Below are 72,089 nucleotides of genomic sequence, written 5' to 3'. Positions count from 1 at the left end.
AAATGGATATTTATTGCCCCACCCTTGAGTCTTTGTTTCGGCAAACGTAGTTATTTTCTGGCGTACACTCCTCTACATTACGATATATCAGCAATCTATCTTACAATGTACATACATTACTAAATAAGTAGTTCCCTCGTGATTATTCCACATACATTTCGGGTATATAGCATCTTAAGTCGTGAGGAAATAATTTATCAATGGAAAACTAATCCAATTCCACTTATATTCTTAGTTCCTTCTAATTTGGACTCCTTTGAATACTTTCCTCACATCTACACAATACCCCGCAAGCCGCCGCAACGGTGTGTGGCGGGGATCTTTCCTCATTATCATGAATAAAAATGATGAATTAAAATTTAAATGAGAGCAAATAGATGTACATGGAGCTCACTATTGCACCAGGAATCTGATTTTATTTTGCAAGAAGACAACTTACAAGAGAAACTCAGATATTCCAAATGTATTTATTTTCCATATTGAATTGTGCAATTAAATAATACAGGAAATTTTATATCATAAGTATACGATATTTTGTCTGCAAATTATACTTATTAGAAGATATTTATTAATGAATTGCAAGATATTAAATAATTCGCTGATCAATTATGACTAATTTTGATATTGGTGATCAGAATATAAAAGCAGCCTCCTTTCCCTCCCAGAATTAACAATCATGGTAGAGAGGAAAATTTTAAAAGGTATATCTGGCTCTTTCCGGGTCAATCACTTGCGGCTAAACATTTGAAGTGTCCTAAAATTAATTTTTATCAATTCCATACTGCCCTAGTAAAAAACCTATGTATCACCCATTCCACACTACCAAGCGAAATTATTCAGGGTGTAACAGAGATGCCGAAATCACTACCATTTTATAATTAAAACTAAATTCTTCATAATAGAGTTAAATAAATTCCTTTTGGTCTCTTCTTCACACATCAACCTTATCAGAACAGGTTCTTTCTTGCTTCGGCCAAATGGTGGTTATTCAAAAAATATATATAGCTGAAAATTGGCTAATATATATGTATCCATTCGCATGTCTCGCAGAGATCGTGGATTATAACTCAAATTCACGAAAAAGTACGCATTGGGTTAAGACCCTCGAGCAAGTGATTTAGGTTTATAGATGCAATAATATTTGTAATGTGCTCTTTCTATTTCTATATAATAATCTTCTCAAATCTGCTGCGGTTCAAGTCGCAGCTATTCCAGTTTCGAAATTTCAGCGAGCCTCAACATATTTAGCGTGAAATTGAAATGCGTATGAGAGGTGTATCGAAAAAATTAGTCTCATGAGATAGCAGAATCTTATTAAAACTCAATTTTGCTTGATGATGATATTTTTTCCGGATTATTATATTTTCAAACACCAAAAAAGCGTTACAATTGAATTTTTTGAATAAAAGATAATTTACTTTTGAATAAAAGTGTTACAGAAATGCAATGAACTATTTTACGGTGCAAATACGTGGTTACATAATTGATTGAATTGAGCTCTCACGGCTAGTAGTATTAAATAAATGAAAAACTCCAATAGCCGTAAACAGTTTAACTATAACAGCCGAAACTGTTTACGGCCATTGGAGTTTTTCATTTATTTAATGGTTACATAAACTTCCCAAAACCTATGGCATAGGTGGGTGAGTATTGAAATAAGGCTGACAGTAATTTTTCTAGAAAATGTTTTGTCGTTAGAGGTTATACAAAACATTTCGAACTAGCACTTTGGGTGCAATAAAACTTCCGTCGGGAGGTTGGCTCAATGCTTAGAGTAGCATGTAATGATGTAGCATTCTATTTAATTCGTTCTTCTTTGGTCATAATCAAACATATAAGACAGCTAAATTTATATTGAATATTATTCTTTGCGGCAGATCATTCAATTTTGGATTCTAAATTTTGTTTATGCAATAAAACTATGAAAGTTGACAAAGCAAAACCTATTGAGTTCACAGCCCTGAAACCGACAATAACCGATAAGCAATTACCTAAATAAATGGAATGCATTTCTTCATGTTACATTTTTTTTCGTTCACACCTTCAAAAATACGAAAGTGGATTTTTAAGAGATATTCAATGCAATAATTAGGAACGGCAAAAGAGTAAGAGGAAATAATCCTCATCAATGATTCTAAGGACAGTGTTTTTACTTTCAATTTAATTTAATGGTTATCAAAGTTTTTAGTCTCAATATTCATTTGTAAAATGCCAATACTAAATGGTGATTCACTCATGCTGTACACAGAGAAGTTAATTCGTCTACCGGACTCCAAAATTCTGAAATGGATCCTCTAAAAATAAGCACGTAAATTTTCAATAAGATAACGATCTTCCGAATTTAATCAAAAAGTCACCTTGAATGAAACATTTAATTAGCTTTAAAGAATTATTGCAAATTTCATAAAGCTTGTAATATAAATTTACAAAGAATCCTGAAAAGGAAAGTTGACAATATAACTCATGCAAAACTGAAAGTTTGGAAAATCAACGACTTTGAATTGTTAACAACCTTTTCTTTTCGCTATAAGGCACGATCATACTGAAGAAAAGTGGATTGTATCCGTGGCTTAATTAATCACACATTTAAGTTAACATATAATAAAAAATATATCCACGTAATGCTATTAAAAAATCTATAAAATAGTATACATAATTTAAAGTTAGATAAATTCGCAATGAACAAAATTTATCAGATACGCGTGGCAGACAAGAACTATCCATTTGTAACTATTCACCAATATGTAAACATATTCATTTGAGGAAAGTTTAATTCATGAGAAAACTTTTATATTCTGAAATCCTGCAGTGATTGCACGAAAACGGAACGAGAAGAAGCTTGTAAAGTTTTCTCCTCTTAATTAACTTTCAATCAAATCATACTTTACAACAGCAATGAATTGAAATATATATTATCAAACTCTTTCCCATACAGCTTTAAAAAAACATCACTCGTTAAATTGCGATTACAAAACTAAGAATCCACCATCCAGTGAGACAAATCCCCCTGCAAAAGCCGAGAGTACCCCTCGCTGGCCCTAATTCCCCGATTAAAGCTCAACCTAGGTTTCCTTCTTCAAAAGCTTAACATAACCCTGGATCCCACCGTCATTGCACAAAACAAATTGAAGCCATTGCTGAAAACAGCGAGGTAAAATGAAGCAAATCGCCGGGAACACTCACCGTCCGTCAACATTTTCAGCACAGTCAGGACCGTAATAGCTTGCACCATACTGGACAGGATTCGCTTGCTTATCATTTTGACCAAGTGTCACAGTGAGTTCTAATCCCTCTGCATGTTACCCTTTCATGGAGCAACAGGACCGGAGATTCGCCCCCTTCGGCCACCACTCTCGCGAAGACTCCAGGAGGCTCCAGACGCGAGGTAACTTAACACTCCCAAAGCAAACAAAGAGAACAAATCAATCCCCGTGGCCAACGCTGCCGGAGCAGTCACGAAGAATGTTGGATCCCTGTATTCCTGCCCCCACTCTACAGAGTTTCCCCTTTCCCCGCGGCAATCCCACCCTTCCTCCCACCATATTCACCCGATCCTGCCGGAAGTGCCGGCCTCCGGCTAGTGTGGCGGAAGGAGAGGCCGATGATGGAGGAGGAAGGGTTGGCGGGGGACCTGGGGGGAAAAAGGGATGGGGAGAGCCCTCCAGAGTGTCCACCAGCCGAAATCACACGCTCTGCCTGCCACCCCGAGCGACCATCCATGCGGCGTGGAGAGGGTGGGGTGCACCACTGGATCGCATTATTTTTGCCCACTACCCGATGAGACGGGAGAGGCCGTGGGGTGGGGAATGCGTTACCGGAAGTGCGAAGGAGCCGGACAAGGGAGGGAGAGGGAATGGGCGGGCGTGGGAGAAAGTGCCGCTGGGATGAGCGCCCCGTGCAGCGTTCCAGTTGGCGCGGGCCCCGTCGGATTCCATTCCGGCGCCATTTTGACGCGTTTTGAGGAGCGGGGGAGGACAAACGGCCCGATACCGGCCTCCCTAGGGGCGTAGGGCGACAGACTGTGGAGGGGGGGGCGAGGTCAGAAATCCCGCGGGGTGGCGCGGATCACTCCAGGGTCGCCAGGAGGCGTGTGCGTACAGGTGTGGCGACACCTGGCCCCGACGCGGTTCCAGTACGCGCCTTTCAACTTCAATTGCATCCATCGTACCTCGAAGCCATGAGTTCTTTTTTTGTTCGACCCCTTCTTTCGCTCATTCCTACCAACAGCAACACGTGTCATGCTCATATGTATCACAAAGCCCCAAACACGCACGTATCACATTATTTAACAGTCCTTGAGGCATGCGAGGTGCATTAAAGTCAGTCACTCCTTCTGAGGACATGACTGTGCATCCTCTTAAGCAATAGTTTAAGTAATCATAAATTCAAATTGCTATTTTAGGTGGCAATTTTTTTCAGAAAATATATCATCCAACTATTCATTATTCAACTTTATGTGAAAACTACACATTATGCTGCAGTAAAACATAAACTATAGAATGTAAACTAATATATATGACGTTATTATTTTTTAGGTATAAATTGTTTTCCAAGTTTTTGTTAGAATGATTCGAAGGAAGAAGTAATCTGGAACGGCATTTTGGAATTTTGAACACATTCTGAGTGATAAAATTTGATACATTCAGTTTTGTAAAGTATGAGTAAATTAGCCCACAGCAAAGCCTCCATTAACTTTTATTTTGAGGCACTTAACTCTGTCGCATTGAAAGGATAATTCCATTAGGCGAAAGGAAAACTAATGGTGATATAAACACTAAATACTTAAGAAAAGAGGACACATCGAGATGTTCATCAAACAAGGTTACTAATTACTCTACGGAATAAATTGAGAGGTGTATCTTCGACCAGTAAGGAACGAGAACTGAACCGCTGTCTACACAAATATTCTAAACAGCATACTCACGAATTAACTCCCAAAAACATATAAATAACCAAGAAGTTGGACTAACGTTTATGATAACTGGGATTGGAGAACAAAGATTCAAATTAGAACGAAAGAATGCCGCCGATTATGCAATATTACCAGACAATATTACGATGAAATTTTTCTTAACATATTTTAATTCTCATTCTTATTTCAGTATTAATATGGCTTCTATATCTGAGAGGCTAATAAAAATGTAAATTGCTAGTCGCTTACTTTTTAATATCGACACTAAAATCAGTGGTCATTTTGAAAACACTATAGCATTAAATGCTTGGCAGAAGGAGTAATAGGAATTAGAGTATACCTTTATTTCTATTTATTTAAATGTTTTTTGAAGTTTGCACTTACTCGAAAAATTTGAAAGTTTTCACTCCAGAGAATATACATGTACTATATTTAATCCAGTTTTCTCACGCCTTTGCGCAAAAATCGTACCCAAGCTGCTGATGCCAGATCAAAAGTTGAAGAGTTGAGTGTGTTACTGACTGGAAAAATTCACTTGAAAACGATGCTGGTTTTCTCAATAGGAAAATCACTGGTGACGAATCGCGGTTTTACGAGTATGACATTGAACTAAAATCGTAAAGCAAGGAGTGTAAAGCAAAAGATGAACCTCAAACCAAAAAATCAAGAAAAAGCCGATCGAAAATCAAAGTCATGCTCCTGGTTTTATTTAATGTCGAAGGTGTTATTCATCATTAATTTCTTCCTGAAGGACAAATTGTAAATGCCGAGTTCCATCTTACGGTTCTCAAGCGTTTGAGGGATCGCGTGCGACCAAATTTGACTCAAGGCGATGGATGGATCCTTCACCATGACAATGCACCTGCATATTCAGCTTTGATTGTTCGTCACTTTCTGGTAAAAAATGTAATCACCAACCTTGATCATCCTCCTTATTCGCCAGATCTCGCCCCCAGCGACTTTTTCCTATTCCCATAATGCAAAAATGTGATGAGGGGACATCACTGGGAAGATGTGGACATAATAAAGCAAGAAACGATGAGAAAACTAAAAAGCCTAACTGCCGAGGACTTCCAAGGGTGCTTTAAACAGTGGGAAAGAAGATGGAATAATTGCATAGCAATGAATGAAGAGTACTTTGAAGGGGACAAAATCGATGTACACTAAATTTTGCAAAATAACGTTTTTATGGCCTCAGTTCGCGTATTTATTGGGCAGACCTCGTATTTTTAATGATACCTACGCCTAAAGTTGATATACTTTTGTGAGGACCAGAGAATGGTATCCCACGTTAAAGTACACATTATTCAACAGTATTTTTTTAACTCGTAGTTTGATATAGCCATAGTAGAACTTAATCAAAGATTTGCGGTTGAATAGTAGATTAGGTGCTACTTTACGCATGAATAAAATCTGTTAATAAGTAAATAAATATTTTGGCAAACCATTTATCAAAAATTAGATCTTAATGTTATGGTTTAATATCTATGTTATTATGCATCAGACTACCTAAACTTAAACCTAAAAACAAACAAAACCTAAACTTTGCTGTTCAGATAAAAATCAAGATGGGGAATTATTTTCAAATTTTTTAGACTGAAAAGTATAAATAAAATGGTCTGTGAAATAATATGCTTCTAAATTTTTGAAAATAGCAATTACTCGAAATGTAGTTGAGTGGTTACTCCCTAAGGTTTTGCAGCACTTCAATAAAGAGCTTTCGTTCAGGTTCTAAATAAGAAACTGGGTGGTGTACCGTTGGCGTTGAACGACCGCGACTCAGCAAAGTTATGAAAACATGAATCCCTTTTAACTGGAGTGTTAACGCCTCAAATATCGTCAGCGTCACCGACTGCGCAAACAGTACCCAGGAAGAATGATGACAACATCTAACGGTCCCGTTTCTAATCTCGGGGAACAATGTGTTATTCATATGAGCGCCGACTCTCTCTTTCCTACCCACGAAGGGAGGTTACGAAATCCGAAGAGCGATCAATATTTCATCATCAAAAATGTATCACAGAGCTTTCTTTTACGATGAATGCCTCAGATTATCTCTAAGCGATTTCTTTTTGAGTGAAAAACCGAGCTGAATTTGCAAACACATATTGCTATTGCTGCCTTGGCTAAGGGCCTCATCCGATTTATTTTATTACTTGAAGCAAAGTTTAAAAAGAAACAAGAAACGATGAAAGCGCTGAATACGAATTGTATTCACTATGGGCCGATTACAATTCTATAAAAGTTCATAAGTGTGGACATTAAAGGCAAACATGCACTGCTGACTGGGCTTGCTGTCATAAATATTACACTCGGAGAACAAAAGAATAATAACGCTCCATTTCCCCAAGAAACTGGATGATAACAAATCTCATCAAGTAGAATATATAACATATACTCCGAATACTAAACTCTGAATAACATTCATTACCACCTTAAATATTCGACAATGGATGAATGACACAAAATAACAGTCACAAAACATGAAAATCAATTCCAAATCAATATTACTCCGAGGGGCATAACAATTGTTTTATGCTATCGGTAATGAAACAACACATTTTTCTCCTTTTGCTTTAATTAAACTGGATGAGGAAATTTAATTGACTGAATAATCTGAATATCTGATCAAATATGCCAGTTAAACTTTCGTCATCAACCGGACCTTTTAAATATAACGAAGTACTTTAATAGATTGACATGCACATTAAAATATTCGTTGAAAGCACCATCATTTAAGCAAATTTGCTCTTCAAAATGCCTGATTTGAAGATGCTTAGTCCACTTGGCTTCATCTTTCTTTCGCCTGAAAACTCTGGAAAGGTCGCTCTAATTTAAGAGAAAGTTAGGGATGGGGATGAGGCGATGCTGAGTAAATAGTTCAACCTTGCACTGCCAGAGAGGGCAGGATATGGTCGCAACGACACTCCCGCCACCACAGTGCCCCGATTTCTCAATTGAAATTAGGCGAATAGATGACGCTCTAGTGACTTAATAATCCATATTTCTCGTGATAGTCCCTGGTTGAATATCCCTAATCACAATATTTTTAGTCACTAAATATTCAGACGCATAATTATGGGTCACATTTTTACTATTCACATAGATAAAGCTAGCTTATAGAGCGTAACGTAATAGCTTTTATATAAGGCCTTATTAGAGTCTTACACTCAAAATAGGCGAAAAAACCTTCCAATCCTTCACTCTACTCTATCGTGTTATGCCGTAGGCTTTTAAGAATAAAATAGATACATGGATAACAAATTTTCATGAGATGTATCCCAGTATTAAAAAAATATTTTAACATTAGAGACAGAATGAGATACTAAGGTGACTAGGGAAGAAATATATTACCAAAGCTATTACAGTCAATGCATGAGAAGAGTCATCGTAAAAATGCATATTTATCAAAAAACTTGGCGATCTGATTTGGTCGCCTCCAGATCGAGGTGAAGCGGAGGGGACAGAAGAGATGGTAGGAGGTGAGCGAAGGAAAGATACGTAACTGTGGAACCTCTGGCTGCATTGGGAGGGTACGTACACATCCAGAACGACTTTCATCCTCCACCGCCCTCGGTTTCTAAAACTGATTTTTTCGGCAAAAGTGCATTTTCACACTTCTCTGTACAAAAAACAGCAACAATCATCCAAATTTGAAGACACGAGAAATTTTACTCTGATTTAAAAAAATATGAGATTGGGCTCAGAAAATGTATCCCAATTTATGAATTACAATTTACAATTACATTTATAATTACACTTTACAATTACCTTTATAATTACACTTTACAATGACATTTATAATTAAAATTATAATTCATAACCACACGCCGCTAAAGGGAACTAAATTTGACATGTTGAATGTTTTCATCGTCCACAGTGTTTAAAATATTAGGCGAGGCGAGAGAGGTCCAATTTACTTGGCCGAGTATAGTGCGTCGCAATACCTCACATCTCAGTAGTGACCGATATGAATTCAATCACAATGTGAAAGCAATTTCAGTTACATGAAGGATCACAACCACAAAAATATAAGAGTATGCTAATTTTAAATAATACATACTCAACTCAATTAACTCACAAACTAACAGCGTAATCATGTTAACAAAAAAACATGAAAATCGGTGCCTCGGAAAATTTGACTGGGAAATGTGATTTTTCTTACTCCTCTTTCAAGAGGTTTATTCTCCAGCCATTCTTTACAGTAAGCTGTTAAATCAGCGGTTCGAGGTAGAAGTATTCCCGAGAAATTCAATATCAACATGCTGGGAGTAATCATATGCGTAGAAATAAGTGAGATAATAAAGTTGATTTATAGAACAGTTTAAAGCTATCCATGCATAAATGCACAACAAATTTGTGAGTTATCATAGAAAAGGATTCAGTATATCTATTTAATAAAAGGAATTGCGGGTTTCAACAGAAATGAAAACATGAGTTGCAGAATAAAAAACATAAATACTCAACGCCTACATAAAATATATCAGCAAATTCTTTCGGTGATTGATGGAATTTCCTGTCATGGAAGAGAAGTGCACTGTTATTTAAGAGGTGTAGACGAGATATTAAAAGGAATAAGTTGAAATGGCGTTTATGTATATTAGAGCGAAAAATTGAAAAAAAATCATCTAAAAACCAAACAAATATATGTACTATAATGAGGCATTTATTTACTATATTTCAGTGAGTTTCAGCCAAATTATTCACGAAATATGAAGCCCTTGAATTATTTTTTCGCATCTCTTGTATTAAAAAGCAATTCCTTTGAACTTCTACAAATCATTTTAAGATTTCATCGGATGCAATGTTAAAACCTAATTTCTTTATCTTAAACTATATGTGAAAACGAATATACGTAATAACTGTTTGGTAATAGTGCGCTGGAGCTCTGATAATACAAACTTTACCATCATTGCGGCCATTTGCAACGACATCGATTCAATTCCAAAGGCGAATCTTTAGTCAAAATGTCAATTTAGAGAACACTAAGCATATAAGTCGATGTATGGAAAAAGGCTTTGAGGAATTAGCCTCAGGACTCTAAACGCCAGTTTCTTCCAAAACTTCTCAGCAAAACGAAAATTCGTTTTCCTTTTGCACGCTACTCCCTTTGAAGGAACTTATAATATCTTATTAGATGCCGTGCATTCAGAGCAATGCAAAAATATCTCAACTGGAGTACCAGTCAACTGAATAAACCCATATGGGAAATTTTACACATTAGAGGAAAGAGAGAACTATATTTATTCTCATATCTGCTGCACTTGTTGTGAGGGTTTTCAGGACCAGAAAACGCAAGCGCAAAGCGCAACGTAGGCGCTCTAAAATATTTTTAATTGACGTCTCCCTTAACATCATGTGCATACATTTATTCATATTTGTTCATATATTTTAAAATATATCATATGGCTCATATACCACCCAAAAGTAAAATTAGAGGGCAAAAATGGCCATCACTAGGGAAAGAAATATTTGGCAATTGAAGTCACACAAATTTGGTTTCCATTAAATCACTAAGAGAATCTAAAAGGTGAGATATTAATCACTAAAATTAAAAAATTCATTCGTTTAAAATTAGTCAAGTTAAAGCACTGAGTAAAATCCACCCTATACGTAAGATTTTTTGTAATAATGAAAATGATATTCCCTACATCACTGCATTTATATATTTTTTATTGTTTTTCTATTCTTCCTCCCGATGCAACGAATCACAACTTGGGTGACAATCCCCTAAAGTGCCAACTCAGCCTGTAGATGTTGCTCTCAAAGACGCCAAAAGGTTGTTTTTGCGGGCTTTAGCGAGAATAAAAGGTGGACAGTACCATTTCCCCGTATGGTAATTAGAAGTTGGCGTGCGTCGCCGTTTCCGTGACAACACAGCTTTCCAATGGTTTTTGGAGAAGGATATACCATAAAAGATCTTTCAGTTTATCTACAAAAGTGACAAATTACTATCTTTTATTAATATTAAACGTTCGAACAGGAGAAAAGAAGTCCCCTACCGCTAAAGTTTACCATTTTTGATGAAGAAAATGAATGTTTCCATCACCTTTGGTATTTTTTGTTTGTACATAGGTCAAACTAGGTGTACGATAAATTATAACCACCAATATACGTCCGTAATACAGTGATTGTCTTATGCTTAATATTTGTCTTAAGACTAAGCAAAAGAAAATTCCCCGTATCCCTTTCCCAGATATTCTAAAATATAGATCAGTAAATTATTTCCTTCAGATTTTAAATACTTGAGTGTTAGGCTTTAGAGGATGAATGCTTTTATTCTACCCAAATATAATTTCTATATTATATCCACATCATTTCCAAAGGGCACTATTCCTCTCCCCTGCTAAGGGTGGCCAGTTGAATGCGTTGAAAAATGTCGGTACACTCGGTCATTACGATTAAATTGAGCAGTCATCAATTTCAGTAAACTCACGCGTCAGTTGGTTGCATTGCTTTCTCTGAAAACGTTTTTTTCACTGTGTTGTTTGTGTAAATACCTATTGTATTGACAACAATTGACCCTTCTTTACACCCGTCCTCATTTCAGCACGCTGGTACTGACCTATTTCCTCGGAATAGGTAATTTACCTTTACAATAGGCTTGAATAAAATTGTTCGCACGGACGACTCCAATGGCCAAATAGCTATAGCCTGCGGTTTAGACCTTGGGATCTTCGATAAAAGGGAGTGGAGAGTTTAAAATAGTCACCATGTTCTCTTTCAATTATTCAATTTATATTAGCTGATGGTACTTTATATTTTCCACACAAAACATAATAGTTTGCAAAATGAATTTGACTTCTTTATTCCAGAAGTAGTAATCCACTTATCATTCATTTATCGACCAAGTTTCACTTTCGAATACTATCTGTAAAATTGTTACTTTATAGTGGAAAGTTTGCCATATCTGTAACGCTCAAATACAGTATAACTTATAAGCTTTTCCTCATTTTTTCGCAATAAAGCCTATGGCACAATAATGGCGATCACAAGAGAACGTAAATCATTGCTACGGATATTTATAAATAAACACGCTTCAAAATAGATATGTTTCTTTCAATTACTAGCATTGGTATATTTATGCCAACTAATCCATCTTCACTGACTGGCAAGCTAAATCCAAACTAAACTACATGTAACGCGCAATATGCCAGAGCTTTGCTTTGAGCTTTAGGAAACTTTGCAAAATTCATGAAAGAGCAAGATGTCTCCTAGGAATGAAGACCTTCCATTGATATAAAATATCACTTTTAATGGGGCTTGAAATTGTATTTTTCTGCACTTACGCACAGATATTCGCAATCAGGGACCACATTTAATAATCACGCAGCTAATTATTATTGATAGCCTAACAATTAATGTAAGCTTTGGATCGATACAGACTGATTATCAGAACACTTTCCAGCTGCGTTCAAAAAGACTCAACCTCACACCCCACACTGCATTAAAAATTTAATTTCAATTCTAAATACTTTCTATCTCCCGTCAGCTTAGTTGCTTCATCAGCTAAGCTGACGGGGCTTCTTCAAGCTTAGTTGGTTCATCAACCAACTTAACTGATTTTATGAATTTGAAACCGACTCGATACATATCTCATGTTCTTTGCATACTTCTTTTATCATTTCCTCCACGCATTCGTGGAAAATCAGGTTTGAGAATAAGCATTTCTGCCTTACTCCTCTTTCTAACAATGCCCATACCAACTCTCCATCCGCCAAACGCACCGGAGCAGTCTGAAGCATATAGAGGTGGCAGATAAGTCGCCCATCGTGACGAACGTGACGACATGGGTAAAGTACTTGTGAAAGACATAATTGTAAATTTAATTGATAATCACCTCCTCTATTACAGACTGTCAAGGAGCTCGTTAGGACAGTATCATCTTCGTTATGTTTAATTCAGCTTTAGCTAATCTCTTCTCGAGTTACTCTACTTAATGCAAAGACAAAAAATCCTGCCCCTTGGGATTTTTTTCGGGGGGAGCCTGTATAACTCTTTATCCAGGCCTTGAACTTTCTGAACTCCCTTGGTTAGACGGTTCATGGGCAAATATTTGTCCTGTAGTAATTGCTAGATCCGTTTGCATACATTTAGGCATCCAAAAGATTCATGAGGAGGTAATTGTTATAAGAAATGAATTTGAAAGCTCAAACAGCCGTAATGCTCGATTTAAACAAATAAATCGCCACTCGCAATGTCAACTTGCAGTTCATTTTCATCGGGCAATTTTACGGCGATTTTAAACATCAGGGTCTAAAAATATACAATACCGGCCTCTGCGATCGGAACAATCCTTTTGACTTCGAGTTGCCAAACATTTTCTGCGTCGGATACTTTGTTTTCATTCGCATTAAAGCATGCCCAACATTTTTCTTATATGTTATACATACATATTTTATACTCTATATGTGACAGAGAAAGAGCAGATCCTCCGATTAGGTCAGAGCATGTCCATTGCTTTGATATCACCACTGTAGTGAACATTCCTTACATTAAAGTTTGTTTTATTTACTTATCACGCGTGAATTACCTTTGGGAATAATTGATCAATTTTTCTCTGAATACGTGGAGAATTAACAATGTTAATTGCGATTTTTCTTTATCCTCTAACAAAAGGCAATTGTATTTCCCAAGAAGAAGTTCTATTGACTGATAAAGATCGAATGTGATATTTAACTCATATATTATTTTTATTTGCATTTACCTCTGTTATAATCTCTAAAAAACATTCAAACTAAAAACACAAATGAATATAACTCCAACTTAAAATTATTATTTTTATTATAAAAACGCCCTATGACTCTAATAGATATAAAAATAATCGACATCTCTATCTTACTCGATGGGTGGGCACGCAAGAGTACACTCTTATTTCATAAGCTTTGGCACCGAATCACCCAAAGGCTCACCACCCCTAGCCTAAGTAATAATTCACCACCTCTGCATCCCCTTAATGATAATCGTAAGTAGCATTTTAGCTGCATTCAAAATCAAACCTATTGTCATATACTCTTCACATATGGTTGAATCCCTTTTTTGGATTGGTAATTAACACTTATCAAACGAAATCTTCAGGCCAATTTCCTCCCTCATTCATGCTACAAATATACTCATAAAATTCTTCCATTTGTTTTATTCTAAACGCTTAAGCAATTCCGAAGGGATTTATTCTATCTCCACGGCCTTATTGAATTTAAACTCCCTTGTTGCTCTTCTTATCTTGCAACCACTATGTCAAGACTTAACGTATCCCCGCCTACGTTATATTCTCTTTCTGTCTAAACTTGTTGACCTAATATCCTTAGCATATTGATCATATATGTAGTAATTCCATCCCTCTCGAATTTTTCTTGATTCGATCAGTTACCTTTTGGTATCCAGACTTAAAGAATGACGAAGAAGTTTTTTGGCTAAGTTTTTACCTTTACCAGTAATACGCATTATATCATTCATCTGCACTGTTTTCTACGTATCTCGTTACCATGTTGAATAACTGATCGAAGCAATTTTCCTCTTCGATCAGTTATTCATTATGTTAGACTTCCACCACATCACGCCTCAAGCTATTCAATTTGTCCTTGCCATGTTTTTCAAAACTACTACCACCCCTAGCTACGTTATCTTCCTTTCGCTGTATTTTACTCCATAGTAAACTCTCTAATTCTACAGCCTATGCAAACAACAACAGGCAACATGCCTATTCTCAAACCTGATTTTCCACGAATACGTGGAGGAAATTATAAAAGAAGTATGTAAAGAACATGAGATATGTATGAAAGTCGGTTTCAAATTCATAAAATCAGTTAAGTTGGTTGATGAACCAACTAAGCTTTAGTTTGTCAGTCAGAGGAGAGGCTATAATTCATTTCCGAGCTCATTATGCATCTATACAATACCGCGCAAACCGATGCAAGGGCGTGTGGCGGGGGGTATTAGGTCACCAACCGTAAAAGAGAACTAAATCACATGCAAAATCAACACATCCATGCAAACCTATACTATGCAAACATACCATGCAAATATTAATACCGAAAACTAACAAACAATTTCACCTTAGGATGTAGAAAAAATGTATCCAATAACGTGCAAGCTAGAATTTGATTAGTAAGAAGGCGAAATTCCAAAACCATATGGATATGCAACATACAACGGTCTTCTCCCCCAAAGACACAGGTAGGGAATGTGACCCAACGCGTTAGCGGGGGGGGTCCCCTGACAGAGCGACACGAGGGATGGAAGGGGAAACTTAAAATCAGACAAAGCAGAGCAGGCAACAATGTAAAGAGCGTTACATTATTTGATGGCATTGTAATGTGGCCATGCGGGAAGGGTAAAATAAGGGTGATGGAATGAAGTTCAATGGAAAAAAAACAAATGTTATGATGTTTTTAGAAGGAGAAAGCTTAAAAGAAAAAGAGAAAAAAATTGAGAAAGACGAACATTTTTTCATGAATCTTGGAAGTTTTATGGACCAGGATGACTGAAGTAGTATGAAGGAAGAATTAGAAGAAGAAGAATTGATTTAGGCGAGGAAGCTTTCACAACGAGGAGGCAGTTGATGACATGCACATTGAGTAAGGATATAAATATGTGATAGAGTGAAGGAAGTTAGGTAAGTGAGACAGGGGGAGGAAAAGGATAAGCATGGACAGAATGAAGGGAGATAGAAAGTATTTAGAATTGAAATTAAATTTTTAATGCAGTGTGGGGTGTGAGGTTGAGTCTTTTTGAACGCAGCTGGAAAGTGTTCTGATGATCAGTCTGTTTCGATCCAAAACTTACATTAATTGTTAGGCTACCAATAATAATTAGCTGCGTGATTTTTAAATGTGGTCCCTGATTGCGAATATCTGTGCGTAAGTGCAGAAAAATACAATTTCAAGCCCCATTAAAAGTGATATTTTATATCAATGGAAGGTCTTCATTCCTAGGAGACATCTTACTGTTTCGTGACTTTTACAAAGTTTCTTAAAGTTCAAAACAAAGCTCAAGCAGGGTGTAGAGAAAACCTTTGTTGAGAAGAGAGAGCTGGGTACTAATATAAAGAAAAAAAAGAACAAATCAAAAAGGAAAATCGTAAGCCAAACGAAACTACAGGAACAGTAAATAGAAAAAGGACAAGGAAACCATTGATTACGGACGCGAGTATTAGACCAATAGACGAGGGAAAGAAATAAAAGATTTTTAAAAAGTTAGTTACAAGGAAGTAGAAAGCACAGTGGAAGAGGTAGCGTGAAGATATGGAAAGCTTACAAAGGAAGGGTGAAATCGATGGGCTGCGCAGAAAAGTACAGCTGTATAGCTGCACAGTCAAATCCGTGCAAAAAATTAAATATAAGTGCGGTAACGCATTAATTGAACCAAAAAATACAAAAGAAAGTTGGATGGAATATATTTATTGGGGAATCACACAGTGAAGACATTGGGCCAATAAGACTAGGCATTGAAAGAGGAGAGTATGGCGTAGATGAGAATAGCTTAGGCCCAGGCTTACTCGATATGGAGATACAAAGGTTTTTAAGGGAATTGAAATCAAAAAGGCCGTGGTGGTAGATAAGAGGGCTGTCCTGAAAGTAGCCTCCGTTTTCGTGTAGCGTGATAACTAGTGGAGGGAGCCAAATGGTCGCGGTATTGTCCCACAGAGAAGGTAGGCACACTCAGTGGTTGTTAGGTCGCGCCGCTTGTGGTTTGTTTACAGCAGCGAGTCAAAATGAACAGTACAATTGGAATTTCCGCCAAATGTGGAGTCCGTCCAGTGATAAGGTTTTTACTGATAAAAATTTCAAAGATGCTGACATTCATCTGGAAATTTGTGCTTTGTACGGACCAAATGTGATGTGACAAGATTTGTACGTTAGTGTTGTTGTTCGTTTAAGAGTGAATGCACAAATTTCCTTGATGATGATGACGGAAGTGGCCGTCCCCTTCTGTGCTGAACAATGAACTGCATCTGAAAATTAATGAAAAAGTTCGTGTAAACCGGCGTTTTACGATATCGGAATCCTTAGAAAGTTTTTCAAAGATTTCTAAGACTCTTTCGAATGGGAACACGACTAAAAAGTTAGGTTACCTCATGTTTTGCGTTCTTCTCGAGGAACTCCAAGAGATGCCATCATCGTTTTGCTGCGATCTCAGGCGACAGAATTTTATGCTGGAGGATTTCGTAAACTAGTTCAGATATATGACAAATGTTTAAACCTGTTAGGCGAATATCTATAAAAATAGTAAAGATATGTAGTTTTGAGATGAAAATAATAACTTTTGTGCGTCTATTCCAGAGTATTTTTTATAGCATAACGGAGGTTACTTTGTGGACAGCGCCTGTACTGAAACTCCGCCTGTACTGAAACTCAGCGCCTGCGGAACTAAGCTCACGTTTGGAAGAACATGGGAAAAACAGTTTAATGGGCTAACTCTCAGTATTTACGGAGGAAAAATTTGGCCATAAGATTTTCTCATATTAATATTACTTTTTATTCCAATAAAGGGAAAGGCAGCCATATGTGAGGACTACAGAACAATAAAATGTAGCTTAAGTGGTTCTCAGGACCATCAATAAGAATATTTTCTGTGCGTATGATCTCATATGATCTAAGTACATTCGATGCCAGGTCTAACAAGCAATGGCATGTTTCCTTCACCTCAATATCGCTATATATTGAAACTATGCGCTTCACAAACGCTAGCTGCTTCACCACGGTAGTGGTTATATTATTCCTTCAATGGTCTACAACACTCAAATGGAGCCAACAGATTGTAACCAACAAGGTTGACAAGAAATATGGAAGGGATATGTAGAGGAACGATATGGTAAAGGCAATAGGCCAGCAAGTTTAGATGTAGAAAGAGAATATGACGCTGTCGGGGAAAAATTAGTTTATGGATTACGTGATTGCAGGTTAAAAAGAAAGTCAAGGGAATTGAAATGAAATAAGGCCGTGGGGTTGGATAAAATCCCTATGGTAACACTTAAGGGTTAAAGATGACAAAACGGAAGAGCTGTTTATGGGCTTGTTTTTAGCATGAATGAGGGTGCAATTTGGCCTTAAGATTTCGTTCGAGTTAGTCCCCATCCCAAAATACGGGAAGGCAGCCATATGTGAGGGCTATGGAACAATAATTTTGATATTACAGGCAGTTGAGTTGGTATTGAGGATTATCAGCAACGGGATGGAGAGGAGGACAAACGATTATTCATGGGGTGATCAGTTTCATTTCATAAAGTGGAGATGCACGCGTGGTGCCATCAACACGATAAGGTTATTAATAGAGAGGAATTAAGAATCCAATCAAAATATATTTTTGTGTTTTAAGAAGGCGTTTGATGGAGTGGTGGGTGATCAGTTTCATTTCATAAAGTGGAGATGCACGCGTGGTGCCATCAACACGATAAGGTTATTAATAGAGAGGAATTAAGAATCCAATCAAAATATATTTTTGTGTTTTAAGAAGGCGTTTGATGGAGTGAGTTTGGCAGAAATATTGAATGTACCCCAAAAAATAAGAGTAGACTGGATGGATAAGAAATATATCTGCAGCCTACACACCTCAGATACCTGAGTACCGACATGCCCTGAAGACGATGGACGACTCGGCCATCGAAACGTCGGCAAACCTACGAACGTGGACCCGGTGGGAGACCCGAATAATCTTGGAAATCATACAATTAGGTTTACGGATGATCAAGCTAAAGTTTGCCATTCAGACAAAGAATTACCAACAATGACGAGCCCATTGGAAAGTCAGTGCGATCGGTATGTAATAAGAATAGATTTAAACAAATTAAAAGTTGTACGCTTTCCGAGAAAAGAAAATCTAAGGTAAAAATAAAAATAGGACCTCATAAACTTGAGTAGGTGGAACATTTTGGTTATCTAATACGTGTTTTGGACTGAAATTCGCCAAGTGGTCGAGACTAATGAAGAATTACATTAGGCAAAGAAGCTTTCAAAAAGAGCAGGGACTTTCTGACAGGGGCATTGAGTACGAATGTTAAGAAAAGATTCCTGAACACTTTGAAAAAAGCGTGGTTTTGTGCGGCGCGGAAAGATACGTAGTCATTGAAGCAAAATGACACGCGAAGATTAGAAGCTTTTGAATTGTGTGCGTGGAAATGGTGGGAAAGGTGAAATGGACAAAAGTTTAAAAAACGAGGAATTACCAGACATATTTTGGGAGGAGTTGGGATTGTTGAGAGAAGTCCAAAGGAGGCAGTAAAGTGGATGCAGAGCATTTTGATCGGCAAAGGGATTCTGAAGACCGTGATAGAGGGGAGAACGTGCGGCAAACGAGAAAGGGTAGATGTGGGGCACGCATGTTGGACAGAAAAATACGAAAAAAGGTAGGAACTAAGTGGAGGTGAGCTTAATAGGGCTAAATACAATGTAGGATGTGAAGTTGTTTTTTGTGAGAGAGGCAATAACGCTATACCCTTGTGCAGTATGTATCCAAACCTACCTTAATCGGTAGATTACGAATAATAAAAAATAAAGGTAAAAAATCGCGCTTTCCCATCACTGTGTGTTTCCAAAAACATCATTCATAAGACGGAAAAAATGATTCTAACACCGCCTGGGCATCACTGGGCACATAGAATAACACCAAAAAGATCAAGGCCACTCGATAGTAATTATAATATTAGAATTATTGATTTGAAAACTGGAACAAAATGCTAGCTTATCCTATTAAAATTGGTACAACTTTATGCTTGCACAACTCGTACCAACTTGTACACTTCAATGTTGATGTGATGAACGACTTTTTACATCCTCCTCTCCTTGTAGATCCTCGGGAGGGGCTAATTCCTCTTCTTCTAACAGTTATTGTTCGACAGAGAATCATGTTTACATTTTCCCGTTAATCAACAGGAAAATAAGACTTTTAAACTACACATATAATGTTCTCCTCATGCATTTTGATTATGTCGATTCAATATAACCTAATCACTCAAAACTACCTGGTTAACCAAAATAATACTAAAAATGTTGTAATTACCGTGCGGGTATGAATTCTTAGCACCTCCAGTATCGATTACATTCATAAGCATTTATGATACATCAGTGACGCGAAGTTGAGTAATTCCAATGAAATATATATATATATATATATATATATATATATATATATATATATATATATATATACCACAATGCACATATTCTTTTAATTTGCTGAATGTAGTTAAGGCTTGCTTGGGTTTGAAGGTGATTTTATTTCTAGCTTCCAATTTATTGGATTTAAGAGCGATCATACCGTCATTATTGTCATTTCCCTCGGTGATTTAATCAAAACCAACAATTCACGTACGTTACCAGTTAGATTGAAACCTTCGACCTTCGCGTTTGCTGGTGGCTGGCCAGTGGGCACAATGAGATGACTAATTTTGTGGTTAGGCAGAGCCCGTGAAGTCCGAGGTCAATCAAACGCTCCTATCATTCCCCCTCTCCCAATTAACCCCTCGTGTCTTTTAAATGGAAAAAAATGCGAACGAACATGTCATTGATAAAAACGCTTGATTTACGAAGCAAATAAAATAAATCAGTACCTTTTTGAGGATTTTTAAATATAAACCTCAACCGATTTCAACGCTTTCACGAAAATATGAAGAGGATAAGCCATGAAAAAGTGCGGAAAACTATTCCTTTTATTTAAAACTAAATGTCTAAATTCTACAACGGTCAAACACCAGCGACTTATTTCAAATAAGGAAGCCACATGGTCAGTATTTTTAAAGTCAAGATTTTAATGCCAAAAGCCGTCGTTCCCAAGGTTTTTTTGTGGTATTGGATGAGATATTGGTAGTTGCTTTTTTGTTGACCAAGATGTATCGGAATTTAGTGGATGTTATCGACTGTTAAATCACGAAACAGTCATTCCATTAAATGGTTCAAACGTAGAAAATTTCCAAGAATGCGTTTTATTCTCTCAATGTTAGGAAGAGTAAGGTAATTGCTGCAATCATGTATTTTATTCGTACCAAATTCTTAATCATTGTCAATACCCCGCAAGGGCGTAATGGGGAGGATATTAGGTCACCAGCCATGCATGCACAATCATAACACATCAATATAGGATTAAATTGAGTAGCTTCAGGCGTGATGTAGAGGAAGTCGAACATAATGAATAACTGATCGTAATACTTTTCCAATTGATATCCGTTAGTGCTAGGATCAGTTAGTCATTAACCCAAGATTAGTTCGATCATGCACTCCAACGAAGTTACCGACCAAGAAAGAAGCTACTTACAAGCAAAAACATTCAGTAACAGGCTAATATCCAAATCATTCGAGAGCAAAGTTATAAAAATGAGGTATTTTAAGAGCATGATTATGACGAAATATTTACACTACCAATATAAATTATCCACTACTTCGCACCTGCGATAATATCTATTTTGATCTATATTCGTTCGATGAATAACATTTTAAATGTATCCACGCTAATATCTATAGCACATGTAAGTCGGGGTCTGTAATGTGTTTAACAACCTCGGATAGTTGCCTCAACTGTCCCAAATTTACAATGTGAATTTAACCTGTATTTCAACCTACGGTCACCAAGAGGCTCCCATCCTATCTCTCCCAATAGTGTTGTGACACTGCTACGCTGTTCCTAAAACTTTTTCAAAAGCCTACCTGCTCTACGTTGCACTCAATCTAGTTCTAAAACTATACCTACTTGTGAGGATCCCATACACTCGCAGCGTACGTACTCTAGGTGGGCCTAATGTAAAATAACAGAGCTCTTTACCCTCTCATTATATTTCCCAAGTATCCTTTTTATGAATCTTAACTTTACATTTGCCATTCCGAAAATTTCGCGGACCTGTTTTCCTCACTGCCACTCGTCAAAATCCCGCTAAAAGTCGGTTTCCGGAATACTGTTGAGAGCCTTTGTCGTCGCCGCTTGAACCGCCTCGATGGATTCGATTCGATATCCATTGAGCTCCCTTTTTATTCGCGGAAACAAGAAAAAGCCAGATGGAGCCAGGTCGGGGCTGTAGGGGGGGGGGTTAGTCAACGTTGCCACGTCGAATTTCGTCAGCAGCTAAATTACTACCCGCGACAGTATTTGTTCCTCGCTCAAGACTTTCGGCACCAGCTTCGCGCACACTTTCCTCATCGCAAGATCCTCTGTTACAATGGTTTGGAAGGTTCCGACTGAAAAGCCGGTCTCCTCACTGATAAGGGTGATGGTTAAACGCCTGTCAAAGTCCAAAACTTTTTACACTTTGGCCACCTGAGCATCGGTTCGAGCGGTCTTCGGGCGTCCGACGCGGTGCTCGTCTTCGACGAGCTTCCGGCCATCCTTAAACATTTTGTGCCACTCAAAAACTCTTGTGCGGCTTAAGGCGTCAATCCCATAAAACTGTTTAATGAATTCAAGGGTCTCCGACGTGGATTTCCCGAGTTTAACGCTGCTCGACGGTGCGCTCCATGCTTGACGACACCACAAACAATCACACGTCACAAAAATCCACCTCCTGCCCTCTACGCATGCCCGGAGGCGACTGAACTAAAGTGCGCCTGAGTGATGGGGGACCCCTCTACCGAGCCGACCGATCGGACCCCCATCCACCTTGAGGCTACAGCGAACCAGTCCCGATACTTATTGAATATTACAGATTCTTCGCTTCTAATATTGGTTTCTGTGGGCCATAAATGTTTCCGGGTGAAATACTCTTTCTCTAAAAATTCATCGAAACACAATTATTCAAATTTAATTCCAGCTCCCATGTATCGCATTACTTTTCGATCGCATATGGGACATAATGATTCCCTTTCTTCCTGACTGGATAGGTCCCTCTACCCTACCCGACCGTCAACAAAGAAACGATGTTTACTGGAAACCTGAGGCCATTAATGTATTAAAGGAGCAACAGACAGATACCTCTCCCTTGTGGGACACTCGATGAGACGCGTACTGAGTTGGATGATACGACATCTATTGAGACCCTTTGCTCCCGGAATGTTAAAAATTGATTGATCCAGTATTTCGCTCTCATCTATCCCGTAGCCTTCCAACTTTTGGAGCAACTTCCTACAAGGGATTTTGTCGCATGCGTTTTCAAAATCTAAAAATATAGCATCGACATAAACATTATTCCAGCCCTAGACCGATATATCATGAAGGAAAAGTGCCAGTTGAGTCCCACAAGATCTGCTTCTATGGAAAACGCATTACCTTTTTATCAGTAAGCTCTGGGAATCGAAATACCCCATGATTGAACTTACAATTATATTCCTTAAGATTTTGCACGAGATGGGTCGGTAATTACTAATGGCCTTTTTAAATATGGATGTGACATTGGCTACTTTACAGTCCTTGGGAAATAAGCGATCACTTAGGGATTTGTTAAATATTATTTCCAAATAAGGATCTATTTCTGATGCCATCGTCTTGTATACACTGGCAGAGACTTTATCAGGGCCTGGCGGTTTGTTTCGACTGATGTCTTTAAGTTAGCGTTCGATGCCACGAGAAGAGATTGCAATTCTAGACTTAAGCTCTCGGACTCCATTGGTTAGTGACTCAAATAGTTCTAGCGTGCGATTATTAAAAACAATATAAAAATAGTGATTTGCGGTTCTAGCTTTTTCTAAACTGATAGCAATGAGACAAAACTGGTGGACTTGTGAGAGCACAAGACGTCTGCTCTAACGCGGAGAAAACGTAGAGCCAAAATACATGATACAATATAAAACAAGCGAGTGGCCGAGTTTTGGTTACCATATAGCGTCGAATGCGGCTTCCCTGACGAAACGATGACCATGTCCAGAAGTTCCCATCGGGATAAACAGAATAAAATCTTAATTTTGATAGCCAGGACTCACCATGGCTCATTAAAAACAAATAAATACATTAATGTCCGTATGGGTTTCCATTGTCTCGCTCTGGTGCGTTAAATCCACCTCAGTATTCTTGAAAGATTCTTAATTCATTAGCTATAGATCCCGCAATAAGTCATTTCGGTGATATTTTAAGCACAGCAGCGTAGCAGCCCACGGTCTTCGAATGTTTGTAGTGGCATTAGATTCAGGTGAGGCGACCGAGAGCTGAGGTCATTTGCACCATTAGGAATGGATGGTAAAGGAGGGGTATAGAGAAACCCGGCGTCGGCATTTGCCCACTCTTAACGAAAGGCGCCAAGGGGTTCACAGCTTAACGTCCCATCCGACGGAGGGCGTACTCACTTGAAGTGCTCTCCACAAAGCACCTCAAGTAGGGATCGGGATATCACTGAAATAGATCTGCCGAATACACTTGTGTGTTCGAGTTTTCAACACTTATCGAACCCGAACAACAGGACATTCGCTTACAGATATGCTCGCAGTTGAATTTGATTTTAAAGGAAGATGATTTTCAACTGAGATGATAATTGCAAATGAGAAACATAATGTTCATCCTGGGGCAATCAGTAAAGCTTCGTACGGAAATACCCGTCATCAGCCAACACTAAAAAAGGAATGGCTCCAGTAGGGAAAGTTGTGGGAATTTCATTTTTCGATATTTGGGGTGCATCAGTTGTCGTACCAAGACACACAGCTGCAAATGGAGCATACTCCATGTAGGAGTAATTAAAATTCTCCAAAGAGATACCACTCACTTTTAAAAGCAAAATGATCGTTATTGCGCCAGGATAATGCGCGGATTCGCATTCGTCGTAGATGAACACCTCGCGAAAATCAATGTGAAACGTGTCCCTCGTTCTCCCTCTAATACAAACCTAGAATCAGAAGCAGTACTGAAGGCTGCTGATTTTGAAGGATATACCAAAAACGGCTTCCAGCATGGCTCCGACTGGAAGAATGGCGGGAGAAGTACATAATCATCAATCGACTACATTGAGGCGGATCGTCGTGGTGTACATGGTGCGTAAAGGAATATTGTCAAAAAAATTCTGTATTTATTGAATTCCCTTATAGTTGCTATGAGGACGTCTCACAAAAAAGAAACGAATGCGACCTAGTGAATTAAGCCGCCTTTGCCACGGCTCGTACAGTATGCAGTCAAACGGCGTGCATATATGATTCGAATGCCCATTCATTACAATAAATGAAATATGAAAAGTTCTCTCTTGAATTCCTTGACCCTCGTGGTATTATTATGCTCAGCGTTGCTTTGTACACTCATGGTGTCGGTATCCTTCTATCGAAAAAAAGTTATCGAGACATGAAAAAACAAGATGAATTAAATTCGAAACATGTCGCGCACAACAAAATTAAGAGGCTACATTGACATGAGCAGATTTCGCAGTCAGTGAGCCACAATGCTTCCGTGAGAAAATGGTTTTGGTGACAAAATCAGTCTTTTGACCTGATTAAACGGTTATCAGCAATGATTCTTTTATAAATAAGAATCAAGGATAACTTTGGGCATTTTTAACCTCTTTTCACATTATTTTGAGTAACTTTAATCGGTTATTTTAGTATCGTTCTATTACTCATTAACAAAGGTATTGAGATGTAAGGCATTTCATTCAGTCATAGTTTTCCATTGGCTCTGCATATACCGAGTAGGCAAGATAATTTTTTCCACAGCTGGTTTGATGGATTTCCCTAGCTTATTTGGTTGAAGTGTATTGTGTTATGCTTTGGATGAATATGTTATTATTTAGCTGTCTTATCATTTAACATAGGCTTTGGATGAACACACTGTACACTCCTATACTTATTAGCACCACCTAATAAATCAAACCCCGTCATTGAGCCATAAGAGCCTATGAACTAATGACTGAGCCATAGCCGTATAACCCCATGCTACCCTTCATCAATTCCACATATACTCTACCTCCCATCATTCAATACAACTTGCCAATCCTATTACTTCCTTTTCCTCTCATCTTACATTCTCCCCTCAATCACAGTCTTCAACATTCCATCGCCAATTATAATGCTCTACCAGCTCGTACATCCTCTCTTTTTTCCTGCCCCTTTTGGATGCCTACCAGCAATCCTTTCTCCTTCCCTACCACTCCTAGTCTTTTTTTATGATTATCAGAATTCTTCCTTCCATTTACTCTTGCAATTCTTCTATCTCAATGAATCACCGAGTTGTACTGATGTGCCTCTTAAACCCCCCTCAAAGCAACTCAAGCAATAGATACTTGGGGCATGCAACTGATATACCATTCACTTTTTCCTTCAAATCTGAAATTTCCATTCAATGGGTGATTTTTCAGAACACGATGGATGATTGGACGATAGCAGAATTACAGGAAATTGTCACTGGCTGGGTATGTATTTGATCAGTCTTAAAATTTTTATGCAGTTTAAACTCCTTCTTAACATTGTTTATTTAAATTGTCCCATAAATACCTCATACCAATTGTATCAAAATTTCAATAACCAATTCTAAGGAGAACAATGGAAAAAATGCTAGAGAAACAATTCAGTAACCAAAAATATTAATAAGTAAAATATATTTTGGGTTAGATTGCATTCCTTAATTGACTGATTGACCTGAACCTTACGCAAATGAGTCAACTTTCCACAAAAATTATGGTGTAACTATATGAAGTAAGCATTCCATAGCTCAGTACATTAAAGAACACAATTCTGCACATGGGTTTCATTACTGACGGTGAAATTATACAAGGCAACATATCACTATAATATTACATTTTTATTGGAAAATTTTGACTAGAGATGGGCAATTAATTACAATGTGAGACATTCTAATTCTGCGATGAGATCCATATGTTTGAAGTCCTCTGGTGAATTAGTAAATCTGGTCAATAAATTGTCCCTTTTTTCATTATTTTCTCCATAATAAAGTTGAATTTGGTTAGCAAGACAAGTAGCTTCTTTGGAATCCTAAAATAATAGTCAAAAGTAAATTATTATGACCACTAACAACATTTTTACATTGAATACAACACATGTAACTGGAAATAATAAAACTAAATTAAACCATTGATAAGTACATAATATTTAATTTCACAGATTATGGCATCATATGGACAACCAAAATGAGAACATATAATCTTTATGAATTACAGACTAAGGTGCATATTTATAGCCATTGTGTTGGGGGTCACCTACGTAAACAGTAGGGTTTCCTTCTATTGAATGAACAGAACAAGTAGGGTTACCTTTAGGAACCTGTTGTTTTACAAAAACATACTATCTACAAAAATCTCCAGAATTTGGTGCACTTACCTTGACATATTTGTTAAAATATGTACTTTAAATTCCTGTAACCATTTTAACTATTGAGGACCCAATAATTAAAATTGGCCACTATCTGAACATAATTTATAATGAAAATGAGACAGTCCTACACATTTTCTGGTCCTTCCATCACAGGTCCATCAATCTTATAATTTTGTGAACACCTGAAACTTCACACTTAGGTCCTTTGGATGCACCTTCACTACACTTCAGATGCATACTTTTTCTTTCGATAAATATTTAAGGTAGCTTTTTTCTAAACAACAAGGCTGTAAATCCAAATGAATTTCTGGTAAACAACCTTCTCGATACACCACCAATATAAATTGGGAACATAAACTTCCAATAAAAGTAGATATGATGATGAATAGTATCAATGGTAATATTCCTTTCCCCACAGTGACTAATCGATTCGAGTATTCGATTTCCCCACAGTGACTAATCAGCTCCTGTTCAAACAGGTCCAACATATCCCGGAGTTCAAAGCCACCATTAACATCACTGATCTCAAAGAAAAACTCTGATCCACCAACTGCCACCTGGAAACAGACTTGTGGAATGACCTATGCCTTGTATTGAAATGAAATGAAATAATTGCCTTTGTAATTCCACACACTTTATTTTAAAAACACGACCCAGGTTTCGACGTGGAACATCATCATCAGATGAACGTCATCACCACCTGATGGTGACGTTCAACGTCGAAACCTGGGTCATGTATTTAAAATAAAGTGTGTGGAATTAGAAAGTCAGTTATTTCATTTTATATACGAGGGTCATCCGGAAAGTAGTACCCGTTCGTGAAATAAAAAGACAAAAGTAAATATTAACAAACATAAAAAATTTTATTTGAAAGAGGATACTTTAAACTACTTCTCAACATAATCTCCAAGCAAATTAAGGCATTTGTCATAACGTGTGACAAGTTTCTGTATTCCTGCTGCATAGTCCTTCGCCGCCAGCTCATTGAGATACGCGAGGGACCCATCTTGCACAAATTTTTGCATAATGCAGATGGTGTTTAACAATTTCATGAACAATTGTTCGAGAAACATTGGGAAAATGCTCACAGATGTCATCAATTGTGACGCGCCGATCGTTCCTCACGAATTCGTCAACTGAGCTCACCAGTTGGTCTGTAATGACAGACGGTCTCCCCGAACGCTCATCGTCGTGTGTGTTCCCCCTCCCCATGTTGAAGTTGCGACACCACCGCCGAACAGACGACTCGTCCATTACATTGTCTCCATACACCTCCTTTAATTGGCGATGAATATCACATGGGCGAACGTTTCTTGCATTGAGGAATTTAATCACTGCCCTCACTTCACAACTGGCGGCGTTCTCAATTTTTTTAAACATTGTAAACAATCACAGAAACAACACAGGCAATGCTAGCGTCACGCAACTTGGCTCAGAGAAGGCAGACAAGCCACTGAAGCTATCTGACCTCGTCCAGCGGCTACTCGCGTCGTCAGCACTTCATGCGGCACGAACGGGTACTACTTTCCGGATGACCCTCGTATATGCAAATTCCATAAAGTTACGCCTGAGACAACATATTTTAGACCCCTGCCTTCCAGACTAAGCAGCTGCAACAGAAGATATTACCTCATTTAACATCATCTATTGGGTAGGTGATATGTTATTATAGAATATGCACATGGGCTACACAATGATACTTCCCCTAGTACCCCTCATTGTCCTCCCTTATGTGAAGTTAAGTAAATTCCTAAAGCTAATAATAAGAAAACTAGAAAGCTCTCAGAGAAGTTTTTTTTCTGGGATGGATTGCAGCTGCATAAACGTATTCAGGCCTTGGGCAGGCTGCACTCATTCTTTATTAGCAAATGCTATACTAGTTCACTGTCAAGCACTAATGCAGCAGAATATCATTTTTAAAAGAGTAAGAATTGATGAAATAAAGAAACAAATGCAATGAACATGGTGTTATAGAAGAATTGGATGCATTGAATGACGTTTGACTAAAATCAATGATGATTATGAAATGCAATTAGAAATAGAAAAATCCATCAAAAAATAAGAAATGAAAGCATGAGCTAGATTTTATGAGGGATAGCAAAAATAATACTTTAAAAAAAGCTGGAGTATCAACTTTTACCATATCACACCTTCACATGAAATTCCCTCATGACCTGATCCAATGCCGGCTCTGGAGAACTCTTAGGTAATTATTCTACCCTACACACATAATGAGCTACCAAGAGGATGACTAGCCATTTACTGGTAATCATAAATATGATTTTGGAACGTAGGTTTTCCGAATCCAAGAGCAAACCCATATGCTTTATAAATTTTGGCATGAAGGTATGCAAAATTATCAGCTCGGACAATTTTAGTAGACTAACAGATGCTTGATAATGGTGATGCTATTGGGATGCCAATAGTATGCCCCTTTTTATTCCATGAGTCAAACGCATTCCAATACTCATTCCATTTAAATTCAATTTAAACATGCAACTACAATAGCAGATTATTTAATGCCACTAATAATTCTTGTAAAAAAAGGGGAAGAGTTTGATGAATAATTCCATAAATTCACCAACCAGAGGGGTAAAATTTTTAAATAATCAAACCGAAACAATTCTCTAGAGGTCAGTTTACAAAAAGTTTAATATTATTTAAATATTCTACAAAAAAAGTCATTATTTTTGTAAAGATCATTCCTATAGTCAATATATATATAGTCAGTATAATTATGCAATTCTTCATTCCACTATTAACAGAGGTTTAACTTCTTGGGGTCACTATATGTTACTTCTGAGTGGTATGGAAGTCCATAATGTCATTTGGGCAAACAACTATTTAGACAACAGGTCATCATTGATTGGTTGACATTTTGAATTGTAAGACTATCTGGTTCAAAGTATCCTAAAGGTGTTTGAACTCCCCATCAATACAATGGTCTTAAAAATATGTGCTAATACTAGGACACATCACTAATCAGTCACAAAAAGAAACATTTAAATGGAGAGTCCAAATTTCAAAATAAATTATAGTTTTCTGGGGATTGGGATTAAGCAGTCGCTAACATATTGGCTTCTCATCCGAAGGGCCCGGGCTTGAATTCTGGAGACTGGACATCTTTTTCAGTAGTATCCCTATCCCTATTTGAGGAGCTTCGTGGAGAGCACTTTAAGTTAGTATGCCTTCGGTCAGATGGGCCATTAAACTGCGGACCCCTAGGTGGATTTTATTCAGAGTAGGCTGGTGCTGATGCCAGGTTTCACTCCATCCTTACTCTTTTCCCATCCATCCTTAAAAACGCACATGATCTTAGCTGTCAGTCGCCTCCATTAAATCTTCTACTACTACTATGATAACTTGCAATTGCAAAAGACATCAAATATACATAGTCACAATAATGTCAGCAACTCAAGCAGGATAGTTAAGGGGTGTTTGTAATGACTATCACATTGCTTGGCCATTAGAGATTCCCTTTCATTAATTGCTTATGTGACAAGTCCATTGTATCAGCAATAAAAGAAACCATCTTGCGGAAGTAAAAGTAAGTCCTTTGAAGGTAAAGGAATGAATGATGGGAATAATATTACAATTTCTAGCCTTGGAACAGAAACATATTTCAGATATTTAAGTAGACAATGGACTTCTGTGTTCTTAACGGCAGTTAAACCTCATCTTTGCATTGTCAGAATTAATTTTTTCCTGCATTTTAAACAATTTCATCAGGTCCTATTAAATTTCCCATTATTCCAAAGCATGTGGAACCCCATATCTACAGGATTTCATTTGCAGTTTTCCTGCAATTCGTATCACAAATTACTGGATTAAAAAAATGTTCACATTCTAAAACAGTTATTCAGGTACATCATTCTTTATTTAAAAAAACTCTTGGTCTTTGTTTTGTACATACATGGTTCGTCCGGAAAATAAGTGTACTGAGCTCAGGAAAAAAAATTTATTACACTTTTACATATCTTAAGCTAATATTCCTCAAAATAGGACCCTTGTGAGTCGATACACTTGTTCCAGCGGCGTTCCCATTCCTGGAACGCTCCCGCGAAGGCATCATCGGGAACCTCTCGAAGACACGTCGTCACGGCCTCTTTGACGGCGTCCAAAGTCCCGTATCGCGTTCCTTTCAAACTCCTCTTTATCTTCGGGAACAGAAAGAAGTCCGGTGGTGCCAAGTCCGGGCTGTAGGGCGGGTGCGGCAGCGTTGCCACGCCGTGCTTGGCCAAGAAGTCCGACACGACAAGCGCGGTGTGAGACGGCGCATTGTCGTGATGCAGCCGCCAGATGTTTTTGATCGCTGGCCGGACGCGGGCGACTCGTTTTCGAAGATTACACTGCTCTGCTATCATCCGAACACTAAGACGACGATCAGAGTTCATTACAACGCGAACTTTTCGCACATTTTCGTCGGTGAGTGTCGTTGATGGGCGTCCAGGCCGTGGTTCGTCGTCGACCTCTTCTCTGCCCTCCACGAACATCTTGTGCCACCGAAAGATCATGTTTCTGGACATGGCTGACTCCCCGTAAGCCTGGTTAATCATACCGACAGTTTCGGTAGACGATTTCCCAAGCTTTACCGCAAATTTGATGGAATAACGCTGCTCCAAAAACTTCGGCATCGCGTTCCGTGACGTGGGTCGAGCGTGGAGGTTCGCGTTAACAGAGCTCCTCACTACACCACAGCTCAGAGCCGACTGCCTTTTTCAGCGTCGCTTGCCAACATACCCCCCTCCAATCGCAGCCCGTCAGGGCGGTGCTGGGCGCGCCTGGAGCGGCGGGAAAAAATCAGTACACTTATTTTCCGGACGAACCCTGTACGTACGTAAAAAAGATGGGAGAGAGCAGTAATGTGAACGGTTTAGCGAAGATTTTAAAATATGACAAGCACTATTAACAGAAATGTGAATTACTTAAACTCACTCCTGAAATGAAATGAATACAATGTCTGACTATGATTTAGGTATGTAATTTATGCTTTTTAATAACACCTGAGGGAGGAGAGTATTTATATCACACACAAGTTTATACTATGAGAAATGAAAATGATTTTGACCAAAACATGATGAATTGTGGAATTATTTGCATTGCCTTGATGCAACAGATAAAACATTGATGGGCTCCGGAATAATAAAATACATTGAAACTTACTTTATCACATCAGAACTACACTGAATCAGAAATAATTTTATTTCCTGCAAATAATTTTAATCTTGAACAATAGTTTGCACCAATGAAGAGACGAGGTATCTCAGATTCATTAAGTTTTCCTCAATTACTCGGGAACGTTTATTTCATCCTGCTAAGCAATAGAAAGTTGTGGCAAAAAACAACATTTTCAATGGAGGGCAAAATCACATCACAAAATTCTGGAACAAATGATTCTCATCATGGAAATGGATTCTGATAATGATCTGACAAAATATCTAAGATAGCACAATCTAAGACTATACTGAACCCAATACTGAAAAATCCCAAATCGATTCTGAAATATGCTAACCAGTGCGGACATTAGTCTCAAAAGAGAAAATGTCAAGAATTACAAGCATGAAGAATTACTAATAGAGTGGCTTTTAATTGATTGATCCTTAAATATCCCCTTTAATGAAGTCATCAAAAGAGAAAATCTATTGCACATTCCCACAATATTCGGAATCAAAGATTTCACAGCATCCAATGGTTGGTTGGATAGGTTTAAAACTAGGCACAATCTTGTATTCAAGGCTGTGTGAGGTGGAAGTATAAGTGTTGACGTCAAGACTGCAACTCAGTTGAAGGTACCAGAATTTATTAAACTTCTTCAAGACTAGAGCCTAAAATAAACTGTCTCATGCCAATGAGAAAGCTATTTTTTAATGTGCTGCCAGCAAACACACTGTGCCTCAGAGGTGAACAATGCCATTGGGGTGCTAAGTAAACAAAGGCTTACTGTCTTTCACAAATCACAAATCCATATGAAAGTGAGAAGCTTCAACCACAAGTGGTTGGTGTATAAACTTGAATTGGATGAGCAAAAAAGCTCCAGGTTTAACTTTGTGGAATTCCTTCATGATGAGGGTAAAAAAAGGGAAGAGCAAAGTTTTGTGGAAGGGCAAAGTTTCTTTTTCCACCCTCATCTTGTACTGGATGTTTTAAACTATACATCATCAGCTTGAGAATAAGTTGAGAATTCTAAAATATGTATCTATCTAAGGAAGGCAGGATTTTATGTTGATTGTGATGAAATAATTCAAGTTTATATTATTAATGATGACTACATAGAAAACCATTTCAGTAATTAAGCATGTAAAAAGGTAAATTCTCCTTTTCCCACTATTTGCATTTTCCTGCATTTTAAACTTTGTTTCTGGGGTCCCTAGAGAAGCGCGTACAAGGGGTTTTACTGTATATCAAAATCAGTTACAAGGAAATTTTTCAAAACTATCTTAAGGCTAATACAGCAAACACATTGGTGGACCAATAGTTTACCAATCCTAAAAACCTTGATCACTCAAGTTTTAATTCCTGCTGATTTAGGTGATGCTGAATATTATCTGCAATTACTTAACCTTCCCATTCCTCATTCTTAGACTGCTATCCATAGCTAAACATTAATTAACAAGATTATAGAAGAATAAAGGCAGTTTGGTCATTAAAAAATATTTGTTTGAAAAATTTTTCATTGACTGTTTTAGTTTCTAGGCTCTACAGAAGTGTTTTAGTTTGAGAGCTTTACAATTTCTCATTGACAGCTTATCTGCACTGCAGCTATGATGATCAACATAGTTCTTTTTCCAGAAATCTTCAAGAAAATGAGGAGTTCAGAGGGCTAAAATTTTCAAATAATGCTAATTTTGAATGATTTTGAGGCAAGCACAATTTTTATGTCCCAAGGACCAAAATATTGCTATTTCATTTTTGACTGATTTCTGTGGCTTAAAAATACTTTAAAAACAATGCTCAATCTAGCTAATCATGGCAAAAAATGATAATGGTAATCAAGCGTTACACTGCAAATCAAAATCATCATAATTATTTATAAACATTTCCAAGCTAAGCACATCAAAACATAAGCCATTAACTCTGAAAATGAATTCATAAATATCTAATTTCCCCTTCAAAAACACCACATATATTACCATACACACCTTAAAATTTAAAAATATAAAAATGTGCTTTATATACAGTAAACTCTCATTATCCATGCCTGGATTGACCATTTTGCAGATTACCTTTACTATTCTCTTCCTACCACCTCAAAATTTCAATGACATTACAATCATGAAGATAATTAAATGCTTGGAAACTTCAACATGCTTTTAAGGAAATGTTTGAAATGCCTGGGATTTCTTAAAAGTTTTTAATTTCACAGAATCATAAGTTACCAATAGTACGAGGGTCATCCGGAAAGTAGTACCCGTTCGTGCCGCATGAAGTGCTGACGACGCGAGTAGCCGCTGGACGAGGTCAGATAGCTTCAGTGGCTTGTCTGCCTTCTCTGAGCCAAGTTGCGTGACGCTAGCATTGCCTGTGTTGTTTCTGTGATTGTTTACAATGTTTAAAAAAATTGAGAACGCCGCCAGTTGTGAAGTGAGGGCAGTGATTAAATTCCTCAATGCAAGAAACGTTCGCCCATGTGATATTCATCGCCAATTAAAGGAGGTGTATGGAGACAATGTAATGGACGAGTCGTCTGTTCGGCGGTGGTGTCGCAACTTCAACATGGGGAGGGGGAACACACACGACGATGAGCGTTCGGGGAGACCGTCTGTCATTACAGACCAACTGGTGAGCTCAGTTGACGAATTCGTGAGGAACGATCGGCGCATCACAATTGATGACATCTGTGAGCATTTTCCCAATGTTTCTCGAACAATTGTTCATGAAATTGTTAAACACCATCTGCATTATGCAAAAATTTGTGCAAGATGGGTCCCTCGCGTATCTCAATGAGCTGGCGGCGAAGGACTATGCAGCAGGAATACAGAAACTTGTCACACGTTATGACAAATGCCTTAATTTGCTTGGAGATTATGTTGAGAAGTAGTTTAAAGTATCCTCTTTCAAATAAAATTTTTTATGTTTGTTAATATTTACTTTTGTGTCTTTATTTCACGAACGGGTACTACTTTCCGGATGACCCTCGTATTTAATGTTTTCATTTGAATAGTTTTATATTGTTCATTACTTCCCATTGTTGTTTTGTTCACATTCATTTACCCTGAGAAGTCCATATTCTCCTTTAAGGCATCCAAATACAAACGCAACAAATAAGTCGTGAACTATCAACACTGCATTATTTTCATTAGAATCTTATGATGAACATGAATCCGTACCAGCAATTCTTTGTCAATATTTGGCCTCTACAAGTCATTTGTTTTTTCCTTGTTACATGATTGATTTAGCTTTCTGAGGAAAATACGTTCTATCACTGGATGATACAAGGGTGGCTAATTATATAATGAGCCTTGACAACACTAAGTAATTTAGGCACCATCCAACATTTCCATTTCAAAGCTTGACCCTTTTAACGCTAACTTCCTTCAGAACATTTTGCTGTTTGATCATAACTTTTGCTGTTTACAGTGACTCGAAAATTTTGTCACAGCAAAAAATTGAGCTAACTCTTGAAAACTCTTGCGCAATGATTTTATACGATGTTCTGCATGGATTATCAAGACAGGAGTGCATTGATCAACTTACTTCCACTTGTGGCGATGAAACCTCATCATTTGCCACTGTGAAAAGTTGGTATAATGAATTCATTGCCCCCGTTCGCTCAGCGATGAAAGTTGTGAAATTCACCCAAATTCAGTTGTTGTGCCAGAAAACATTGATGTTGTGCAAGAACTAGTAAAAGAAAATCGTCATGTGACTTATCGTGAGATTGAGGCATCCTTGGGAATTAGTGCAACAAGCATTGATAAGATATTGCAGGAACATTTAGCTGTGAAAAAAATTTGCTTGCGTTGGATCCCACATAATTTGACAGAAGCTCAAAAAGATGCTTGTGTCTATTGGTGCAAAGAAATGCTCAACAAATACAATCGCAGAGCACCAAAAGCTGTGTATAACATCTACACAGGTGACAAATCTTAGATCTATGCATATGAGCACGAAACAAAACAGCAATCCACTGTATGGTGGTCTTCCAAGACAAGCCAAATCCGACAAAAGTGATTCGTGCACGAAGCACATTGAAGCAAATGATCGCCTGTTTCTTCAGAATAACTGGACGTGTGGCAACCGTACTGTTATAGCAATGTAGACCCGTGAAATCTGAATGGTACACGAGCATTTGTTTGCCAAAAGGGCTGGGTGAAATATGGAAAAAGAAGCTGCAACGAAGGATCATTCTTCATCACAACAATGCTCTCACAGATCAGCTGCAACAACTACCTATTTGACTGGCCAAAATGTCAAATTGATGGGTTATCCTCCATACAGGCCTGATTTAGCACCAAATAAGAGATAGCGCCTTCTTTTACTCTGGTTTATCTAGACAAAATTGCGGGTCAAACGTTTTTCAGCACCTGAAGAAGCCATTGATGCATTCAAAAACCATGCTTGGGAGGTACCTCAATCGGAGTGGAAAGTGTCACGAAAATTGGTTGGAGCGCATACAAAAGTGTATTGATTATCATGGAGAATACTTTGAAAAACAATACAGCAATTTTCAACAATAAATTACTGTCTTTTCATTATTAGGCTGAAAATATAAATAGCAACCTTCGTATATCTGTCTGTCTATTAAAACTATGATTCCACCTTCATTAAAAAGTCTAAAAAATCGGAAAAAATTGTACCTTCCATTGCTAATATCTGCAAACTAATTACAAGGAATGGACCAGAAGTCTCTCCGCATTATTTTCATTTATATCACAACCATGTTTTAATCATATTTTGGTTATCCATGCTTCATCATGCATCCATTAGCAGGGATAATCATGAGTTTGTTGTATGCCAAATTATGGTAGGGTTATACACGGTTTAATTATATTTTGTACCAATCTACTCAAAATTTAAATTAAAAACAAAAGGTAGAGCTTACCAAAATATTCTTATCAAATTCTCCTCTCAATAACACAACGCCCTTTTCTTCCATAAGCTCCTCATAATAAACCATCATCAAACATTCTGGTGCATTCTCCTTGAAAGCCTAAACGGTATAAAAAAGGCTATTAAATTAAATTCATCATCCAAAATTCACATATCCTACCTTACCCAAAACAACTCACCTGATAATTAATCAGAGATGTAAAATGTATTTCATTATTAGAGAACTGGAGCATTATGAATTCATAACCTTGGGATCTTGGAAGTGGAAGAACAAACTAAAACATATCAAAATCAAATTACTATTCGTTTTTTTGGAAAAATTGGGCAAAGATTGTTATAGAATAGCTTACAATTGGATGCGTTTTAGATTTATGCCGTATATTTAAATAAGCATCTTTTGGTACTACTCCGGCTATTCCATCCTTATTGATAAAATACTGGGTCCAAATCTGAAATTAAAGCAGAATTCAAATTATACTTAGCTCTGAAGTACCTATGTTATGTTCTTGGAAAAATGTAAGAGAACGTGAGATGTTCCATGTCACATATTTAAACAACCTTGAATCATGATAAGTTTGTCGGAAGAGGTACCTAATATTGGCAGTACATGAGAAAAAGATAGGAAAAATTTTGGACAGAAGTGGGGGTAGGTGATGGGCAAGAGGAAATAGTACAGATAGAACAATCCCTACTATTGACTGTCATAGTCCCAACTGTCTTGATAGTACAGTCGAGACTATGACAGAAGGGAGAATATTAGAGAAAGGCAGTAGAGTTAGGAAAAAACTGGTGGAAAGAAGGGAGACAAGAAGTATGGGGTTTAAGCATGATCTACAGTAATCCAGATTTTAGAATGATTATCAGGTACCCTCTTTGCTGGAGCTCAGAAATGTGACAGTGCTTAGTGGATCCATGAGCTACCTTGACTGGCCTGAACGCAATAATAATAAGCATACAAGTACAGTGAAACCTTGAAAAATGAGCAGCTTGCACAACAAGTAATTCGCATGACAGGCAGAAATATTTTTTAATTGACTTTCGGAATGAACAACATTTTAAATAACAAGTGAACAGGAGAGGGGAATTCCCAGAATGATTGCATGCCTGCAAATATAGTTTGTGTAGTACTCATTCTGCTATCATTTCACCATCGCTCGTATTCACACATTTTACCACATCTGTGTTCAGACATCATTTGTCATTTTTTTGCAAAGTTCAATAATATTTTGGGCATAGTTACATGAAGATCCCCATAGAAAAAGGCACAAGAAGACAGTCATCAGAGAATAAAAATAACTAAATAAATTAAAAGTAAAATCATTGAAAAGCACCAATGAGGTGTGAGCTTGATTTACCTAGCGCACACATACAGTCAGTCGACATCAATGATTTGCTCTATCCTCAAGAACAAGAAAAAAATTAAGACCACAGTAATTTAATGGGAGTGACAAAAATATCTATGCAATGGTTGTATTTTTTCAACAATATTGAAAGATTTGAAACAGGATCATAGATTCTGTGAATTACCAGCCACAACAGATCTCGTCTGGAAAAATATGCAGAAGAACTCATGTAACAGCAAAGGAGAATTCATGCCCCAGCCACAAGCCAATAAAAGACCATCTAATGCTGCTATTTTGTGCCAAGGCATAAATTGATTTTGTCCCCAAAATTAAATCCCCACTTGTTTACCATTCAGTAACTCCTCGAGCCTTCAAGAAGTGTCAAGTACAGAACCATCACCTTAATTATGCAGTGACTATAAACACAGTAATCAACCCGAAGGTCGGTTTGGTAGGTGATGGTTGAGATCACCCAGTACTAAGCCCTAGGCGGCGTGTGAAAATTCACACATCAGGGTAGGGGGGCCAGTTCCTTTCCCTGAGCCGGTTATGGTTTCCCAGGAAGACCTGGTATCCGAAAAATCGCTTTAGCTTGGGTGGAGCTGAAGGTGCCCAGAGTGCCTTGCCCGGGAATTGAACCCGGGACCCTCCGGTCAGCAGTCCAACGCTCGACCCACTGGACTACCGCGACCCGCGTGCAGTGACTATGCGCACTACAAATTTTTTAAATGATAATGCTGTGTTGCATTTTGCCAAAATTTTGAAGTATCGGCGAATACATGTTTCTCAACAGCTTTCTAGTATAAAAGACATGTATAATTTACAATCCAAAACGATGTATACATATTTTTCTTAGAAAATACCTTGTGCATAATTTATTTTTTTGGCATGAAATGCATTACAGTATTTTATATAGGCCAAATTGTTTATCTTAAGGAGTGTTTTGCTTCATGAGTGATATTACAAATCAAATTAGGCTCCACTGTGTGCCTATTCAATTAAAGTAAACCATCCATATGAGCAAAGTTTCTGAGATTACTCTGTACATAACCTTCACAAGAAGTATGTTATTTGTATTTTTTCAAATATTGAACTGTCACACCTTTTTGTGAACAAAAATTTAATTAATATTTTTGGTGTAGGAAATTATGGCATTCAAAAAGATTTCCATGCATGCAACCATAATTTAAGTTAACAACTTAGACCATTCAATTTGCTAAAATTTGGCTTATTTCATTTGAAATTGATATTAACATAGATTCACACATCCCTACAAACTAATCCCGTGAAAATGTACATGGAAGCAACAATAAAAGGATAAATTTCCTTTTCTTCATCTGATGATTATGAAATGGAGAAAGTATTCATTCCCATAGAATGTAGAGAGAAAAAAGTAAACTTGGATATTACCTTTTCAATTTCTTCTTTCGTTTTATCCTTGATTAAATCCACTTTCATTATGTCATTTAAAACCTGTTTAGAGAAAAGAAGAATAGGCTTAGACAGGATACTTATTCAACTTTTGACCGATTGATTGGGCCTTAAAGCCATTCTTATGCATTGCCATTTAAAAGACTATGCAAGAGGAGAGTCCCATTTATCTATTTTTTTAATTCTTGTGCTCTCAATTCATTAGTTCCTATAGCTCTTTAAATTGTATCATAAGTATATAAGTGCCGACCCCGGTGGCGGCGGGGTAACGTCCTCGTCTGCCATTCCAAGGGTCGCGGGTACGATTCCCGCCTGGGTGAGTTTTCCTCCACCTAGGGCTTGGGTGTTTGTGAATGTGACCATTGTTATCGTTGTTAATAGTTCGATGTAAAGGCCAAAATGTGCTGTTTTCGGACTAATACTGAAAAAATAAATAAATAAATAAGTGCATGTCTTACAGAATATTATACCCAATTGAAAAAAATTCAGTACAGAATTTTAAGTCCACTCAAAAGATTAACATAGTATATGGAGGATTACCAAGCATACACAAATCAATGTGAATTACCATTTAAAAAAATCTTATGACGAGGCCCAGTGAACTGGTATCTACCAATTGCCTATTAGCAAGATTAATGATTTATGACTTCAAGTCTTTCTTCTTGGAACGGACAATGTTAGTTTCAAAAAATTAAGCATGTACTGGTGCATTCATTCTGGAATTATGACATTTTCAAATTGAGTACAAATTTTTGGGACATATTCAATGCCTATGTCCTGGATATAACCTTAAAAATGAATATGGAAAATGCCAAAACTATGCAAGAAAAACTACGACATGAATCTAAAGCTTTACAATTAGAGGTTGGATGCTCATCAAATAAGCTACATGGGTACCTTCTAAGTGGACAGTCTCCATAAGGCAATGAAAGTACGCAATGTTGGCATTAGAGTCCTTGCTATGGGTTTCATCATCTGTTTGAGCTTCCTCTTTTCTTATAGCAGACAAAATTGCTTATTCTCAAATTCTTGCCCAATAATATCCAAACACCTGGAATCACTATTGTGTAACATTTACAGTCAATACAAATTGATTCCAGATATAAAACCTCAGGTTCTTGGTTTTATTCCTCTCTCGGCCATTCTGGCATGTACTATTTGCAAAAGATACCAAGGAATGTGACCTGAAAAATTAATCTCAACAAAATTTCCATACCTTTAATCTTATAATTTGATCTCAAAAACGTGTCTTATTTCAACACAAGCTGTGATGAGTTAAATGCACATGGAATATGGAATTCACTGGTGGAACATAGAACTCAAACACACTCAATTTGTGAGATGGTAAAACCAATGACTGAAACCCTAAACAAAGCCCTGAAATGTCAATTTAAAGCAAGACCATGCCAAAATTATGACATCACAATGCTTGGAATGCCAATTTTAATGCATTGTATGCTGAATTTATTTTGCTCATAATAATTCAATTACACAAGCACTAACCTAACAGTATTAGAACGAAAGAAAAATATTTTCCCAGTGGGTCTCCTCCAGAGAAACAACTTTTTTTGATTACATGACATTTTGAAAAAAATAAATATGCAGCGAATTGTCACAGCCTATTACCCTTTGATGAGCACTTGTGCTAGAAGCAGCCAAATCAACTTCTCTCTTTGGGTTTGATAATGATGATATTTGGCTGGATTTTGATGAAATTTGTGACTCTCGTTTCTTATTCTTTTGATACTCCTCCCACCGAGTAACCAATTCATCTGGTGAGTCTCTGAAATAAAATGCAAATAAGAAGTGATTTTCTTTATACAATACAACAGCCTTTTGTATAGGCTAACTTTATTAAATTTTGATCAAGTAACAATACAAAGAGTAAAAAATGTAAAATGAATTAACATCTACTTTTCTATCATCAATGGCTCGATTTCTATCATATTCCGCATAATATCATGAATTATTACAGAATATGACCTATTACGTATCACCACTCACAATAAAACAATAGTATATGGTAACGCTATAAATGTGTACCACTAAAGTTAATGACAGCAAGGATATTTAAATCCAGGGGTGGAATTTGGGTCCAGTGAAACAGAAATACACACGTGGCAACTGATTTGGCTCGTGTCTTATCATGAGCACTGAAGTAAAACCATGCATTGGGTAAAATGACAAAAAATAGATTTAACATTTCCAAATGCATTATGAATATGAATCCATATTGGATGTACAGATTTCACACGATGTGAGCCCAATAGTTATTCAAATGCCCTAATAATATCCAAGCAATGGCATTGGTAGGAAAGGAAAAACAATTAGAAGATCATACTTTACAGTAATTTTAAAATTCTAACATTTACAATGAAAGTTGTCTTCATTCTATCTAACAATGATCACGCACTAGATATCTAGCGTTATATACTCTACATTAGCATGGCTGCATGTTGAGATACCTGTCCATGGATATTTTAAGAATATGGATGGAACATGTACTCTTGGGTAAGATAACTGGGGCATATTATGAATGTCCACGATACTGTATAGTTTTTCCTGTGCGCACAGGTATCTGAGGCACCCAAATAGCTTTGATCAGTAGCGACATAAACCTCGATTTTACTCTGCAACACCAAAACCAATGCTGCCAGTATTCGGCCGAGCAATGCATATTATATAAATACAGCAATTTATACATCACGCGAATGAGTTTCCCTTAGAGATCATCAGGGGACCGTTTCTTTAAGTTATTAGCCGATTTGCAAGTCCTCTGAAAAGCACTGCCAATCCTTAAGCGAAAACACTAGTCACACAATACAGATTGTCAAATCTAAATAGTAACATTTTCCACTTACTGCCTTATTTCTGAAATTCTTTTCTGATACTTTTCGTAGTAGGGATTTTTTTCTAGTGTTTCCATTGCTTTATCTAGGGTACTTGAGCTCGTCATGATACACCTGGCACCTTTTTGGAATCGTAGAAAATGACAGAAGATACCACTTATAGCATTCTTAGAAAGTCTACTTATTACTCTCGTTGTCATATTCCATTAATTTGTAACACTGAAACTACGAGGACAAAACCAATACGAAAACTTGGAGCGAATGTGCTGACCTCTAATTAAATGCACATTAGTTGGAAATTTCTAAAAATCATTAATTTAAGGAATTTGAGCCATTTGGGAGATAGTAATTCAATAATATCTCCATTTTTTGCTCATTTTAATCATTTACTTCAAGATTAGCAGCACAATTTCAATAAACAGCGAATAATTTTTCTAAGTGCTTTGTTCTTACTGATGTCCCACTTGTCATAAAGCTGCCCTTTCTTTTGTACATAAAGTTAGTTTTTTTAATGTATGTTAACGTCGTGGTGCACGGATTATCTCTGATAAGATAGGGAAGTAAACTAGTTGTAGGTTTGCCCATCCTGGCTTACAATCTTTTCAAAATGTCTCTCAAGTTCTCTGCGAATTTGTCTTTTATGTTTCAAGAAAGTTCTACGATCCTTGAACGGTATCTTTCCGCAAAAAATTGTGGGTTCAAAGGGGTTGAGTATGCATTTCCTTATTGTGATCCTATCTCTACTGTTGTTGAAGCAAAATCTCAGGCTGGAGTGGATCAGATTCTCATCAATGTCCCACAAGGTGAGCTGGATGATTCGACAGCTTTTCTGAAATAATTCATTCCTTTCTCCCTTCGCATATGAGGATATGTGTTCAAATAATCGTAACTCAGTACTTAGAATTATCTATGAATTCGCGTTTAAATGAAGAAGGCTTGTAGATGTTATGAAATCTACGAAATAAGGTTTGATATGTCATCGTCAACTATGTTGTTTTTTTTCTTTTTAAGTAAATAGTAATTATAATTCTCCGGATTCCCTTCGTACGAACAAACTGACTAGACTTAATCACCACCTCTACTGTCTTAGAAGGTTTTTGCATGGCGCCAATTTCCAAAGCTGTTGTAAAAATAGTTTTTTCACTGGCACCAAACCATAGCTTGAGGTGTGGATACACATTTTGGGGTGTGATTCGGGGACTACAGAGGTTAGAGAAAAGGAAAGAGAAGGCGAATAATTAGCATGGAAATCACTTGTGTAAAGAAAGGAAAAACTTGGAAAAAATTACCAGAAATACTAAATGTCAGCATAGATGATTTTGCGTGATGTTTTCGCCGTGATATAATTATTGTGTGGCTGGTCCGTCATTCTATTATTCATGTGTCGTGTGTGATTCATTTGATGCATAAGCAGCTAGATAGGGAAATACTAAGTGTGGTTGTGAAAAATATTTTAAAGCATATGAAGTCAGAGGAAATGTTTCAGCCGATTATTTCACCAATTTGTTGATTTGAATGATAACGATGACTCTTTTATATCTTTCTGGTATTTATTAGGTAAACAAGTGTTCTAGAATTAACTTAGCTTTTTTAAACGTATGTTTTATACCTTATTATATTGCCATATTACCAGAGTTTGATATAGAATGTTTGCAAGGGGGCGTGACTCTGTGAGGTATACCCCAATATAAATGGTCAGGTAGGATTTTGTATAGTATATTTTCGCTATCTGTTTTCTATCAATCCACTTGGCTAATATTGATCAGGCAACCTGTCTTTATTATTTTTATCAAAATGATACTTTAATCCTTACTGACTTTTTCTCATTCATTTTAAATGAGATATTTCATATATATGATAATAAACAACAGTCGTCAAGCTAGCGGTGAAATTGATGGCTGAGGGAGTTAACCTCTTGAGAATCTCTATGTACATTTCATTGATATTCATTCACATGGTTAATTTTAAGATGAAAGTATTTCAAACAGCATGTAATGTTAATGTTTAATAGTCAAAGAGTATAATGGACGATCAGCGTTATCAATTGAGAAAGCAGTGAGTTATTTTCTTGGAGAATATACATTTTCATATGCCTAGTGACCATTATCAAATCCTACAAATAAATTAAAAAAAAATTTCATATTGGGTGTTGATCAGAGCTGGTATTGTCACCAATGTGGGCTAGATAAAAACGTATTTTCCCTCTATCAAATAATATACAATGGTACATTTAAAAGTACACTGGGCTACCAACTTGGCGGCTTTTTCCCTACCTCAAAGGATTCCTCTGTAACATTTCATTGTACATTTTACTTACCCCAAGATTTGAGGTAAAATTAGTTCTTCTACGGCTTCCAGCAGTTCTCTGCAATGGAAGGCGGGGGGGGGGGGGCAACTATTCCCCAATATACCCCTATTCATATGCCAATACAGGTTTCTACTCTCACAAATGTAGTTTTATTACAGTTTGAAAAAATGCTTACTATACATGATGTTGTACATATCCATGAAATAAGTGTCCTGATCATTTTTTTTCTCAACTGGTGTTCATTATCCAAACAATTTACTTTAAAAAGATAATGAAATCATTCTATGATGCTCTAATTGATTGAATGACTGAGGATTAGATATTTAATTAGTATGCTAGATAAGTTTCTCCAATCAGAAGCCAAAACTCTATTATTTGCTATAGCCTGCTTACCCTTAGCTTACGATTAAATATATAATGTGATATCAGATCTGATCCCTCCCCATGTGCCACAATCTTGACATGGTGGAAGCACTTGTGCGTTCTGATTACCCCTAGACCTATTAGATATGGGAGCTATAAAAATTGCTTCTGGTGGGCCCACCCATGCCAGATGGGTAGAAAGGTAGGATCTAGACAAAAGGTAGTCTGTGCAGCAACTTTTTCTTAAAGACGTGGCTACGAAGGCTTCTGAACTCAGTGGGATTGCCATCCAGTGATGTTGTCACATTAAATCATATATGAAGAAAGGCAATAGGAAACTGAATAAATATTTTATCCCAAGAATGCCATAATGGACGGTAGAGAGAAATTGAGTCCTGGCAACTATGGGAGTCAGCTAAATAGACCTTGTGTAATGCCTGGTAGCTGGAGAAATAAGGCTTCCATGGTCATCTCATTTCATCTCAAAATCCTTGCAACCCAATACTGACAACAGTAGCACAGAAAAGGGCCAAATTAGTCACAGGAAAGGATAGGAAAATTAAAGAATATAAATTGTGAAATGGAAAGGGGAAATATAGGTGTTTTGTTGCTGTGTGATGTGAGATGGAAAAATAGCAGAGATTGCTGGAGTGATCATTATACAGGAGTGCTGGAGTGATATTATATATCATTATCAGTAGAATAATATACAAGAGATGGGATGAGAGCCAGCGGGGGGTGGCAATAGTGTGGAATAAAAAGGTAGAACGAAGCATAGCTAGCATAAAGTGAGGAACTAATAGAATATTATTAGAAGAAGTAAAAGGTGAACCAACAAACTTGGTCACTAGTCAGGTCTGCATGCCACCAGGCGACCATTAGGAGGAAGAAGTAAATAGGGATTATATACAATCAGTATATAATCATGGGTACTCCTGGAGGCAACATTTAATTGTTACAGGGAATGGAATGCAATGGAAAGTGGAGGGAAAGATGGTAGTGAGGTGAGAAACGGCGGTTTAAGAACAAGGAACAGCTGCAGGGAGAAAGTAATAGAGTTCTGCTGGAGATAAGGGTTAATTAAGAGGAACTGGGCTGGCATAACTCTTCGTTTAGACACCAATGAAAGTGTGGGTATACATGAAAAATAACAGGGGACTCAGAAAGGTAACAGTTAGATCATGTCATGGTTAGGTGCAGATTTAGGAACAGCGTGATCAATTTCCATAATTTTTCAAGAGCGGATATAGACTGGGATCATAGTTGAGAAACAATGAAGTGTAACGTTTGATTGAAATAGATAAAACAGGGAAGGTGGTTTAAAAAATGGAACGTAGAAGCACTAATTGAATGGACAAGGAAGGAGTATCAATTGGCTGTAGAGAAATCATGAGTGAGAAAAGGAATACTGTTACTATAGAGGAATAATGTGAATATATCAAAAATGAATATTGAAATCCACCAAAGAAACTATAGGAAAAGGACAAGCAAATCATGGATTACTGATGAAATGTTTGGAAAATAGATGGTAAAAGTAAATGGAAGAACATAAATGCATATTTAGGTAGAAGGAAGTAAGAAGAGTTAAATAATGAATTGAGACAGGTAACAAATAGAGCAAAAGAAGCACGATTGAAGACAGTGTGGGGATGTAGAAAGTTTATAGAGAAAGGGTGACATTGGAGCACTATACAGGAAGGTTGAAACACTGTCAGGAAGCAAGAAGGGAAAATATATATTAGCAAACAGAGATAAGTCAGAACAAATATTGGTTGGACCAGGAAAGATCCAAGAGATATGGAAGGAATGTATAAAAGTATGGTTAAGGCATTATACCAGCAAGGATACATGTTGAAAGATAATGTGACAAAGATGAGGATAACTTAGGTCCAGGCCTACTCAATGGTGAAATAGAAAGGCCATAAAGGGAATTGCAATCAAATAAGGCCGTGGAGCTAGACAACATTCCCTCAGAACTACTTACAGGTTTAGGAAAAGGTGCAAGGAAGAGTTTTTATGGACTAAGTTTTAGCATTAATGAGGGAGGAAGTTGGCCAGAAGACTTTGTTAGATCAGTGTTAGTTCATGTTCCAACCAAAGGGAAAGGTAGAAATATCTGAGGACTACAGAAGGATAACTCTGATTTCTCACACAGGTAAAGTGATTCTCAGGATCATCAACAAGCTGATGGAGAGCCGTGCAAATGATTACTTAGGGGATGATCAGTTTGGGTTCAGGAAGGAGAGAGGCTGGCATGATGCCATTGTAGTAATGAGGTCACTAAAAGAGAGGGACATACAATACCATCAGGATGTTTATAACTATTTTGTAAATGCATTTCATGGACTGCATGGGGAAGAAATAATGAATGTATTGCTCTAAATAGGAGACACCTGCAAACTGTACATGTCTCAGACTGCTCAGGGGTGAGTTAGGGATGGTGGGTCTGGATTGGCAGATTTAGGAAGAGGAGTATGTTTGTCCATTATCACCTGTGCTGTTCTATGTATGTGCAGGAAATTGTTAAAAAGGCATGGGATGAACTAGAGTTAGGGATGAAAGTCGGTGGACGAAATCAGTTCATTTTTTGAACGATCAAGCTTTTGTATGCCAGTTCTGCCATGGGGCTGCCAACTCTGCTGAGTGTATTGAAAAGTCAGTGTGATAGGTATGGCATGAGTATAAATGCAAATAAAACAGGTTTTCTTGTCAGAGAAAGGCTAAGTTAAACGTTAAAATAGGAGAGCTAAAACTGGAGCTCGTGAAACAGTTTACATAGCTCAGAAGTGTTTTGAACGAAAATGGTCGAAGTAAGAGGTGCGTAAAGAGAAGAATTGCATTAGGTAAAGGTTTTGCAAGGAGTAGAGAATTGATGACAGTATTCAATTGTTTCAGGCTCAACTTTGTGGAAGCTAATTTTCATCAAATGAAGAACAGTGGAAAAATACATTGCGTTCTTCGTTTAATAAATTCATGCCAGGGTTGTTGGGTAAGAATGTTAAGTCAATACTCTCCAAAACTTTGATGTGGTGCATAGTTTTGTACAGCACAGAAACACGGTCATTGAAGCAGGATGATATTGTATGTATGGAAGTTTTCTGAAATATGTGAATGTAGACCGATGGAAAAGATAGACAAAATGGGCAGAAGAACAAGGAACCGTTAGGCATGGTGGGGGAGGAGAGGGGATTGTTGGGAGAAATCATAAGGAGGCAGGAAAGAAGGATGAACAACATTTTGAGTGGAAGTGGGATGATGAAGACAATTACAGAGAGCAGAATGTTAGGTAAGCAAGGAAGGGGCAGGAATAGGATGGGGATGTTGGACGATTTGAATTGAGGAAGGAGGTATACATAATTGGATGATTAGAGGCTTCATTTTGTGGAAGGGATTCATCCTGAAAAAGAAAATACTTTGTTCTTCTTTTTAAAACTGTGAAGGATAAAATATTTTCTTTTCCGATGTATACAGAGTTGTATAGTGGCTTTTAGTATTGAAGGATTTTAGGTTTTGTTTTGTTAGTAGAGACAAGGGGATTGTTACTGTACTGTTTGGAAGCTTGCATTCATCCAAAACCTACATTAATTGGTGGAGTACTGATAATAATAACAAGATACTGCTTTTCCGAAAGTGATGGAAACAATTTTTGCAAAAATATTATTATTGTATAATTGCAAATAGCTTAAAATTAAATTGATTGAATGTATTTGTTCTATTGCTCCTTTAGAACATAATGAAATTATGTACAGTATGTACAGCAATGTGAAAAAAGTAAAACCTCAGTTAATTAAAATTCAGTAGAATCCCTTATCAAGCCACTGTGGTCCTGGAATCCTAGCTGGTTATAAAAGGCTGATTTCTGAGTACCTTTTCTGGGATGGAAAAAATATTAATTATCATTGGTAATGTTGATGACTTTATTACAATGAAGATTGGCAATGCCATTGTCAATATTTATTGCTATAATAGAAAGGAAATTATTTAAATGGCTGTTTATTGATAACTAAAACCTTTGTATCTATACTTTCCAAATAATAATCCTGCATAATTTTTATGATCTGGAGAAACAAAGACTGGATAAAGTATTGGTTTTAAAAAATAAAATGTATTTTAGCCATTTTATTTCTTCTAATTAAAAATAAAATAAATTTAATTTGGAAATCACATATGATAAGATGCTATGTGTATGTGTATATCACAGACACATTTGCATAATTTACACCTTGCTAAATATTTGGTGTTTCATTGAAATGCTCTAGTCTTATTGCTAGAATAATTATTTAGGTGGTTAATTTTGGAGGCTTATTTCTCCTTTGAATTTGTTCAGAATATTGATTTTAAGGTATGGCTTAGAAAAACTATGAGCACACTAATCAATCCAAAGGTCAGTTTGGTAGTTGATGGTAGAGTTCACCCAGTACTAAGCCCGACAGCGTGTGAAATTCACACATCAGGGTAGGGGGGCCAGTGCCTTTACCTGTGTGTCTTATGGTTTCCCAGAGATATATATGGGAGCTATGTATGTATGTATATTTTTTTCTTTATATTAGGATGGAAAAAGCTAGGAAAAAATTACATATTTGTGGGGAAAATTTGGGAAATGAGTGGCCACCATTATTAAAACGTGTATTCATCTAAAAGGTTGATTTGATAGGTGAGGCTAGAGCTTATGTAATGCTAAACCCAAGAGCATTTTAAATGCACTTATTCATTGAAGAGGTTCAGTTTCTTTTTCCTGTGTTCTTTATGGTTTCCCAGGGAGATATGGTACCCAAAAAATCATACAGATCGGGTGAAACTGAGAGTGTATCCCTTGAAACTGAACACAAGTCCTCTCTTCTGTACCTTAGCATTTTACCAACTGTTATATCTTTCTCCCATTTTGATAATTAAATAAAAAACAAGAATTTTGCTAATTCTTAATGTCATGCAAAAATGTTTACATTTAGCATGTATTAAGAAGCTTGAATGAAGTTCATCCAATACCTCCACGGGGATTTTGGTGCATGAAAATATAATCGGAGTCAGTCGATAAGTTTTTTATTGTCAGTTCAAAGCCAATTTTTTGCACAAGCTGTCGTCAACTTTCACTGAATCAATAAATCATGTAAATAAGTACATTTTCAGAGAACTACATTTATAAGTAATGACATTATATACTAAATCTAATGTTGTAATTCTTGTAATTTTAGGTGATGTAGATCTTGGAGAACTGGGTCATGCTGCATTACCAGAGAAAAAGTCAGTGTTTGAAGAGAATATTAAATTGGCTGTAGAATATGCAAAAGCTTTGTCATGTAAAAGGTAAAAACTGAGTATACTCATCATATATTATGGGTTAAAATCCATTATTATATATATGACTGCTGGTAGACAGTTTATATTATTAAATTATTTATAATTTATACAAAATGGATACTTTTCTTTGGCATTAAACTAATGGAGATAGGGGAATGGGGATTGCCTGGTCTTTCTATGCACTGGATTACCAAATTTTTGTACCCCATAGCCATAGGCTGTGCCATAAGTCTTAAGGCAACTGAACATTTGATCATTCCTTTTTAGACCGGCTCTAAATTGTACCTGTTACATTTATTTCATTCATTTTTCTCTTAAAATAGTATTTTGGGAATAAAACCATTTTTAGTAAATTATTAAACTTCTCCATGAAATGAATCCATGGTTGTGGTCCCCAGAAGAAAATAGTGCACCTGATAGAGTTTTATTCATCAAAATTCTTTGAATTGGTCAAATATGATTATGGCACAGTATGGAATGAGGAAATAAAATTGTGTTTGATTTTGTATAACTCATGGAGAGATTTTCTATTCAGAGAATTTATGGAGAGAACATAGAAAATGGAATAAATAAAGTGGTTACGTACCTTTTCCTAGTCACTATAAATAATCGACCCCTGAATTGATATTTTGCAAATTCTCTCCAGAATAATGCAAGTTCTCAAAAAAATTCTGTTATTTTCCATTTTCATAAAATGTACACTTTTTTCCTTGGAGGGTTAGGTTTCAATTTTGTGATTTTTATATTTTTATTGCAGAGTTCACATTATGTCTGGAAAAGTGGCTCAACCAACAACCCTCAATATGACTACCTATGTTGAAAATTTAAGGTATGCTTCAAGTCTTATGGAGAAAGAAGGGATTGTGGCTTTGATAGAGCCTATTAATAATACAACTGTGCCAAATTATTACATGAACAGCTATAAAACAGGTAATATTTTAATAATTTATTATTGAATGGCAATAAATCATTGATTATTAATAAACATATTGCTTTTTGTTGCTTTTTAGCTTCACTTGTTGTGCATGAATGGTAAAAGATAGCTAATGTTTAACCTGCACCAGATATAATCTTTTTTGCATCATAAAATACGGTTAGGTGGAAGAAGGGACTATCCTAATCCTATCTCACCCCAATTAAGACGTTTTACTATGATTATTACATACTTGGCAAAAAAGTTATATTTTGATAGGGAACTTAGTCAAAGGTGAATGCCATTTGAGGCCACTTAAGACAATGCAAGGGAGAAAAAGAATCTGAAGATAATGGAATATTTTAATTAATTGGGAAGATGGCCATTTTACTGTGGTTTTTATTATGGCCGTTTTATGCAGAATGCTAAAACTGTAAAAGCTTTTTTTTATTTTCCGGTGGATTGGCTTACCAAGTTGTAAATCTGCTGCAACTTGTTTGACCATTATTCATTTCTTAAATTTTGATTTTTTGTGGCTCCCAAACTCTTCAAGATAATTTCTTTGTTGTGTTTATTAAACTTTGTAAGTTAGACTTCTAAAGAAATTGTCGTGCAGAACCTTCTGAGTGCAGTATGCTGCATATCAGATGGGATATTCAATTGTGAACATCTACCTACCAATCTTAAAATATATTAAGTTTAATTGGAAATTAGGCTTTTCAGCTCTCATACACCTTTCCCTATATTTTTATGGCAAATCCCCCCATATTGGGTTTTTGTGTGGGTTTAACCACGAAACAATGTTCCAAAATTCAAGGAGGAGGAAGAATGAGAGCCAACTGAATGTAAAATCTATAATAGGGGTGGTATTTAATGGAAAAAAGTTTAATATATTTTTAAATTTTTATTTAACAAAATCATTGAGATATAACATCTTTTAAGGTAAATATATTCACAGCATTAGTTGACGAGACTTGGAAGAATGAATAATCATGAACCAAACCCTTAACATTTAAACAACAGTTCCAGCTTCTAAAAACTATTGCAATCCTGCATGAATAGTGATTAATATAAATTACCATTAATAGCTATTAACTAAGAAAGGATTTTATTTTCAAAAAGAACAAATATTTTATAATGCCAAAGCTTAAAAAATTAATAATGGGCTATAATATAACTTGAAACTTTCAATTGTCTTCTCCAAGACTAGAAAAATGGCCATATATTATCATGATTTCATGCTCAGAAGAAATTAAGAATACAAACTTTGAAATAAGTTATGAGTTGGTTAGAATCGTTTCTGAATATTTAACCCATTTTAACTAGTAAATGAAAATTTTAAGACTTAAAGAGTTAGAAGTGGCATTTCACAGTTGTATAACATCATAAAAGACAATAGAAATAGTCTTGGTAGAATCCATAATAATTGACAATTCATTTTGATTCATAAGTCGCATGATAAAACTCTAGGAATAAATTATCATTATCAACCTATATTAATAGACCTGAATTTTTATTTTTAGATTAAATATTCTTCTATTTCAGCTCTGGATGTTGTTAAGGCAGTCAATAGTCCTAATCTGAAAATAATGATGGATATATTTCATCTGCAAATAATTCATGGCAACTTGACGAAAAACATCAAGGAATATTTACCTTATGTTGGTGAGTGAAATGAATTTCCCTTAATATTCACAAAGATTACTTTTCCTTCCAGCTGGTGGCTGATAATCTTGCTTGGTGAATAATCTCCATAAGCTTTAAGAGTATGCTGCCTCAGAATTATGATTCCTAAGATTTTCATCTAATTGTTTCTCTCATCATATCCAAGTTGAACACAGTCATAGTTCCGCAAATAATTAATCCTCTTTAAGAATTTCAGGATAGTTTTATCATTGGAGAAGCATTGTTCAATGCAATGCAATGCATTCACTGTACTTAACCAAAAGGAGAAGAAGGCAACCCTTGTCTTGTCTAAAGGTTTCCAAGAAATTGAGGCTTAATTCTAGGAATCACTGCTCTTCTGTCAGTCACTTTATTTTAAATAATAGCAATTTTGTGCACCATTGTACATGCCCCAAAGTTGACCTATTATGTTGCATGTCAAAAATCACTTAAATTGTGGATCGTATGTAGGCAATACCCATTGTTAGGGGTGTAATGACATCTTAATTTTGGGAATGCCAGGTTTTACATTTCATACGGCTTGACTCCTGGTGATATGCTTCAGTGGAGATGACTGTACTCAGTGAATTGCACAATTTACTGGTTATTATGGTTAGTGACAACTTAAATTATTTTTGTGTGCATAGACTTTTAAGCACTTAAGGTGTCCTCAGCATGGAGGGCATGTTGCTGTTGTGCTACAGAGTTTGACTGACACTACTGCTCTTATTAGCAGCTTTATTGACTGTATTCATAATCTGTACGAATTAAAAATTATTTCATAAATTGAAATTTTAAATTTGATGGTTTGAGTATCTATTTTGTGAAAATTCATGAACACTGAGTAAATAAACTTGGTATTTTTCACAAAAAAACTGTGAAAAAATACTAAGTTTATATATTCAGTGAATTGAATTTGTGCCTTCAGTTTAAATTAGACAACCAGAGAAGGCAGGCCATTTCTGTAACACATACCAAGATTTTTTACATTCTCAATTGTCATCACATTATTAATGACCTGAGAAATTTTCTGATTTACCTGGAAGAACATATAGCATATGTAAATATACACATTGGTATAGCTCCCACTAATTTGATTGTCCCATCAAATTATGTTTTTATGTGATGGTTCAAACAGTAGTTATAGTTTTAGGGGAGGCAACCGACAGCTAAGGTCATTTCACCATTAGGGATGAATGGGAAAGGATGGATGGATAGGGGGAAACCCAGCATCGGCATTAGTCTACTATTATCAAAAGGCACCAAGGGGTCGGCAGTTTAACGTCTCATGCGACGGATGTCGTACTCACTCAAAGTGTTTTCCACTAAGCACCCCAAGTAGGGATCAGGACACCACTGAAAAAGATCTGCCACCTCTGGGATTCAAACCCGGGCCCTCACTGCTGCCTCATAGGCGGTTCAAACACTTCCATTTTGACAAAAGCGAATTGACTTACCACCAGAAAGGTTGATTAAAATGAGGTTTTAGGGAGCTTTTTCATACCTGACTCCCTCTGCAGTCAAAATTAGAAACTTCCCAGGAACTTGAAACAGTTGACTAGAAGGGATGCTAAATGTTATCATCCCACCTGTGGTCATTCAACTAATTTTTATCATTCCACTAGTTTCACTAATTTTCCATGGTGCAGTTAATATAATTTTTTTAATGTCATCTTCACACAAAGATAATGTGTCCCTCTTTTTTAAATAAACCATTTTCATCAGAAATTTAATGCCTAAAAATGTTTAATATGGAGTCAATAGGACTCTCCATAGTGATCTGGCTTTACAGCCAGGCTAATAACTTACCTGATGATACTAAAACTGGCATGGAGTCAACACAAATTGAGTTCCATACAGTCATATGGTATCAATTTACCCCCTTTATAGCTATGGAAATATTGGAAAATATGAAAGTTAGTGCTCAACCTCCTGTGCACTGGTTAAGCACTGGTGTACAATGAAGTAAACTCTAGGCTATGTCTAGAAATTTATCAAAGCTAAGCTTAAAATAATGACTCCTAGTGCTCATTGACTGCCATGACCAAGTTGATAATTGCCCAAAAGATAAAGGGGCCCTCATGACTCAGGAAATATATTGAATTCAATTGGCCCAGCAGTGGATGAAGCATTCAGGCAGCCAGTTGAAACCCATAACCTATCAGCCTATAAGTGAGTGAACAGGTCACAGATACACTACCATTTCAGTAGCCTAGGCCAACAGTAATATAAAAAGTAGATTTTGAGAAAACCTCAGGGGAAGGTTACTCTTAAAAGATATCACATGGAATTAAACTCGATTCTGGTTTTCTTAGTACTTTATAATTCTCATATATTTATGCTAATTTTATTTCATTGATTTAAGCATGCAAATGTGAATTCTAAGATGTATACTCTTTATCATAAATTAAAATCAGGACCCCATGGACTTACTTGTAAAAGGTTCTGTCCATTTGAAATATTAGTTGTAAAAATTAATATATTTTATTTCAAGCCATCCTTTAATTTTTTTCTGTTCTATTCAGGTCACATCCAAATTGCTCAAGTTCCATACAGAAATGAACCAAATACATTGGGAGAAATAAATTTTCCATACATTTTTTCCCTGCTACAAGAATTGAGGTATGATGACTGGGTTGGTCTTGAGTATAAGCCATTGACAAACACTGTTGATGGTCTTAAATGGCTTGAGGAATACGGGGTTGTGCTAAAATAATTGCCCTGATTTTTCAACTATCATTATATTATGAAGTATTTGGTGCATCTTTGAAGTGGTGTTTGATGAATTTCATAATTGTAGTGGTATGAATTACTGAAATTATATTTTTTTATCATGAGCTCTGTGGATTCATGTTATTTTAGACTTAATCTCACAAAAGAAAAGTTGCCCTGTAAAAAAGGTGAAGGGCAGCAGTTTAACCTTAAAGCACAGATAGCACAGATCAAGGTGATCGATCTGGTATCAGCTGCCGCAATTGTGGGCTGGAGTGAAAGCCATGGAATCGGCTACAGTTCTGAATGTAGAAGGCGACAGAGAACCACCACATTAGTCTCCGTAGAATATGCAGCCTAGCATTCAAATAAGGTGAATGGAGGGTTACAGTGAATCAGTCTCATGATTGAAATACTAATAATGATGGTAGACTTGATCATATTTTTACTACCTTTTGAATACATTGAAACATTTAAGAGATTACGGTATGACTCTTTGGGCAAGAACAAGTGGTGATTTTCTGCAGATAAAGTAATCATTCTTTTGCAACCATACTTTAACATTTTTATCTAGTATATAAAACCAGAATAATTGTAAGTATTCGTATACTTTCCTCTCAAATAGGAAAATTTTAGAATTTTTTTCTGTCCCAATGACCTGTTTTCATTTTATTATGGAACCTGAATGTTGTAATAGATGTATTAAAGTAATCGGTGACATTTTTTTACTTCTTTGCATGGACATTGCTATTAAATATTCATGTGTATATGGATACTCAACTTAAGAAAATCATAGCCAAAACAACATCTGGGTTTACCTGTTGGATCCATAATGCCAGACACATTATCCCTAGCATTCTGATCTCAGGCTTTCAACTGTGTCAGATTTGGTGGGCATTATACCATTTATGCACCAGCTATTGTTAAAATTTTCAGGCATGGCTGATTACTCCATGAAAAAAATGAAAATGTTCAAATTGCAAGCAAGGCTATTTAAAATCTACATTAAGCATATGAAAAATGTTTATGGTAATACAGAGAGAATTAATTAGACAGAAGGGAAAGGGTTTTAAGCAAGAAGTCTGGTCACATACTGAACACCTTTCTCTTCTGTATTCTGAAGATGAATTAATACCTGTACATGGGAAATGTGCAGTAAACTCTGCTCTAGGGTACAAATATAATATGCTGAATGATAGATGTGGTCCCCTTGATGTGATGAATCCTTCCATCTTTCTGATAGTGATTATTACTCGATAGCCTGTATCAAAATAAAGGCTTTCTGAGCAACAATCAAAAACATAAAGATGAAGGTTTTTCATGATCTGCATCTTCGTTGATAATGTTGGAATCCTTTGCCCTGCTAATCTTGATTCAGTTGGATAGTTGATTCTGTGAAGATTTTCTACCATTCTGTTGGTCTTCTTGCTCCAAACTGCATTTTGTTCAATAATTCATACAAATGTGTTGTGAAGAATTAGAAAAACATCATAAATAATAAAAATGGTTGTACTCTAGTTAATTTTGTTGATATCCAGTCCAAATTCCAAACCATCTTGGAAGCCTAGTTTATGTATAGTGCTCCTTTGAGTATTTTCATTCCACCTTTTCATGACAATTTACTGTAGTAAGTAGAGGGGAAAGATGTGAAATAAATGAAATGGGAATAGCAATGGCCTAGTGGCTAATTTTTAATCTGATTTCACTTACCTATTCAGACTCCAAGAGGAGAAAGTTTTTAATAGGAATTATATTCCCTGCCTGAGTGCCACAAGAAGAACACATCACCTTTTTATTTTTTTCAATTGAATGGACGATATATGGTGGACCCTTAGGAATCTTCAAACTAAAGCTGGTCTGTCCATTTCTAGCTATTACCTAACTGGTGCAATTTAAATATACGATTAATGACGCCAGAGAATGACAAATTCGTATGCTTCTGACTAAAAACGAAGTCCAATATCTAATGAAAATAGATTTGTTAAATAGTTGAGACCGACTCTTTGTGGAGATTCATTTTTAATGCGCGAAGAAAGCGCATTTCTTGATGATTATTTGTGGAAGCGCAATTCTTTGATTCTTTTTTCGTGCTTTATTAATGAAAACAGGTTTAAAAAATTTTCCAATTGAGGGATCCATTTAGCTTGGAAATTGATTTAAGTGATAGAATAATAAATAACACCTGCTTTAATTCACTGAAAAAATCATATTCACGAATTCGTTTTGAGGTGAATTGATTGCAATCATTTCAATAATTGAAATAGGCCGTGTAAGAATCGAGACCGATTTGAAAATTTTGTTGACCTTAGACTTGGTACATAGCGATAATGACTTATTAATACGTATTAAGATCTAAGGAATTGTAGAATTGATCTGTAGATATTGAGCAGATTTCATAGATTCACCATCAAGCTCGGACCCTAAGATTTCTTTCTTTCTGAACTCTACGATAATAATGTTGGGGCAAATTTATTTCGCTTCAAATTTTACCACACCATCCCCCATGATGCTGGATGGAAACCAGTACTTTTTCACCATGACGAAGTTTATCGGAATACGGACGAAACGAATCAAATAAAAATAACTTTATGGATTCAAATTGATCGGAAATTGTATTGCTGTAGGTGGCATTTGATCCATTCAGAATTGAGCTTCTCTAGGTTCTTCTAGTCTCAATAATTGTAGGGAACGCGCTCGCCGACTTGTTCGACTCCCGAAGCTCTCGACTCAACTCATAATGCTCGAGTCCTGCCTTGGAGTTGAATGCCGTACTGTGTTTTAATAGATTTAATCTGAAGGTGCGATATGGCCACAAGCCTTAGATCTCCTGAGAAATGAAATTCTTCACACATACCACTGAGGTGTTGGTAATTATTTTCTTACTCAAATACTAAAATATACCTCCGCCATATAAACTTCTCAACTTGGGTCCTGGATGTTAAACATCCTCCCTATATCTAATTTCCCTTGCTGCTCCCAAATTCGCTTCCAGTTTCTTCGTTTCCCTCCCCTTCCTTTTACTCCCTTGGGAGCCTCCCTTTACAATAAATGTCGCTACTTCTAATCCCTTTCCCACTAATTAACCACTATCACCTTCGCTCCTCAACTTGCCCCGATCTTACACCCTCCCGTACATCGTCCTCCTCCGACCTTATTCACATCCATCCACTCCCAGAGCGCATCCAATTTCCATTTAACTCCTCCCCTCTCAAAATGTAAGATTTTTGGTTGTCCCAATTATTTCGGCGCCTTTTCTTCCTCTCTAAGGAGCAAGGTTGGAAATTTGCTGTCAAAACATTATAGAATTCTATTTCGGAGATATTTCGTCGCGTTTCCGACTTTTAAGGATTCCAATCCGTTGCTCCGCCCCCCGGGCTCCTCCGCCGCCCCTTCTGCCTTCGCCTGGCCCTTCCCTTCCCTCCCTAGGGGCCCCTCACTCTCCCAGATCCCCGATCTGTACTCGAGCGGAAAATTATCACAAGATCCGCCTTTCACGGCTTGCTGTGTTTCCACCTCGCTCCCCCTCCTCCAGGCCCATTCCCCAATGCCGCCGGGCCCCGCGGCGTTTTGTGCAAGAAGAATTCGCGGCGCCCTCATCTGCTTCTCGCCGAAGTAATTGTTGTGATTTCTGTTGAATTCAGCGCGGAAGGGTCTTTCCTGAAATGAAGAGAAAAAACGTAATGCGAATGTTCTGGCTTTTCTCATGCCACTTAAAAGTACTTAGTGCCATTTTATTTGCTAATAAGCTCCGGAAAGTCAAAAATCATACACGAGATAAATTCTGGAGAGAGTGACATGGGTAGTAATACAGTGTGCCATAATACTATGGAGATGGGCTTTACGCTCATCAGTCTAAATGGGACGAGACAAACATTACATGCGCAAACGAAAGCTTATCACTCAGTTGAATTGGAATCTTATATTTACTCATAAATATTCCAATTTGACCATATAAATATGTAGAATCTGAATGTCTGTTATGTATTCTACTGTTAGTTTGATTTTATACACTTAAAGGGAAAAACAGCATCAACGAAGTTCATTGAATCAATTTTTACGGCTTATATTAGTGTACATATAAATTAGCATGCTCATGGTTGAATTGCAAAATATTTAATTATATTAAAATTAGGGTAGGGGGAGCCAGGTCCTTTCCCTGTGCCGCCTATGATTTCCCAGAAAGATATGGCGCACAAAAACTTTGGTTACCGGAGAATTCAAGAAGGGGTTTTAAATATGTCCTATCTCATATCTTTGACCAATCACTCACTTGACGCCGAATTTTACTTCCTTTCCCAAAATCGTATTTCACCTGGCTTTTGTTGAAATCGAGAGGGCACAAAATAGACGGAAGGTTTGTTTATGTTACATACCCCTAAGGATAGTAGCCGAGCGCTGCTACGTAATGGTAAAGCCAAGATGAATAAAAAGAATCTCCCATGGCAACTTTTCAAATGCCCAAATAGATATCCATAACGTGCTATTGTAGATGGATGGACTAATGATCACAGAGACCGACAGCATTCCCATTAGGAAATTGGATCTGTATCAATTATGGTGATAACCCATTTGTTTTAAAGCAAAGAGCCATTCGTAGTCGAGAGCGACTGCGGAGGGAATCATCTCAATCCAGCATTGAATGGTCCCTTTCGATTTTCGTGTTATTTTTCTTTCCAGAAGTATTATATTTGGCAGTTATGAGAATCTCTAGGGGTGCGTGATATACAGATCAAAATTTGCATTTCATTTAACTATGGGATCAATACAATTTAAATTTCTGTTTGTACAGAGTGGATGAGAGCCGTTGTTTTGTTTTCATAGTATATCTTTCGACACCTAGCTCGGCAAATGCCATAAGAAAAAATGTTACCAGTTTAATTATACCCTAATTCGGTTCTAATATTCGTGTCATTTTATTGATTAATACTTAATCAGAAGTTAGGGATAGTTCTTATTCACCACAAAGTGCCTCGTGTGACTTGTGAAAATTCATAAACAAGGTCTGTCCCTAAAGTAGTAGGACTGAGTCCATAAGAAAAATGCATTACCAGAATCGATACATTCATTCAAAAGTCTTCGACGTAGCACCCTTGTACCCTCGTACGTCCGCATACGCTACCAGCGGATTTTCCACGCTTCGTACGCCTTCTAGAAGGCGACGCCCGGAATGCAGCTAAGCTCCCTCGTCACGGCATGTTATAACGCTTCCACGTAGCCGTGGGGACGTCCTTTCAGCACAGATTTGAGGCGGGGGAAGAGGAAGAAGTCTGGTGTGGTAGTGTCATAAAAATTTAGATCCTCACATGGTCGAAAAGCTCTTGGCAAGTGTGAGTTTTCTTTCGCTCGTCCGAGAGCACTCGCGGCACCGACTTCGTACACACCTTTCTAATGCCCATGTTTTCGGCCACAATTTGATACACATCTCTTTAAGGGATGCCAAATTCATCAGAAACCATGCGAACACTTAATTTGGGATCCACAAAGCCTTCTCTCTTGCAAGATTTTCGTCACTTTTTGAAGGGTGTCCCGAGTGCTCGGCGTCTTCAACATCTTTTCTCTACCCTTCCGAAGCAACTTGTGCCACCCAAAAACACCCGACCTTCCCATGACGTTATCACCATAAGCTGCTTTGAGCATGTCATGAGTCTCTTTCCTGGTTTTGCCCAGCTTCACGCAAAATTTGATGGGGTAGCGCTGTTCCAATAGGCGGTTCACGGCGTAGCGTAGCGGAGTCACTTTATGGAGGTTTCACAAACGAACGATCTGCACTCCGCAAAGGCTAAAAGCCAACTGCCACCGGCCTCCAGCCTTTCCTGAGACTCCCATCCCTCGAACCCAGCCAGAGAAACTGCCGCCAGTCCGTCCGTCTAGCCGGGAAAAAATAAGTCATACTACCTTTGGGATAGACCTGGTTCATGTGTGCTGCCATTTAAATGTCCAGTTCGCCACCCAAGAAATATAAGAATTTTTGTTACTATAATTATTCTGGTGTGCGAACGAGGGGTCATTGTTATTAATGGCGCTTGTCATTAGTGACCGAAAAGATCAGAGGCGAATAATGTTCCATGAAATTTGATCCAAAAAAGCTATTAAACTCCATAGTGATCTGCAAAATGGAAGTGTAATGTTTAGCGTGATCTCCTTCAAGATAAGGATATCATACTTAGGACTTCATTATTGCAAACAACCACATACACCTGTGCTTTCAAAGTTCCCTTCATAGTTTTACGGAAGTTATTTCTTCGTTGCAGGCATCACTCAACCGTTAAAAGATTTTAGAAATCCTTACGTGTTCATCACAGTGTGAACGTTCTGGATACGGGATCTCATTATCGAGTTTAGCGAAGAGTAACATCTTAATTTGTGACGTCGGTTCCAAAAACAGATATGAAACAATAATAACGAGAGAACTGGCCAATTAAATCAGGATTTGGTGACCATGGATATATTCTGTGGTTTCACTTCGACAGCCCCCTAAGTATTTTTCAGCTTACGCGAATACTCTTCAGCCTTTGTTCGTGAACCCCAGGGTAAAGGAATGTAGAGTAATAAAAATGAATGAGATTAGATTTCCCAATTATGGAAAAGGTTTCATTTGTGATAAATAGAATGCACGGACGTCGATTCCATTGGAATGTGAATACGTGTACGTAAACAGCGGAAGTTTAAAGAGAAAGGAGGACTATTTTAAGCAGAAAACAAAGGTAAGGTTTAAGTATTTACCATAACATTAGTTTTCAACTGGAAAAGAATTGCAAGTTTAAATGAGAGTACAGATATAACAAAAACTGATGGAAGGAATATAGGTTTATTTGGATCAAGAATTTTATGGAAAACAAAATGAAAATGTTTGTTGAGAATGGAGTAAGTGAGGAAAAGAAACTAAGAATCAAGAAAGGAAATCAAATGTCATGAGAGTTGGAGAAGAAAAAAAGAGAATATATTATTAAAGAAGTAAAAGTATTTGGGAATATGAATACCAAATAGTAGAAAAAGAATGGAAAAACTATAGTCAAAGGAGGCATTTTTGAAGAAGGGTAAGGTGAACATGGGGAAGGAGTAATGGTCTCTTTCGGCGAATTGCTTCACGCAAACGTCTCATAACGCCCAAATAATACTCTTTGTTTACTGTCTGGCCTTCTGGCAAAAATTCATGATGCACTACACCGTTGTAATCCATGAAAACCGTCAGCATTGCCTTCTTTTTTGACTGAAAACGACGTGGTTTTTTTGGTCTCGGCTCATTTGGTGAACGCCATTCACTTGCCTGATGTCTGGATTGCGTGTCGTACTCATAAACCCACGTCTCGTCTCCAGTAATGATCCTTTTGATGAATGTGGGATCGGATTCAGCCTCGCAAATCATGTCTTTTGCGACGTCAACACGGTCTCTTTTTTGCATGAAATTGAGGTCTTTTGGCACCAACTTTGCTGCTACACGACGGAAACCCAAATCATTAACCACAATGTCTTGGGCGGATCCATAGGCAATGTTCAAGTCCTCCGCTATTTCTCTGATGGTTAATTTGCGGTTATTGACCAACATTTCTTTTACTTTATCAATTTTTTCACCGACTTTCGATGTCGATGGTCTGCCACTGCGTTCATCATCTTCTATTGACTCACGACCACTTCTGAACCGCTCGTGCCACTGGTAAACGACCGTTTTTTTTAGAGAATCGTTGCCGAAACACTTTTCCAACATTTCCAACGTCCGTGCGCCACTAAATCCGTTTTTTACGCAAAATTTAATACAAGTTCGTTGTTGCAAATTTAAATGCATTTCTGAAATTGTAAAAAATCGCCAACACACACAGAGATAGATGTACTCTTGGCTACGTAACTTTTGCAAATGTCAAGTTATGACACTAAGATTTAAAGGGAATATCAACAACAGATGTACCAATTTAACAAAAAAAAACAGAACTCAAATCGGAACGATGGGAGCGCCACACGGTGGTTATTCCGGGAACTTTTTGATCAAGGTAGTATATCTCAATATCGTAGGGTGGCTGAGAATGTTTACTGAATAGCTGTACAATGAAAAATATCGCATTGTAATTACTTAATTAAAACCCTGCATATGCTGCTTTTATCTTCATCCAGAAAATAGTTCTCCAACTCAATAACTCTAACACAGTTTTCAAATCAACATTGCGTCTGATTGCAATTTTCCACCTGGAACGAAGTCTGGAAATCGTTACTCAATTACTGTCATTGTTAACAGTCCGATGCTGCCCAGCGCTAAAAGAAGATATGAATTTCATTCCAATGCAACAACTTCAAAGTATAAAAATCATTCGCCTTGACCTTTACACTCTGAAATTGTCGCATTGAAACGCATATTAGCGGATGACACCGTTAAAATTTACTGTTACGGCAGTTTCTTGGAATATTAATGGCATGTTTGATTTGAAATGCATACGCTTTCAAATGGAATCAAATTGATGCCTATAGATTTTTTTAGGCAGGCCATTGCTGAAATATTTCTTTCTATCTCTACTGCCTAAGTGAAGGTATCATTTTGCAGCTTATACTAACACAAGTTGACCGCCTACGCCCATGTTCATAGCAATATTATCGAATAAAATTTGAATTTTATTGCCCTTGGGCGATTCCCGATGGATGAACTTTTTCCGGACAAATGAAGATTCACCGGAGTATATTTTTAGAAGTCTTATATGAAGTTTCATATCGAGAGAATTCTCTCATTCGAGTTTTCTACCCACCGGAGTTAAAAACAAGCATCGCTCCAGGAGTTCTCACAACTTCAAATCAGTTTTCGTAGTAATACATATTCCCTTTCATAAACAATAAAAAAATTAGAAATAAGGGTAGCAACCTTACCTGGAATCTTCTATAAGATTTATAGTACCCATAATCTCTCATGGATTCTAAGAGGCTTTGTACGGAGGACTAAAATCTCTATTAAGCTTGGCAAGGCGGAGAGGGCTAGGGTCGTTTTTTATTCAAGAAGGAACTAAAATTTTTACGAGTGAAAATGTATAATTGGAACTTTAAAATGAAATTGTTTAAGACAATTTACTTTTTTTCTTGAAGTAATATTTGCAATTCGTAATTTTCAAGCATTAATAATATTAAAGAGTTCGATATATCTAATTGATGTGGCTACATTTATTTTTTTGCTGTCTTGATTGAGGAGAGATTGAGATTACATTGTCCCTTCTTCCACCTATAACCTAAACATATCATTGAAGACAATTACAAACTTCTATGCCTTAAGTGAAGGTAAACCCACCTAGGCGGAAAGTGAACCCGTGACCTCTGGTTTGGCAAGCGAGTAGAGTTGTAAGAGTTGCCGGCCCCGCCACCACCGTCGCCGGCAATTCTTGCAGTGCCAAGTATTTAAGGAATATTTTCAACGTTACTTATTACGTATAATGATAAAGTTGCTTATGTAAAAACGCTAGAGTAGTTCTGATCAATTAAATAAATAATAAAGTCTTTAATCTATGCATGAAAATATATAAGCAACATATGGACCTTACATATTAATGCCATCTAAGGAACGTGTTTCTAAATCTTCCATGGCCTCACATCCATTTTCTTTTTACCTTCCTCCTCGCCGAAAAAGAAATTAATCACTTTATTGAGAAATCACATATTTTCAAAAATTAGAAAAATAATTATTCAGGATGACATGATTATTTGACTAAAGCGGTGATCAGAATTCTGAAAATACTAACAATGATTGGGTCACTCATTTCGAAATTTTAAGTCGTTCTTCCGTTGAACAAAATGAGGGAATTGATTTTTACATTATTAAGAAACTCGTCCATTTCTTTGGTCTTTTTTGACAAACTAAACCGCCATATCATGGCATTAATTTTCTTTCAAAGCGCAATAATTACAGCATTAAATTGAATCATCAATGGAGGCAATCCGCCTAACAATGCTGCGCGGCATATTTTTATGGAAACAAAGGGTACATTTAAAACTTTCATCATATATTGTGTTCAATCATGAGTTAGTTAAATACAAAAATAGGCCCGAATAAATACTAAAGCAGGAAATAAGTGAGTCGTCAGCATACACAGTAGTAATTATTTTACAACGATATTACTCTAATACAGATTTACATTCTCCATAACGTACCACCGAGCATCAATAGGGAAATTCCTTCAGTAAGTGTCGAAAATACTCCATGGAGAGCAGAAATTTCAATCTGCAGTATACAAGTTAATAATAAATATATCCTGCTTCATGAGAATAGTCTATTTGTAGTTTTTCAACGCACTGCTGGAGGGCATATGATCCTAATTGACTGAAGTTGAATTTCGACATACAAACTCAAATTACCTGTGCCCAGAAGGTAAAAAGTGACAATAAAGGGACAAAAGTCTACAGTAATTGGCCAGCGAGTAAAACCAATAAAGAGAGCTCCCGTTCTCAATCCGCCGAGTGGGTATTAACAATCCGATCTCACTGTCGATCACCAGATATTTGCCGAGAGTCCATGTCTCAGGTGGATTTGGAAGAAAAAAAAACCTGGCCGCGATAGTCGCAAGGCGTCACCGAACGGTGGTCGACGGCCCACGGGAACCATTCTTCTTCGGATGGTTTGACAAGCGATCTATAGCCTCGAGATTTATTAAGGAAACCTAAGAGTTCGCACGGAATAAAATCCAGCATCCTATCGTATCTGTCACAAAAACCAACCGAACGGAAACGTGAATAACCCAGGCAGGAAAGAATGGAAAGGATGGAGGTCGCCATCGAGTCCTTCATTTACATCAAGGCGAATGAGAAATTATACCACGTCATGCTCGGCAGAAGGAGAACATCTCGCGATGAAAATATCGGTAAAGGATGGAGCGGTGGGGAGCGGGATTAAGGGGGCACTGAGAGCCCCTCACCCAAAGTCAAAAACTCAATAACGGCGCTATTATTACATTGCGTCATTTTGGTATCAAAAAAGTCCCGCTGTGCCACACCATAACCCATAAATATCAACAATCAAAGCTTGATTCCTCAACAACATAGCACAAAAACGGGATCAAAATGTGAAACAACTTTTGTCGATAATGAAATTTTCGCCGAAAACGGGTGGTAAAAATGCTAAGTTTTCCGCTAGCAATTTATTCCATTATAGCAATTATTTATATACATTTGGATCCTATAATACGAAAGCATACATGCGACGCACTTTTCCATCAATAAAATTACGCATGTTTCGAAAAATTTTGCAACAAGTCAGCATTTGCACCTAACGGCATCGTGAAGGTGTGTTGTATCTCAAGTTTGGGTGGCTAGTAATTGGTCCAGAATGCAAGCCGCCGGAGTAAATTGATTTCATAAACTGTGCATTAAAGTTTAGTTTGCGTGACGTCCTTCCGCACATAAAAATTAACTCAGGTGACGGTACTTGAATAACTGACAATTGTACTCCTCAAAATGCCATCCTGTACACTTTCCGCTTCTTCAAACCGATGTTCATTTCTAAATTTCAATTTCCAATAAGCTTTTTATTTGATTCTTATCGCCTAGGAGATAGTTTGATTGATTATTGCTGAATTTAAACTACGAATACCTGCTAATATATTAGTTATTGGGCTTTGTTGAAAAATTTTAACGACTGTTGCAATAGTTACTTTAGCTCTCTTTGAAGGAAACTTGGTCTTACCAGATATATCGCGATTTAATATCTATTAAGAAATAGAATGCTTGTATTCCACCCTCCGTGACCGACTTTTGTTGACGCTATTGAACTAAGTAGCGCTGATGAATGTGGTAATGACGGAAAATCTCAGGCGAAACCTCAATGGCTACTACGACATCTGATCGTCAGAATAAATAATCCAATCTACTAACTCCAAGGACTTCCAACCGATGAAACGCAGTAATTGATCTTTTTGTCTTTGTAACGAGTAAACCCGAAGTTTGATACGTGCATCGACGATTCCCTTACCTCTCATTAAATTTTGACATAATACTGAATCTCTTTGGTGTGAATGGTGATCCCAGAAGCTCATGAAAAGGTACAGTAAAAGCCTGACGCCGTACCGCGAGAAGGATATAATGGCTGTTAATGAAGAAGCAGCAGAAGAAAAGACCTTTCGGATGTGTTCGGGAAGATAGCGGACGAAGGAGGGGCTGGAAGTGGTTCGGTTGATACTGTGCGTGCATTGGAAAATGGTGGGTTCTGATAAAATCAGCTCTTTCGAGTTTCTAAAGATTACGATGACCACTGTAGTCTTCCGATTCTAAGTTCTAAGATGATCGGAGTCATTTCCTAAGAACCAAAAAGAAGTATTAATCGAGCATTGTGAGCACATGCAGCCTCTGACTAATGGCAGGCTAATATCTTAATTATATAGTATACTGTGGGACTAGAGATCCTAAAGTTGCTCAGTTGTAAGTTCTGAAGTAAAATCCATGCAACTAAACTCATTATCGAATCTTACTTATGGATCATCTGCCCCGAAAATTCTGTGTGATATAACAAATTAAAATAATCGACTTTACCATATTTTTGTGAATTCCTATGGTTGAATCATTAGTCTCTCTAAGGGAAAGATAACGAACTCCGGATACATTAATTTAAAGCCTATTAAATGAATATTTTACGCCGCTAGACACTGTATCAAAGGTAGGCAAAGAAAATGTAATCCTAAAACTCTCCATTACGAGCACAGAGAAATTCATTGGAAGAAAATAGGGTAATTAATGGAGATATGGCTTCATTTGTAAAGTAATGCCCCAACAACGTAGCCAATATGTCGGTACCATATTACTGGAAGTAAATGCATATTAAAATAGCCGTTTTAAAACGAGCATCGCTTTAGATGCAAACTTTTCTTCTGAATGTTAATTAAAATTTAAGGCATGGTAGAATGCCACAGTATATTTATTGTATATTATATGTGAATATTGTGCGAATGAAGAAATTAAAGTTCATGTTTATCAAAAATGTCGGGCAAATACGTCAGCGGCAAAGTGCCATAACCGTGGTAACTATGTACAAGATGCTAATAAAATCGTCCAATCAAAACAAATCAATCCTTATGGTAACATTCAATATTGTAATAAGGCCCCATCTCCTACAAGAAATCAATCAAAGTCATTAAGTCAAAAGGTTTATTATTATATGCACTGCGTCCTGCAGAAAAGAAAACTCGCGCATAACCTGAACAACTTTTGACTAGATAGATTTCTGCAGGGAAATGCCTTCAATCAGCCTTTCATATCACCTTAAGTAGAAAAGATACCCATTCGAAACTTTTTTCCAGGCAAAAAATTCAAATAGCCAGAAAATATTTTAATGTGCATTGAGTAAAATACAAATTAATGTTGAACGGGCAAATACGTCCAAAACCAAAGCAGTTGTTACGAAGACGAAGATTAATTGATACGGAGAATGGGAAGAATAATTGGAAAAAAAGGCGAAACCTTTAACCAAGAGGATGATTTTACATCTTGAGAGAATTTATGTGAAAGATGCTAAGAAAGGTGAGATTAAAAGACGAGCGAATGCCGACAGATTGTTTGTTGGTAGTATGTGGGAATTCAAATAATAGGTCGAAGGTAGCAGGAACGGCATTGTTCAAAGGTATATCTTTGCCCACATTGTTATATCGCAGTAAAGATTAGGCAAGAATGAAATAGCATAAATGTCGGTTATTTAGTGATGTTGAATACATTAGGTGTGCTTTTGGTTAAAATAGCTGAGACTGGATATGGAATGAGTGGGTTGTGGAGGAATGTGGAAGAATAGCTCGGCAACAGGGAAGTATAAAAGTGGGAGAGAGTAGCAAAAATAGGAAACTCACGTTTTACTCTATTTGCTTGTCCCTAAAGGGAACCGCGTGAAGGGTATGAATGCAAATTTCAGCAATGCTGATAAAGTAAACGAAAACAGACCATAATCCTCTCTTGGTGTCTCTCTCACATTTTACGAATTCTACAATATTTTAATTATTTATTCGTAGAACAATTGTAAGTCGGCATGAAAAGTTTAGGTGCTCATAGAATGCAAATGCAAACATTTATGCAGCATATTTATAGCAGTAAAAATGTATTTTTGATCTTGCCTATCCCATTCTGTCGAATGTGGACCGATTTTACATAGAGCATGAGAGTGGCACTACCACTTTCGCAATAATGGCAGGTGAAAACTTAAGAGCGTGAGCTGGTAGGCCTCTACTTCCACGAAGTCGCATATCTTCTTTCGCAACCCTCTATTTTTTCTTTGAATTAATAATTGTAACTGTTTCCCTTACCAGTAGTATTTTAGAAAATTTATGGAGAGCTAAGTCACCAATGTCTTATTTTTAATTCATAATCTAATCACACCAGTTGTAACTATAATGCTTGATATAAACCTTTGTGTGGGGAGAAGTACTCTGAATTACAATAACAAGAGTTTCATAGTTTAGGGAAAAACTGCATATAAAATAGAAGAAAAAAATCTGGTGACGCATATAAGTATATTTATTATATACCTCAATAACTAACACCTTCCGAAAGAATTATATGCAACTTTCCTGAGAAAATAACAACTTTTCCGATAGATAAGGCCCCTGATAAACGACGCTGGAGTGTTGACGTGTGAGAATTTCCCGGAACGTTTCAGGAAATCATACAAAATTTCGACTTAAATTATGGCTCGTTCTAACTCTCGTTGGGCTTCTCATAAAATCTCTTGCAAATATCCAATGCACAGAAGAGAACGTGGTAGATTATAACTTTCAAAAAACTATACTGACTTTTACACGAGTTGCCAAAAATGTTGTAGTGGTCTAAATGTTCAATTGCGAGTGTCAGTTTGATGACCTTCACACCACGGGGAGCAACTACTCCAAATTATCTTATCCTCGGGTATTTACCGTCTGTTTGACCTACCAGGTTCGCTCGATACAATGAAACCGTTTAGGCAGAGGCTGCCCACATAAGTCTTCTCCTGTCCATGCTCTAATCTTGTATAGTGCCTCCATGTGGATTGGATTGAAGCGTTGGGTAATATATAATGGTTTCCCATGCCGAGGACTCAGGTTACGTTCACGGAGGCCACAGATTATTTTCCGAGGCATTCTAGTTCCTAATTTTGTGCCGTGCAAGGAGTTCTTCCAGCACCCGACACCAGCCATGAAATGGGACAACAACGGCTTTCTTAATGATCAAGCTGATTTCGAGTACCTCTACGGTCTGTAAACTTCTCCATTCCCTAATTATTATTTCCCCTAATTGCCATAAACTGTAAATACAGCAAGTGGCAATAAATGGATAGATTATTACTTGAAGGATCTCATTCAAGAAATCATTCGAAATAATTCATGAAGAGGCACAAACACGCGTGTGTATGCCACGCACATGTGTGTGCGGGACCGTACATGAATGGGGACAAGTGAGAGGGAGTGTGGATAGCAGCGGGCAGAGGGACAGGTGGAGGTAGTGGGAGAGGGGCCACTTGCGGCCTCGTATCCCCTGAGCAGGTGGCGGAAAACTGTATCGACCACTTTCCTTTTTCTCTGAACTTCAGTTCTTTCCTGACGAGAACTTTGTTGCATCCCTCAGGTCCGTGAATGTTTGTCATTAACTATATACCCATGCAATAAAACACTTAATACTCAGATAAACAAAAATTATTCCTAGAAATTAATCTATCATATAAATTACATGAAAACAAGGTTTTCAACTATATGCTACATAAGTGTGATTGACCAAACTCATTTCACTAAATAATGACAGTGAACCAGCAAAATACTGAAGGAAAATAAGAGAGTATGTGTCACGCTCAATCAATTCACATTATTAAATAAATTTAACGCAAATTTAATGCTAAAATAAAGTGAATCAGCAAGACATATTTCAACAGTCAAAAAATTTTAGCCCACCGGTTTTATTCCACAAAAAAACGACCAACAGCCTTGTGACTGCATGCTTATGTAAACGTCATCGTAAACCACTTTTAATGAGAGAGTGAAAGATTTTTTGTAAGGTATTAACTGGATAAGGTAAGGTATAGAATTGATGAAAGATACAATTAATCAGCGTAGTATTACCAAAATTTCACTGGTGAACAGTTTAACTTTATCAAACATCAGTGTACGTATTATGTACCCACAATT

The 72,089-nt window shown here is 37.1% G+C and overlaps 2 protein-coding genes across 3 annotated transcripts; one reads left to right on the top strand and one right to left on the bottom strand.

Moving 5' to 3' along the window:
• Positions 1–26,520: 26,520 nt before the first annotated feature.
• LOC139685884 (ATP synthase mitochondrial F1 complex assembly factor 1) lies at positions 26,521–42,987 on the bottom strand. 2 transcript variants are annotated; one of them, XM_071583012.1, is made up of 7 exons: positions 42,755–42,983; positions 41,520–41,676; positions 39,873–39,935; positions 37,470–37,568; positions 37,299–37,394; positions 37,112–37,219; positions 26,521–26,730 (listed from the first exon to the last, which is right to left on the bottom strand). In XM_071583012.1, exons 1-7 carry the CDS (start codon positions 42,940–42,942, stop codon positions 26,575–26,577), a joined length of 867 nt encoding a protein of 288 aa, XP_071439113.1. In that variant the 5' UTR covers positions 42,943–42,983; the 3' UTR covers positions 26,521–26,574. The 2 variants fall into 2 exon arrangements, with proteins under 2 accessions (XP_071439113.1, XP_071439114.1); XM_071583013.1 differs by lacking the exon at positions 37,299–37,394 and having other exon boundaries at positions 42,755–42,987.
• A 67-nt stretch (positions 42,988–43,054) lies between these two features.
• Gip (hydroxypyruvate isomerase-like protein Gip) lies at positions 43,055–56,126 on the top strand. The gene is made up of 5 exons (XM_071583011.1): positions 43,055–43,545; positions 50,606–50,717; positions 51,469–51,641; positions 53,170–53,289; positions 55,815–56,126. Exons 1-5 carry the CDS (start codon positions 43,350–43,352, stop codon positions 56,003–56,005), a joined length of 792 nt encoding a protein of 263 aa, XP_071439112.1. The 5' UTR covers positions 43,055–43,349; the 3' UTR covers positions 56,006–56,126.
• Positions 56,127–72,089: the final 15,963 nt, after the last annotated feature.

This window comes from Hetaerina americana, unplaced genomic scaffold (assembly GCF_022747635.1).
Source record: "Hetaerina americana unplaced genomic scaffold, ioHetAmer1.1.p SCAF_12, whole genome shotgun sequence".
Lineage (NCBI taxonomy): Eukaryota > Metazoa > Arthropoda > Insecta > Odonata > Calopterygidae > Hetaerina > Hetaerina americana.
This window is presented reverse-complemented; position numbering and strand designations above follow the sequence as displayed.

Excerpts from the sequence above, each read along its gene's own strand:
- LOC139685884 (XM_071583012.1), bottom strand. The coding sequence starts at position 42,942 with ATGACAACGAGAGTAATAAGTAGACTTTCTAAGAATGCTATAAGTGGT. Across the intron at positions 37,569-39,872 it reads CGAAAGAAGAAATTGAAAAG|ATTTGGACCCAGTATTTTAT; the intron begins GTAATATCCAAG and ends CTTTAATTTCAG. Across the intron at positions 37,395-37,469 it reads AATCTAAAACGCATCCAATT|TTTGTTCTTCCACTTCCAAG; the intron begins GTAAGCTATTCT and ends GATATGTTTTAG.
- Gip (XM_071583011.1), top strand. The coding sequence starts at position 43,350 with ATGTCTCTCAAGTTCTCTGCGAATTTGTCTTTTATGTTTCAAGAAAGT. Across the intron at positions 43,546-50,605 it reads TCTCATCAATGTCCCACAAG|GTGATGTAGATCTTGGAGAA; the intron begins GTGAGCTGGATG and ends TTGTAATTTTAG. Across the intron at positions 53,290-55,814 it reads GGAATATTTACCTTATGTTG|GTCACATCCAAATTGCTCAA; the intron begins GTGAGTGAAATG and ends TGTTCTATTCAG.